Source organism: Populus alba, chromosome 4 (assembly GCF_005239225.2).
Source record: "Populus alba chromosome 4, ASM523922v2, whole genome shotgun sequence".
NCBI lineage: Eukaryota > Viridiplantae > Streptophyta > Magnoliopsida > Malpighiales > Salicaceae > Populus > Populus alba.
In genome coordinates this window covers 4,893,044-4,955,253 of record NC_133287.1, presented here as the reverse complement: position 1 = coordinate 4,955,253, position 62,210 = coordinate 4,893,044, and the positions used below count along the sequence as shown (strand labels likewise).

Sequence of the window (62,210 nt, the reverse complement as noted above, 5' to 3'; positions counted from 1 at the left end):
ATGTAACTATTCGGCCCAACCTGTCATATATTATTTGTTTTGAGCCTTGCTACTTTTCTGGTTTTGTTCATAATAATACAAGTCCATTTATAAGCATGACGTTCTAAAACACATTTTACAAGTTAGCAACCATTATTTTTAATAAGACTAGCTACAACTTCCTCACCTCACCGGTGTATATGAAATATTACAATTTCACTGTTGGCCCCCGGCTAACAAGGTGAGTGGTGCCTGAGACGTGTGGGTGCGTAGCAGTTCTGCTGAGTGCGAAACCAACCTGTTTTTTTTTTAGTAGATAAGGTTTTGAAAATGTTGCGAAAGTGGGCTTTTGAACTATCTATAAGATCCAGCTGAGATGCTAGTTTTTTTTTAAGTATACTTTGTTTATTGGGCATAGTCTTTGTTAAGTGATTCACAGGGAGTGAAGTTGTTCATAACACTGGCTTATCCATCTAAAGCATTAAGTATTACAATTTTTCTTGTGATATAAGCAAAATCGACTTCGCATTATAGTACTGTTACATTATTACCATAATGTTAATGTCTAAAGAAAGTTAAAATCATACTTAAATATATCATTTAAGAGAAACGTCTTCAAAAATCTCAACTGAGTCGACTAATATTAAGAATTAATTCATTATTTGTCATTGTGTATGGAAGTGTGGTTGCAGTTGTTTTTCAAAATGCTTTTTACTCGGAAATATATCAAAATAATATATATATATATATATATTTAAATATTTTTTGACATCAACATATTTAAAATGATCTAAAAACACCAAAAAAATATTAATTTAAAGTAAATAAAAAATAAAAAAAATTTAAATATTTTAAAAGCGCTTTTGAAATGTAAAAAACAAATTTTTGATGGGCATTGACATCTAGAAGTAAATATATTTTGTGTCTGTTTAGTTTTGTAATAACAGTTGATTTTTAAAATGTTTTTTATTTGAAATATATTAAAACAATATTTTTTTTGTTTTTTTAAATTTATTTTTAAAATTAATTAGTACATCAAAATAATTTAAAAAAATTTAAATAAAAAATTTTTAGTTTTTTATTAAATTTTATTTAGATCACATTCTAAAACGCTACCTTTATCGGTTGTGATTGTTGATAACATTTTTTTCCTATTTAAATAAAATATTTGCAAGTGGACCTTTATTGAGGTATGTATGCTGTTTAATTATTTATAATATTGTTTCATGATCAGTTAATGTTGCATGTGCACGTTACATCTAAGAGAGCCTTCTTAACACCCTCTTTGGATTATTGGATAGGAAATGTATTAATCATAACAATTAAAGTACCATACAATATGCAAACTGCTTTATCGAAGATGGATAACATTAAAATCTCTGAAAACAATAGTTATTCTCAGTCAGTTTTAAGAAATCATCAAGTATTTCGTTAATAATAATTTATTATTATTTATTTATTTGATGATAAAAGATATTTTGAAGTGATCTATACGTCAATCAATAAAGATTAAATTATATTTATAAATGATCTTCGACGCACCCGGCCTCTAACATTAGTCTAATTAATGTATTTTCTTAAAAATAAATTATATAATTATATTGATTAATCTACAATCAATATTCAAAAACCCAAATTAAAAAATGTACTTTCTTGAACCTGTAATATTAGTTCATTAATGGAGTAACAAAGAAAATCATTTTCCTTTAATTATTTAATGACTTGAAGGGGGCAAAGACTACTAACTCAATCCAATTTAAATTTTAAACATAAGCAAAAAAATAAAATAAAAAGAGTTGAACTGATAGGTAAATATATTATTTGACTATAAAAATTAAAACAATATTAAAAAAAATAATATTAAGATGACAATATATTTGATTTGTCCATCTTAAATATTGTTAGACTTTTTAAATTTATGATTCAGGTTATAAGATCATGATATTCTCAAATAAAATATATCAAAATAAATTATGAAGCTCAATTATTAATAAATCAATTATTGAATGATAAAATTAAAAAAAAATCAATATAAAAAAAAAACATAATAAAATGACCTTTCTAAGCAAAAATATAAATTTTTTAAAAAATTATAAAAATATCATTGGCATTCTCATAAAACTTTTCAAAACTTGCTCTAAGAATTTAACTTGAGATATAATAATATTTAAAAAATTTCTAAGTTCTAACAGCAGAATTAAAAAATATAATTGATATCATAAAATTAAACAATATTAAAAAAGAAAAAAAACACTATTTAACTTGAACATAATAACTGAAACGTTCTTGTCATAATTTGGACAGAATTTATAGAACGAAATAAGATTTTAAGCGAGATGAATTTTAGCATGTCCATCATTACACAGAGAATGGAATGGAATTCACATCCTTGGTTTTGAGTTATTTAAGCTGGTGGTATTGAATTTAGAATAGAAAAGCAAATTTTGCTTGGAAGATGCTATCATTACTTGTGGCCGCCATAAGAGACCATTCCGACAATAAAATACTGTTTTGTGGTTTATTAACGAAGCAACGTGGAGACATTGGAGAGTAGAAAACTGCTGTTCCTTGTGTCATTTTGAATTATTCTTTTGGAGAAACCCACTTTGCCTCTTCCAATGGTTGGTTCTCAGAACTTAACTTTTAACGCAGTAGTGGAAGTCTCTGTTTCCCATTTAAAATTTAGGAAGATGAGGCTTAAAATGCATGTTGTTTTTTACTTTTTAGCAAGTTGATGTTGCATCAAGGTGCCATGTCAATGATTGTTACTTTTGACTCGTGATGTAAACAACTAGAATTCCAAAAAAAAGAAAAAGAAAAAAAACATAAATAGTTAAAATTATACTTTTCTGAGAGAGTAAATTGACAAATTCTCATATTATTATTAGTATTCAGAGTTTATATTTTATAATTAAATTATGATGCAAAATCTTAAAATTTGATTGGGTTAAATTAAGAGAATGTTTGTGAATTTGATTGAAGTTGTTTTTTAAAATATTTTTATTTGAAAATACATTAACATAATTTTTTTTTATTTTTGATATCAACACATCAAAAAAATATAAAAACACCTAAAAAATTAATTTAAAACAAAAAAATTAAAAAAAAATTTAGAAGCATAATTCGACTGTACTTTCAAACATACCCTAAATTTTATTGTTTCAAAATCTTAGAGATGGCGGTCTAGTATAAATTTGAAAGTATTTTTTGGATTTGATTGTAAAGTTATATATATTTTATTAAATTTATATATTAATCTAAACTAAATCGCTTCTTAAACCATTTAAGAATACATCTTCTTGTCTGTTTTCAAGAATTCTTTCTGTTATCATAACAAATTAATAGTACAAGGGTTCCGGTAAAAAAAAAAAAAATCAATTTGTTAATTACTATAGAGACTTCAATATCTTGTGTGGAAAAGACGAGGATTTTTCTAGTATTCTATCAAATGAGAGATATGAGGTCCTTTGATGTAAGAAGATTCCATGGATATTGAAGGATTGAAAATTAAAAAAGCATGATTGTTACTAGCAAGAAAAGAGAAACAAATCATTATCTATGGAACAAGCTATAGACGGCACGGCACACAAGGACCAGACAATGGCCCTAGTAGACGGTTCACCAACTTCATGGATGGGTCCCATGTTGATGGACCCATTGGGTCCTGCTGCTCCTATAGGCACTGTAGTTAGGCCCACTTTCAGAACTCAACCACATAGGTGCGCTCATAGTGGACCTGGTGGACTTTCCTCATATTTTTGTAAGCTTTAGGCAGAAAAAGTTGATAGCGTTGTGTGTGTCCCTGTATAATTCCTCCCATCATGGGATATTTACGAGGTTATTATTATTTTTTAAAATATTTTTTATTTTAAAAAATATTATTTTGATATTATTACATTTGAAAACATATAAATAAAATTAATTTAAATTAAAAAAAATTAAAAAAATCAATTTTTTAAAAAACACAAAACATGTCGGAATCCTTTATCTGCTATTGCGTTTTTAATTACTCTACTAGTTTAATATTGCATGAAAAGCTTTGGTTGTTATGAAGTCACCTAATGCGGCATGATAGGTATTTGATTAGTTAAGAGATCGATTGGAATGATGATCTATGCATGATGGTGGGATTTGATAGATCACCATATATAGCTTCTTCTTGATCGACTGGAAGTGAGGAATTGTAAGAACAAAGGGATAGTTGGTGTTCAATTATAGAAAACTTTTTACTCACGCTTAACCCTTGTCCCTCCCTCCCTAGCTCTATAATGACCTTTCAACTATACTTTAATTTTGTGCTAAGCTACACTTGAGCCAGAAAAAAACATGGACATTATCACTCGTCAATTTCATGTTAAATACCCTAATTTTCATTTTATTTATATGTTTCCTCTTCTTTTTTTGTCATGATCTCATGTTGCTATCTCATTGATGGCAGTTTATGCGGTTGTTATGTTTATTTACTTTTAAATCCCTATCCTTTGTTACTAATTATGTACCGTGGATCATCGATTTGACTGACCAGAAATCTTTTAAATTAACGGACAATAGACTTAAATTGCAAATTAAAGTAAAAGCACGTTTGTCTTACTGATGTGGTTCTGTTGATCTGTTTTATCTATTTTTCTTTTAAAAATTCTCAACGTAAATTGTCTTTTTTTTTTTTTATGGCTATTGCCCAAGTAGTTATATTTTTAATAAAATTGATGATTATATGTGTGTGTGTATAAAAGATTACGTTTGTCTTTACTGTGTGACTATGCTTTTTTTTTAGAAATAATTTTTTAAGTTTAAATTAATATTTTTAATATTTTTGAATTATATTAATGTTAAAAATATTGTTTTTTTTTTTAAATATTATTTTCAGCGGAGATGAACGGATGTTGAAATTGTCAACACCGATATTTGAAATTTAGCTGTTTAATCACCAATAATTTAACGTGCATGTGCAAATTCAAGTCACTACATGATTAATATGCCCGTGACATGCAAGGCCAATAGAATGTTAAGAGAACCTTTCAAGAAATAAGAATTAAAACCCCATTACTTACCCCATTGCGCTAGCTATACGCTATGTATAAATGTATCCTTCCAAGATTTCCCAACACATGTCCTATATATAAAGAAAGTCAGTGCCAGCCTCCTTCACTTAGCATGTGAACCTACCCTAGCTAGCGCCCCACTCCCTCGCTATCTCCCTCCCTCAGGGACTCGCTTCTCGCTTGTATATAAGCTCAATTCACAAGCAAACTGGTATATCCTGAAACATTTGCCAGGAACTCAAAATCCAAGATGGGTTTTAAGTGCCGAGTTTTGTTTTCCATTTTCTGTCAATGTATGCTTTTGCTTTTGCAAGAAGCCATAGCTGGACAGCACGACTACAATGCTAGCAGGTTGAAGGGGAGAAAGCAAGTGAGTGGTTGTGATTTGTTTCAAGGGAGATGGGTGGTTGACACTTCTTATCCTCTCTATGATTCCTCTGGCTGTCCATTCATTGATGCTGAGTTTGATTGCCAAGGGTATGGAAGACCTGATACTCAGTATCTCAAATACTCCTGGCAACCCGATTCTTGCAATATACCAAGGTACTTACTTACTAGCTAGAATTACTCACTTCAATTCATTCCTTTCCTTGAACGGAAGAACAAAAACACACACAAGCACTGTGCTTATGCTTGTTTTTTATTATTATTGTTTCTTGTGTAGGTTTAGCGGTGCAGATTTTTTGGCAAGGTGGAGAGGGAAGAAGATAATGTTCGTGGGGGACTCGCTGAGTCTGAACATGTGGGAATCATTAGCATGTATGATTCATGCTGCCGTGCCCACTGCCAAGACAACTTTTTCAAAGCGGAACTCCGTGACCTTCGTTGTGAGTTTACTTTCCTACTTTTCCAGTTCTTCCCCTTTCCATTTCAAAAATCAAAATCAACCTCAACCGATTTTGTCTGCACATCTCCTTATCACTATTGCATGTTTGTCATTTTCCATCTTATTTTTATATGTTATTGATTATTCCATTGTTCTGCTTTTGAGAAAAGGTCTGCTTCCAAACTGTAGTTTGGCCTTTTTCCTTGAACTATAGATATACAGTATTAACTATAATGAGTACTGAGCTTCTTTTTATGTGTGGCTGTTGTTTATGCTGCCCAGATAAAACTACAGATTTTGTTTAGTTTAATTAAGGCAAATTAGACTTCGTTACTCCACCATTCAAACTGGGGTCTCGTGTTGCCAATTAGTAAATGAGCATGAAAGGCACATAGATTGTTTGTATCTGCTGCATGGAGACATCGAGGCACGAACTACTCAAATATGCCCATAATTCTCTCTGGTAATTAAACGTAGAGGGTCACAGAAATTTCCTCTTTTCTAGTCTTCTGTGGTAGCATATCTTAAAATATAGTAAAGGATCTCCATTCTCAGATAGTGTTTCGTTAAACAGTGAGTGAGGGTCCCAAGAATGATCACAAGGATTTCCCTTTTAGCCCTTAAAAATAAAAAATAAAAAATAAAAAACCCCTTTCCTCTGATACAAATTTCTGAGAGCTACATTTTCATAACCGGTTATTCTGCTTGACCATCAGAAGAGACAATACAGACACGTCTGTAGCTTTCTAAATTCCGTGACTCTTTATTCATTGAGAGAGAGAGGGAGAGAGAGTCCATGGCCCATAGAAAAATATAAAATATGATAAAGAAATTAATTAGGACATCATTAGTTGCCATCTTGGACCAAATTAGAAGAAATTGAGTGGCCCCATCACTTTCCCTTGACAGCTGTTTTGAAAAAGCTGCCAACCTGTGGTTGCCGTGAATAATTATTTTACTTATTTCATAATGTTTATGTATATTATTATTTAATCACATTATTATTGGATATAGCTATCAGCGTACACAAATTTAGTAGCCATCCCAATCATAATTGATAAGCTCTCCTTCAGAGTTTAACTCGGTTAAGGACCGGGTCTGTGGATTGCTAGGCAACTCATAGATTATGGAACTAACCCGGGTTAGTTCTAAAACTTCTTCATTTCAGTGATTTAAAAACAAAAACTAAAATGATATATTTTAAATAAAAATTTAAAAAATAAAAGAGTTCATTTAAAATAATTTTTAAAATCATTGGAATTAGCTCGTGATGTTAATTGAATTGTAAATTAATTTTTTTAAATCACAAAAAAACTTAATCTGATCAATATTTAAATTAAATTTTTTAAAAAAGTTAAAACGGCTGAGTTAACCTTTCAAGTCACTGATTGAATAAGATGGGCAGCTCTATAACAGTAGTGTAGTGTTTCCGTGAGTTCAATTACCACCAATTAGCGCTAAGTAACTGCTAATCTAATATTTTTGAAAACTAGATTTTGTAAGACCTTTAAAGCTTCACGTGAATGCTTGTCTAGCGGCCAGTTCTTCATCAGAAGAACCATGGATGGCTACTGTGACGCTTGTGAGTGACTGACTGACTGCCCAGGCAGATACATATTATATGTTCTTGAGAATAAGAATCTTGCATTTATTATTCTGCTTTATTGTTACATTTATTATTCTGTCTCCTCAAAATGAGTGGGTACGAGAATTTGAGGAGATTCTATCTTACGCTACTGAAAAGCATCACTGGAACCATTTTTTTCTTCTTTTTTGTGCTAATTGATATGTTAAAGGTTTTTAAAATCATAGCGATCTGGATCATAGCATTTTATGACCATTGTTGAGTTACATATATAGATCATCACATCAATTATGAAGAAGCAGAAAGGGGTTAGTTTCTCTGAAATTGATTTGAAGGAAGAGGGCATCTCCTGTAGTATAATCCAACAACAAAATAAAAATAAGAAAAAAAGTTGTGCAATATTATCTTGACTCTTCGTCATATACTCCATCTCTAAAGTGCCAGTAACAAGAACCATGGATTCAAGAAAGTTGTTTGCCTACATCCATAGATGAAAAGACATTTAAACACAAAGTATTTACAGTATCTATTTCAAGTGGCTAAAAAAATAGTGTTGCAGGACTACGGTTTAACGTTGTACATGTATCGAACACCATACTTGGTAGATATTGTTCGAGAAAATGTTGGCGATGTGTTAAACCTAAACTCCATAGAGGCTGGCAATGCATGGAAAGGGATGGACATGCTCGTCTTCAATTCCTGGCACTGGTGGCTTCACACTGGAAAGTCCCAAGGGTATTTTCCTCCCTCCATTCTCGCGCCCTTGCCAGCGCTATGTCGTGTAGTAATTTCTTGTTTTTATATGCATGTACATGGCTGTCTCCACTTTTATATGGAACTCTAGTTTAATATATAGCTGCCATTATTGGCTGTGCAAATGCAGATGGGACTACATCCGGGATGGACCAGCATTGTACAAAAACATGGACCGCATAGAAGCGTTCAATAAAGGATTAACCACATGGGGCAGATGGGTTGACCAAAATGTTGATCCTTCTAAAACTAAAGTCTTCTTTCAGGGGATTTCACCCACACATTATCAGTAAGTGGGGGAGAAAACATGCATTAAATTAATGATATATATAGTTGTTTGAGCATCGAATGCTATGCAGCATGCACTACAAGAAACACAACTCATTTTATTCCGACTATTTTTATAAAACTAGGGGCAAGGACTGGAATCAGCCACAAAAGAGTTGTTCTGGAGAAGCAGTGCCCCTATCAGGGTCTACATATCCGGCAGGTGCACCTCCGGCGGTTGGTGTTGTAAGCAAAGTGTTGAGCTCAATTACGAAACCAGTTTATCTACTTGACATAACAACACTATCACAATTAAGAAAAGATGCTCATCCCTCAACTTATAGTGATGGGTCTGGCACAGATTGCAGTCATTGGTGCCTGCCTGGATTGCCTGATACTTGGAACCAACTCTTGTATGCGGCCCTCATCATGTGAAGGTCAACATCAAAATCTCACTTTAGTTTTCTCCTTTTCTTTCCTTTTGTATAGAATTGAAAATTTATGGGGGGGGGGGGCAAAAAATTCTCATTTACTCCCGAGGAGGCAAAAATCAAATGTAAAGTGATTGATTTTCTTAATCACAATAATTACCCTAAGATGATACAAAGATAGGTGACAGATGCAAATGGCATCTGATGATTGTGTGAAGGAAGTAGAAATCCATTGGGAATTAAGCTTAAGTTTGTCCATGTATTGTCAGATTTGTTTGCTGTTGTTTAATTAGACTTTACAGATTGTGATTTTATGAGTAGCCCATATTGAATGATGCAACGCTTTCACATTCTTCTTTCATTTGCAAATTGCAACGACTAATGAAGTAAGATGTTCCTAACCTAAAAAGTACGAGCTCTATGGCCCTGAGAAATGATCTAAATAACACGAGGTTAAGGGAAGTAGAGGCAAAAGAAATCTGCCAAAAGCATTACACGGCTGTTTGCCACAGAAATGTGGAGAAGCATCCCTCTCAAGGGTCCTGCATCATTTACAGCATTGACCTGAGGAGAGCAAGATTGATTTTCAGACACGTACAGTGTAAACTCTATTTCCATGCCATCGCACATGCAGGACACATCATATTCATGGAACAGACTTGCCCATACGTACAGTGTTTAGACAGTAACATAAATGGCATATAGAACAACTTTACATAAAAAAACGAGGCACACCCAATTAAACGCCGTCCCTAGCACTTCGTAAAAATAGCCACTGAGCTAAAAGACTCTTGGTGAGTATTTTTTCACAGATATTGACCAAGCCCATTAATACTCAAGATGTACTAAATCAAATCAAGAACAGCGAAACAAAATTTACAGTATTCTATCCATAATTCAGTCGGTATATACTAATAAAATAATATGGTCGGTATATACCGATGAAATTACAAATAGAATATTCAGAACTTGAAAAAAAAGGCGGTTCACTAGCATGAAACTTTTTACGGGCAATTTTACTGAAGGAATCACCAAGAGATTCAAACCGGGATTTTCGTGTAGTGACATGACCAATTCACCATCAAAATAGCCGATGGAATCACTGACGGAAGGATTTCATAAGTAATTCCATCAGCAAAAGTGAATATATCATCACTCTGCTGACCCTCTCCTTTTCTATTTCTACTTATTCTTTCCCATCCCAACTCTCCCCTCCCAAACTATAAACAACCAGCCCCTAAAAAAAAATCCCTCTCTTCTCAACACAAGTCATATTTCTTTAAGTTTTGTGGTCACAACATCCGTGTTCTGATTTATTGTGGATTTTATCATTTTTTATAAGTAAATATATATCTTTTAATTTTAACATTTAAATGTTAATTTTTTATTTTTTTTTTAGTATATGAATATTGTTAGTGTATGTATATGTTTTATTGTTATTTATCAAACAAACTTGTAGTATATGAATGTATAATTTTGTACTTGTTATGGTTTGTTTTAGATTTTGTAAAATTGTATTTGTTTGTAAATTGTTGAAACTTTGTTGAATTACTGAATTACATGTGTTGTGGTGAAATAATTAATAGCTTGTTTAACGAGTCCATTTTAATTTTTATCAATGCTATTGCAAAGTTGTAATTTCCATAAATTTATATATATAAATTTGTATGGATGTTGATAATTGATAATGAATATTTATGAGAAGTTGTAATTAGCTTGTTGGATAATCTCGAGGTAAACCAATATTTTTGCAAATTTATTTACCTGACTAGTTAATTAATACGTATATGTTGTCATCATAATTTTATAGATATTCGATAGAAGTCATGGACGATCGTTCATGGATGTATCGAGATTCATCCCAAGGATTGCGAATGATGGATTATTGTAATGGGGTTCAGGGTTTTATTAATTTCGCAACATTTATTCCAAGAAATTTTACTGGAGACGGTATTGGGTGTCCATGCAGGAATAGTAAAAATAAAAAGTATTTGCATACAGATGTCGTAATGATGCATCTTTTACGCAAAGGGTTTATGAAGAATTACATGTGTTGGTATGCACATGGAGAAGTATTTATTCATAATAAGAGCATGGGAGAAAGGGTGGTGGGGTCAAATTCTAGTGCTCGCAACGTGCATGGAGTTGCAAATAACAATAGTAATCCTTACAGGAATATGGTTATGGATGCAATGAGAATGAATCAAGGTAATGTCAATCAATGTTCAATCCTAGAAAAAGAACATAATGCAGATGCAACTAGGTTTTGTTATCTGTTGAAAGATTCTGACGAACCATTATGGGATGGCTACACGAACTACAGTAAATTATCAGTCATAGCACAGGTCTTCACCATTAAGTCAGATCATAGGTTGAGTGAGGCTAGTTATAATAAAATTATCGAATGGGCGATAAGCATTTTACTTGAAGGGAACAGGCTAAAAGAGAACTTAAATGCTGTGAAGTCTATGATTGAAACCCCTCAATTTAGGATACCAAAAAATTGACATGTGCCCTAACTTCTGCATGTTATACTATCTTGAAAATACTGAGCTAACTGAGTGCATGACATGTAGGCATTCCCATTACAAACCCAGAACTGACAGGGGAAAAACTCTTATGGTATATAAAAAACTTAGATACTTCCCAATCACTACCTAGACTGTAGAGGTTATTCATATCACCAAGGACTTCTGAGCACGTGACATGGCACCGATCACATGATGCAGTTGATAGAGTAATGATGCATCTTTCTGACGGTGAATCATGGAAACACTTTAACAGTGTACATCCTCACTTTTCAGCTAAATCAAGAAACATGCATCTTGAGTTGTGAACAAACAGATTTAAGCCATTTGGGTCATTTGCTGCTCCTTATTCTTGTTAGCCGATCATACTCATGGTTTATAACTTGCCACTAGGGATGTGTATGAGGCCGAAGTTCATGTTTTTATCTACTGTCATACCCGGTCCGAGCAGCTCGGGCTGGAATATAGATGTTTGTCTTCGACCATTGATTGATGAGTTGACGCAATTGTGCTCCTTTAGAACTTTAACTTATGATATATCGAGAAAACATAAGTTTGTTATGAGGGAAGCTTGCTTTGATATGGACTATTAGTGATTTCTTAGCTTATTGAATGGTTTCTAATTAGAGCACGCAAGGAAAACTAGCATGTTCATACTACATGGAAAACAACAAGGCATTCACGCTAACAAATAGAGATAAAGCTTCTTTTTTATACTGTAACCGTCGTTTCTTACCACCAAATCACAAGTATAGAAAGAACAAAAAAGATTTCTTTGATGGCAGAATTGAAAGGGATGTTGCACCCTTGCATCTTTCTAGTGAAAAATTGCATGATGTTGTATCATAGTATGGTGACATTGTGTTTGACCTTCAATCAAATAAGCAGAAGTTTCCTCTGCCATAACCTTGACGTCATGCACATTGAAAAGAACATGTTTGAGAACATTTTCAACACCGTCATGGATGTGAAGGGGAAGACAAAACACAACATCAAGGCTAGATTGGATATAGTTTTGTTATATAACCATACAAATATGAAGTTCGTTTGTGATGGGTCACAGGTTGTAAAACCAAGAGCAAGCTTCATGTTAGAGAAAAATGCACAACTATTAGTCTGCAAATGGCTTAAGAGTTCGCACTTTTCCGATAGACATGCCTCAAACATACCAAGGTTGGTTAATACGGAGGAATGCAGATTGTATGGAATGAAGAGTTATGACTGCCACGTGTTTAAACAAACATTCATTCCATTAGCTTATTGTGATTTGTTGCCAAAAGGGATATGGGATACACTCACGGAGATTAGTCATTTTTTTAAAGATATATGCTCCAGCAAGTTAAATGTTGATCACATTAAGAGGCTTGAAACAAATATCGTCGAGACACTATGCAAACTTGAGATGATATTCCCTCAATTATTTTTTGACTCAATGGAGCATCTCCTTATACATTTATCGTTCGAGGCAAAAGTTGAAGGATCGGTCCAGTATAGATGGATGTACCTATTCGAACGGTTAGATATCATAGTTGCAATGCAATTCATATATAAAAGTATTTTCTTTATTTTTTTTTAATTGAAAATTTTTGATTAATTTAATGTAGGTGCTTGTTCAATATCAAGAAAAATGTTAAGAACAAGGCACATGTTGAAACTTCAATATATTTATATTGTTGGGCAGATTTCAACATTTATCTTGTACTATTCCGAACCTCATTTGAAAATGAGAATCAATCATGTTTCACAGCATGATGATGGCAGTAAAATGCCTTTTAGTGGGAACTTGTTAATATTCTCTAATCCTGGACGACCTACACCTAAAAAATACTATAAGGGGAGGATATTTGTTGGAAATAGAGTTCAGAAAAACATACAATTATGTTCTATTTAATTGTGATAAGTTGAGACATTTTATTCAGTAAGTATATGTACTACTAATTAAACTTTGTTAAAAATGTACTATTTATATATTGTAATATCATATACTCATATAATTTGGAACAACCTTGCAAGCAACAACATCGATAATATTTATTGTCTAATAACTCATAGTTAATCGAATCTCAAATCTTTCAATTACAAGATAAACAATTTGCCACATGGTTTATAACCAAGTACTATCACAAACTCATTATCTCTTGTAAAGTTACTATATGTCATTACAAAATTCTTGTTTAGTGTTTATTGATGTACATTACATACAAGGTTTATCAAATTGAAAGGAGTGTTGTTAAGTCATTGTCTTCACTAAGCCTAGGCCCTAAAAGAAAAGTTAAGTGCTACAATGAGTATTTTGTCAATGGATATGTGTTCCATACTAAAGAATACGAGCAATATACTTTCAAAAGAACATCTCAAGATTTCAAAGCAACAACAAGACAAAAGATACTTTATTAAAAGTACAATGAAGTTCTCAAAACAAGAAAAACAAAATGTAGAAAACAAGGTCTCAAAGACCTTATTCATAAAATTCAAAATGCAAAGTAATGTTGCAGTATCTATCTCAACTTAATATAGGGTTTCCCATCAACATTCATGTCTAGTCAGTATTTACCGACCACTCATTATACTGCAAATGGTCTGGTGATAATGTGGCAGGTATCATTATCCTTCAGAAATTTAACCTGTCTCTTGCTCACCAGCTCCTGAACTTGATACTTAAAATTTTTGCAATTTTCAACAGAGTGACCTGAGATCCCTTCATGATATTCACATTTCTCATTTGAATTATACCACTTAGAAAATAGTGGTTGTACGGGATTTGATGGAGTTAGAGCATTATATCTTGTGTTTAGAAGGTACTGGTAAACATCTTTGAGTGGTTGAGGTGTGTCAATCTTTGATAATGACACTAGGGTAGCTAGTGATGCAATGAAATCTGATTGGGCATGATTAAGATTTATAATTTGAAAGCCACTTTCCACTTCATCTTTTTTCATGACTTTAAAGCTCATAGTTGAACCTTTGATTTTTCCTACTTTAATGTCATGTCAATACTCTCAACTACAATCACAATATCAAGAAAGTGTTGGGTCATGGTTCCCGTAAGGTGCTTGAAATAAAAAGTTTTAAAGGTATTAGAGAATATATTAATCATTTATTTTTCTAACAATCATGGGCTTACTTGTGTGGTCTTCTCACTCCATCTTTGAGCATATTCACGAACAGATTTATTGCCTTCCTTCTCCATGACCAACAAATTAGATATATCTAGGGTGATGTCCATATTAAACTTGTATAATTTCATAAAAGCATGTGTTAACTCTTTCCACCTTTTAATATTGGTATTATCTATCCTCATATACCAGGCTAGGCAGCGTCGCTTAAACTATCTTGAAAGAAATGGATCAACAACTTTTCATCTCTTACTACTTCTGTCATTTTATTACAATATACCTTTAGGTGAGTTCTTCGGCATTAACTACCGATGTATTTTATGAATTTCGGCACTCTAAATTCTTTTGGCACCTTCGCATTAGAAAACAAACAGATCTCAACAATTCTTATAGGGTTGTACAACTCAACTCCTTCAATTGCTCTCATCCTTTCCTCTAAAGCAGCAAGCTTATCATAATTATCCTTCTTCACTACCTTTTCTGTATAGGCTTCCTCAACAGTTAGATCACCATGGGTGGCACCCTCATAGGAGATACTAGAAAATGAGTGGCAAATTGAGGTTTTGGTGTACCTATATTTTGATAAGCTGCGAACTGTGCAGCAATTATGGATAGAGCTAAGTGTCCCTCTTGTGACCTGAACCTTAGAGCTTACTCAAGTAGGCTAGTGAGTCTAGTAATGTTGCTTTTCATGCTTTCTATCTCCCTTTAATCTTCGAACCAGACCCTTTCCTTGTTTTCCATCATTCTCTTCTGAAGGTGAGTATTGTAGGTTTGATGTTACGATGAACCTATATTTCAACTAGATGCCTTTTGTTTTATTATCACTGTCATAACCCAATTTTTGAGAACACAAATTCACCAAAAAAAAAGAGAAAAATGAAAATGAATGAAGAATAATTTGAAGTTTGGGTCAAGATAACACAAACTAGAAGTTTTGAGGGTTAATTAGGGTGGATTTATAATTTAAGTATTCAATTTTGGTATAAATTAAAAGAATTAATAAGTTTGGGGACTTAATTAAACTTTGAATTAATTTAATAAATAAAATCAGAGGCTAAAATTGAAGAAATATTAAAATTTAGGGTTGATTTGGGTTCAAATTGCAAGAAATCAAAGTCCGGGGACCAAAGTGAAAAGGCAGGGGGTACTATAGGGAGGTTAATTGATTTTTCTAGGGGTAATTTTGAAAAAATTAAAAGTTGAAGATCCAATTAAGAACTGAATTGATTAAATTAAAAACCAATGACTATTTTGTAAAGGGTGCTGAAATATAGGGGTCTAATTACAATTTACACAGGGGTCTTGATTAAAAAATGTCGAAACCTCAATGACCAAATTGAAAATGGCCGCCTCAGCTCAAGACGGCACTGTTTAGCGTTCCCTGTTTCTTCATCTTCTTCCTCTGGAAACAGGGGAAACCACCTGCAAAAAAAAGAAATGATGACGGTATCAGCTCAACCCAGGCAAACGATAGACCGTTTAGTCTACCACCAATCCAATCTTCAGTCCAATCTCCCTCACGCCCCGACGTGCCTTTAAACGCCGAGGAAACCCACCACCGACAGTCCAACAATAGCAGGACTGTCGGTGTTTTTGTCCAACCAAAACACCAAGTCCCCAAGATAAGGAAGGACTTCTGGGAATAAGTAGGAGTCCACTTCCTATAAAAGGAGAGCCGAAGAGCAACACAGGGGACGGGAAAAAAATAGGGAGGGAGAACACAGAGCAGAGGAGAGAACAAGAGAGAGAACCAAAAAAACCTAAGAGACGAAGAGAGAAATAACGGGTGAAACAGAGACAGAGAGAACGAAAGGAAAGAAAGAAGAAAGGAAGCATCTCCCAGCAACAAGCACCGGTGGATTCTCGTCCAAAACGTCTGCAAACGAGGTAAGTCTTCGTTCCCTCCTTTCCTGCAATTTAATTACCTATGTACTGTAGCAGGCGTGCGTGAACTGCTCACGCACACCTGCAGAAAAAACAAAAAAAACAAAGGGGCGGATTATCTGCACGGCCCAATAACTGGTTTAGGCTGCTAAGTCCAGCCTAGCCCGTTTGAGATTATAAACTTATTTGTAAATATATATTTTGTATCTTTTAGCATACGGAATTATAAATTTATATTAAAGATGTATTATAAATATTGAATAAAACGAAACTCTATTTTATTTTCATGTGTTTAATTTTAGAATGGTTAAGTTTTAACGTGATAAAATAAATATTTCCTTATCAATAATAACTTTTCTTAAATCTTAAACAGATTAACAATTATAAAACATAAAAATACCTAAATTTATATTAGACAAAAATTTTTTTATCTAAATTTTAAGATCAGTTAGGATTTTTAATGACTAAAATACTATGATAAATAATATTTTATTTGTGTGGAAGGGTTTAAACAATACTATGTTTTCTTTGTCCTTGCATTATTGATTTAAAAAAGAATCCATGTATACAAGTGCTTATGAGACTCATGTGTTAGTGAGTAAACACAAATATATGCAATGAGAAAAATAAGAATTGAAAATCTAAAATTATTGTAAAATCATAATATCAATAATAAAAATCATGATTTTACTTGATTTTGAACGATTTTAATATGATTTTATCATTTTTTTTATTTTTACATGATTTTGCATAATAAATATATATATTGACTCCTATGATTTTTATTATTATAAAATTATATAATTTTAGGAATAACTCGCAATTTTAACAATCAAGTCAACATTGGTAAGGGTGGCATTTGAGATTTTCTTCATATTTATACCATGTCAAGTTTAAGTACACTACTTAAGGACACTGATAAAATAAAAGAATGAACCAAGGAATATTGATTCCAAGATCGCCACGGTCATAGTATAGATGACAAACATGGTGCTTTATCTTTACAACAAAAGACAGCAATTCTGAAGCTGAGTTTGCTACAGATTAGCAAGCTGTAGACACGCATACAAGTTTCTGTTGCTGCTGGTTTTGACATTGTACATGACATGATCTTGCTTTATCTCTCAATTCTCGGAATGCCCTCATTGTTTCCACATCGAAACCTCCAGCAAACTGCCACAAAAAATGAAAGCATTAGAGCCTCACTGCAAAAAGTATAATTATTCTAATCGTTAAAGGCAAACGCAAGCGTATGGATCTTCACCTGATGTACCCGGAATGCATATCGAACGCCTTGGACTATCAGCTCCTCTTCTTCGGCCACCCCGCCAGCAGTCTCAAGTTCTGCAGATACTCTCTTCAAGAACTTCATCGCTAATTTCACAGATGCCAACTGAATCTGCAACAATGTGTGAGGAGACTGATTAGCTACATAACAAAATAAGTTCAGAACTATTAATGAAGCTTCAAAGCAAAAACCCAAAAGAAATTAGCGAAGAGTAAGTACAGGATCTATGAAGTAAATATTATGCTAGCTTCATCATATAATTTGAATAATTTTAGAAGTTTAGTCCTGTCAAAAAGGGACAAAACAAATTCTTTGAAGTTCTGTTGGGTTCTTACAACTTTAAAATCCTTCAAGCTATATTACAAAAAAGAAAAAAATGTGCTAGTTTTTATGGGGCAACTTAGAGATTCTATATCAATGAATCCAAATTCTAAAGCAAACGAGAAAATAAATTTTAGAAATCTGGAAATTCACATGCACGCTAGCAGGCAGCAGGCGTGGGCAGAGAAAATAAGGCAAAAAATCTAAACTTTTCTTTTGTCATCTTGTTACCCCTGGTAATTTTATAATAATGCCTAGTAAAATAGGAGTATTTATTTGGATTATAGCATGGTAAAAAATAATAATAAAATAATAGTGAAGAATACTTTAAAAAATAGCACAGTTTAAAGATAACAATATTTACCTGTGACACTCTTAAATTGTAAAATTATTGGACACAAAAAAAAAAAGAATAAATAAAAGAAAAAGATCTCAAAGACATATTGAAACTTTATGATAATACAACTGAGATCATTGAAAAGATCTCAATAAAATAAATCCAACAATACTAAGAAAAGTCACAAGTAATGATTAGAGTGGATCACACAAGGGGCCCGAAGACAAGTCAGTCCCGATATCTTTGGACACCTCGTGTTGCCCACTCCGTTCATGTTTGTGATATTTTTTTGGTATCGTTGAATTTGTTTTGTTAAGATTTTTTCAACAGTACCAATATTGTTGTCTTTAGAGTTTCGATATGTCTCCATGACATTTTTTTATTTATTTTCACTCTCCTCCTTGTCATATGTGAAGAGATAGAAAAGATAAAAAAAAAAAAAAAAAAGAAGATATCAGAAGCACAATCTTGACAAGACAATTCAAACAATACAAAAAAAATCATAAATGATAAATGGAGTGAGTCACACGGGCCGTTTAAAGGTGTTATAACTCACTTTCCTTCGGGCTGTACTTATGGGGCCTATTCCAATCACCATTGATGACTTTTCTTGATATCATTGAATTCAACTTGTCAAGATCTTTACAATAATATCGGTGGTGTTATCATCGAAATTATAATATGTATCTATAATCTTGTTTTTTCTCTCTCTCTCCTCTTCTTCCTTTTTATTGAATCTTATGTTCAATTTTTTTTGATCTAAGGAGTCGATACTTGAATGGCAAATATCATCTATGTTTTAAATATTTTTTACATTGTTATTTTATTAATATTTTTTTACTAATAATCCTGAGAAATAAAGAAGCTCCCCAAGATAGTTAACAATAAAGTTATGTTCTCTCTCCGTGACTAATTAAATATATAGAACTATGTGAAATCCATAAAAAAAAAGGGATTTGTGGGGTCTGCGTGTTACTGTTATTTTTCCATTAAAAACCAATTATTGTCCAAATTAAGCCGTAAGAGAAAAGGTTAAATTACCTTACTAACTATTCCTGTTTCAAGCATCCAATCCGTTGGAATTTGAAATCCTTTGTATCTCATGGTTGCTGATTCTCTCATTCTTGATAGATTGTAAACACCATGCTCCAATCTGGACCGATAACACAACTTATGGAATTCGATAAGAAAACTCCATTCTTTGCAATATCAAAAACAAATAAATGCAGACTCAGATGGGTGAAAAAGAGATAAATATTAAGGACGTACTTTTCAAGCAACGCCTGCATTTTCTTGAGAGCAGGACCGCATGGCTGCCGGGGATTGTCTCGAAACAACGAGGCTTCCGCTTCCAGCTTCTTGAGATCACAGTAGCCAAAGGCAGCCTCGCGTAATGCATCTGCCTTCTGCTCCGGCCAATCAAAGTGTTTGAGCACCGCTATTTCATCAACCTAAATAATCCAAGCAAGGAAACAAATTCTTTATGATCTCTCCCAGGTCTTTAAATTAATCTGAACAAAATCAAAAGGGTTTCTTGGAAAATTAAAAATTTACCAGATAAGATAGCTCATCGTCGAGCCATTTAACAAAAGGGACCACGTCTTCGATGTCTGTAAATGCAGCAATCTCAACTTCTTTTATCAGGAACTTGATAAAATCTCCTTGTATTTCCACATCTGTTTTTATCTGTCAAACCATACACAGAGAGGCCTTATATTTATTTAGGTAATTAATAAATCCTTCTAATCGCAGGAACAAGGAAAAACATAACCCATAATCATGTGCCCAAACAACACACAAACATTAATCACGTCAATTTCTTACATTAGCAAAGACATGACCATGTTCCTTTGTGGTCTAGTTATTCTTTTAAATTTATAGTTATTTTAGTTTTAGATTAAATTTTTTTATAGGTTGATGATAAAAATAAAATTTTAAAAATAAAAAATATTATTTTAATATAATTAAAAAAAAAAACACCTTAAATCACACTGCAAACAGCAAACAGCAAACAGAGTTCATGTCTACACTTTCTAGATCAGATTTAAATTGCCCAATTTGCCATCAAGTTCATAAAAAAATTACTACTGATTTTTCCTTTACAAAAGATTCAGACAGTCAACCTTAGATAAAAACATAAAGACACCAAATCCCAGTGGCAAATATCGTAAATATCTCAAAAGATTAAAAATAGGGAGAAACCGGTACTTACCGCCAACAAATGAGTCGACCTATTCTCTATCTCCCCAATCATATCACGGGCATTGGCCGTTACCGGTAAGGCCTCCGCTACTCCACCGCCGGAATCCCGCCGCGAGTCCCTCCGCATTAACGAGTGATAAAACTCAGCCACCTCCGGAACTCTCCTCACTTTCTCCGTCCCTGCTCTCTTCCCCTTTGGAGGCGGTGGCGGCGGAGGTGGAACAATCTTCTTAGCCACCGGAAGTGGAGGAGGTGGTGGCGGAGGAGGAGCAGGTGGACATGAAACTGAGTGATCAGAACCGCTGGATGAAACTGACGATGATGATGTCGCAAGCGATGACAATGATCGTTTTGGTGGTGGTTTAGGGACCCTACGAACTCGAGATGTCAGAGTTGACTCAGTGAGTTCCTCCGAGTTACACCTCGAATGCCTCGGCTTCTCGGTTTTGACATTCTCTTCCAATCTCTTAGAATGATGATCTACATTTTGATTCTGGCTCGATGATCTCATAATGTCGGTACATTTGACTCCTTTCTTCAAGCTTCTAATCAAAGTAGACTTGGTTGTGGCCTCCATTAACCCTTGAAACCTCTGTGAAGAAGAGAGCTCTATTTCATTCTCACGATCTGACACCGCTTTCTTCAGCTCTACAACTTCCGCTTCTAATTCCTTAACTTTCTTTGCACCCTCTTTTCTCTCCTCTCCGAATCTCAATCTCACTTCACTCAATTCGGCTTTTAAGCTCTCGTTTTCACGCTCTAGTGATTCTACCTTCTTCACTGCCTTCTCAATCTCCGTATTTTTATTAGAAATCACAGTTTCCAAAACTGGAACAATAGCCACACTCTCTTTTAACAGTTTAAACTCAAGAAGTTCAGTCTTTAAGAGAGACTCACGTTCACGAAGCTCTTCAACGAGTTTTAAAAGCTCGGTTACGTCAGGCGGACGAGGTTGGACTTGAGCGGAGGAGCGAGGGAAATAAACACCGAAAGAGCGTGAAAAAACCGCCTTTTGAGAGGATACTTTTCCGGAGCTAGGAGAAGGAATCGGTGGTTTTGGTGGTGGTGTATTATTACGAGTTTCAGTTTTGTTTGCTGGTGATTTTTGCAAACCCATTGCCTGCCTTACCTTACCAGCTACCATAATTCCAAACTTTTAAGAGAGATATCAATGTTATCTCTCCAATGTCTCTATCGATCTGTGGGGTTAGATTTAGGGTTAGTTTTCTTGTTCTTCTCTTTATGCTTCCTTTTTATTTAGTTTCGATTTTACGGTCCACTGGTTTTTATGATGTGGGTAGAAACGAAGACGTCGTTGTCTCTCTGTGGTGTCTGAAATATGAGAGAGAGAGAGAGAGAGAGAGAGAGTCTTGGAGTTTGTGTGAGAGAGAGAGATCTTGGCGAGGTTCGTTTAAGATTGGGAGGGAAGTGAGTTAAAAGAGACAGAGAGAAAGCTAGGGCACAAGTGTCGAGGAACGGTCTTCTCTTCTCGGATCCATGTTTTGAAATATAAGACAAATTGGACAATTAACAAACAAAATTAAAAAGAAAAAATGAATCAATATAGTAGTAAAATGTGTTCGTGAAATAATATATGTTAAGAAGTCAAGATTATGAAATGTTATATTTAATTAAATATTATGTTTTTGAATCTTCATATCAATTAAACTGTAGGTAGGAACTATAATATAATTTTAATTAATGTCATGATTTACAATCGTGATATCGATTAAATTCAAGATTACTTAACCACTAATTTATAATGATCAATTAAATTGATTGACCGGTCAATAAAAAAAACCATAAAATTGTTAAAATTGAGGCTGTAAGGTGTGAGACTTTTGAAATCTAAAAATTAGATGGTCGAAGTAGTGATTTTATTGCTTATCTTAGAAAAACAATATCTGAAAACTCCTATAAAAATTTAAACATAGTTCATAGTCGATTAGCGATTTCATTGCTCATCTAAAAAAACAACTTTTGAAAACTCATAAAAATTTAAGCACAATTCATGGTTGGATTAGAAGTTATGATCTTTTTAGCCATTATTTTGATATGATATGACTAAATATTTTCTTAAGCCTAAGCTTGTCACATTAATTCATAAATATATTTATTAGGTCATCCTCATCTAGTTATGGCAGAACTACACTTCACTGCTTAGATAATCAGTAGTGACATGTTTAAATATTATTATTTTAAAGCGTGAAAATTATCTTATTGCATTTAGAAATATAATATTTATTTCAGAAACATAAAGTTAAAATGTGCTATTTCATAAAAAAAAAAAATTGTGTTTTTAACTTGTAATTTATTGTGTTTATTTTTTATAAAAAAAAAATCATGAATTATTTTGCATGTAGTTACGGGCTTTTATAAAAAAAATTATATTCATGGGTCTACTTTCTGCATTGAAGAAAACATATTTCTTAATCCCAATTTTAAAAACAATTTTTTTTCATTAAAAGTCTAGGTCACTTTTTTTTCGTTTTTTTTAATGTTTTCTATATTAATTTGGTTGAGTTTTAGATTAATTTTTACTGAATTAATTGAATTATTAAAAACTCAATTAAGTTAGACATGTTTTATCAAGTAAATATCTTTTCAATTTAATTTAAAATATAACATGAATGAAGTATTAAATCATGAGTTTTCTGAATCATGTCATAAGATTAATAATTATTGGAGGAAGGTAGTTCATAACTCTTTACTTTGAGTATGAGACCAAATTTAGAAAACCAAACCTGCAAAATTATCTGAACAATTAAACTATTTGTCTTTTATATTGAAAACTTATCTGGATTTTTAATATATACCACATACAAATTAAAAAAATTATTGTTTACCCTATATTAAGTATTGTATCACTTAATAAAATTTTTACTCTTTATTTTACATTTATAAATAATATATATCATCACAAGCCATATCGCACGTGTGCGGCGGCGCGACGATCGTCCACCCGCAAGGAAAACAAAAATGGAATATGGATTTATTCCTGGCAAAACATGTAGACACAAGGAATTCTTATCTCCTATCAGTGGAAAATTTGAATGGGAGTCGCCACCCAGTATTCTGGTTACTAGGAACCTTAATTAGTCTTTAGAGATCGGGTACGGAGACTGGTTGCGTAAAGGGAAGGTATTAGCACCCCAACTACGCCCTACCTAAGGTAGGCTGCATTGTTTTAATGTCTGATAAAATCTAAGGTCGTGTTGTGGTTTTTTAAAGTCCTCCTCTGTAAGAAGATCCTTATCTTATCAGGTAAAAACCTAACTATTCGAAGTCGTCAAAAGAAAATATCTTTTTAATATCAAGAATACGTTTTACGTATAAATTCATAATCCCTAATACTAAAATCAAACAAAATAAAATTTTTGTTGTTTTTGAGATTTTGGCCAATGTTCTCTTGACTTTAATAAACTGGTTATTAAAGCCAAAATGCATGCTAAACTATTGTTTTTTGACATATGAAAAATACAATATGATTTTTTAGATTTGAGACACTTGGTCGTATGCACAAAAACATTTTTTTCTCTTTTTTCAATTTTTTTTGTACTTTTGGAAGTTTTTGACGAAAATCGGGTATTTTCATATCAAATTTTGTATTTTTAACAACATAAAAAATATTGTTTGATATTAATCAAAATGACATAAAAACTAAGCGGAAAAATTATAAAATGTTGAAATAAATATTTTTTTATATTTTTTTTAAATGGGCCAGGTTAGGCCCAAATACATGGGTTGGGCTGACCCAGGCCCAAATGCATGGGCTGGGCTCAACCCAGCCCACGTTTAGCTGGTTACTGTGCATGACGTGCACAATAACCAGCTTCTCCCTGCCTGCAGACGTGCACTGTGCATGACGTGCACAATAACCAGCTTCTCCCTGCCTGCAGACGTGCACTGTGCACGTTTGGCATGGCGAGGGAAGAAACGAAGGCAAGATAAAGGGGCAGAGGGTTTACCTGGAGATGCCTCAGTCGTCCAGCGGTGGTTCCAGTGGCGATCCTCTTTCTTCCTTTCTCTCACTGTTTTTTGTTCTCTTCTCTGCCGCTTCTTCTTCTTCTTCTTCTTTTTCTGTTCTTTCCCTACTTTTTTTTTTTCTGTCTTTCTCGCCTCTCTACTCTCTTGTCTCTTTTTCTGTCACTCGGTCTCCTTCTCTCTCTCGGTCTTCTCTTCTGTTTTACTCTCTTGTCTGCTTCTTCTTTTTCTTTTATTTTTTTTTGTATTTATTATGTTTTGTGTGGGGACCCAAAAATGGGTTACAATAGTTGCCCCCTCTTTATAATGCTTACGGAGCAAAGATTTTGCGTAGTAAGTGTTGTAAAGATAAACAAAATTAGTCTTCCAAAAGTAGTCTTCTCAAAATTTGGTTGACCTAAAACTTAAACCGGACCCAAAGTCTTGTGTGTAGTTGGGTTAAACTGAGATTCCTTTCGTCAATCCCTTCTAACCAAAACCTAAAATATTATGTGTGTGCGGTTAGGATAGATTAGATTCCTTTCACCAATCCCCTTTAACCAGAACCAAAATCCTGTGTGCGCGGTTAGGATAGACTGAGATTCCTTTCTCCAATCTCCTCTAACCAGAACCAAAATCCTCTGTGTGGTTAGGATAGACTGAGATTCCTTTTGCCAATCCCCTCTAACCAGAACCAAAATTCTCTGTGTGTGGTTAGGATATACTAAGATTCCTTTCGCCAATCCCCTCTAACTAGAACCGAAATCCTATGTGTGGTTAAGATAGACTGAGATTCCTTTCGTCAATCCCTTCTAACCAGAACCAAAATCCTACGTGGTTATGATAGACTGAGATTCCTTTCGCCAATCCCCTCTAACCAGAACCGAAATCCTACGTGTTCAAACCCTTTGTTTTTTTTGAAGAAAGATGGTCTATTTTCACGGGCGACCTGCCCACGCACTCACACTTACCTTGGTCTATTTTCATGAGCGACCTGCCCACACATACGTAAAGTAAAGAGTAGTCTCATTGTAAAGGGTGACCTACCCAAATGGAGGAATGATCTCATTGTAATGGGTGACCTACCCAAATAAAAAAATAGAGAATTGGATGGCGAGGGCTTAAAGGAAAACTTGAAAAGAGGTAGGGTTAGAAAAACGCACTACCCAAGAGGTGAGGGCTCAAAGGCACACTCGAAAAGAGGTAGGGTTAGAAAAGCGCACTACCCAAGAGGTGAGGGCTCAAACGTGCACTCAAAAGGAGGTAGGGTTAGAAAACGCACTACCAAAGGAGTTGAGGGCTCAAAGGTGCACTCAAAAGGAGGTAGGGTTAAAAAACGCACTACCAAAGGGATGAGGGCTCAAAGGCGCACTCAAAAGGAGGTAGGGTTAGAAAAAGCACTACCTAAGGGATGGGGGCTCAAAGGCGCACTCAAAAGGAGGTAGGGTTAGAAAACGCACTACCTAAAAGTTGATGTTGAAACACTGATATGTCAATGTTGAAAGAAAATGCATTGTGATTGATATGCATGTATACTTACCTGAGAAATATAAGCCCCCATTTCTTCATGGTGTCTTTCTTTTCTCTCAAAAGTTGTAGTGTTGGTAGTAAACTTTGATGGCTTTTCCACTTTTGCTTACTCGGGTTACATATTGTGATCTTGACCTCTGGGAAGGGTTTAATGTCATCACACATCTTTGTCTTTCACCTTTTATCTCAAGAGTTGTCAATTTTGCCCGACATTTTCTTTAGAAAAGGAATCATGGAGCTAGCCCTACCATGTGTGTTTGATTGCCCCTCAGCTTGATCATGCCCCCCCAAGTGTTCAACTTGGGTTTAGTTTGGGGTGAGGATATGTGAAAGTGAGTTTGGGTTTTTTGTACAATGAAATGTTTTCATGCAAAAATTTTTGGAACTTCCAAGTTATTCCAATCACAAAAATTATTTTGACATTGGTTCAAAATAAACTTGTTCTAAAAAATTCAAGCGATTCCTATGGACAGGTTTTCTTGAAATGATGAAAACTTATTTTTCGCTTTTGGTTTAAAGATAAAAATGACATCTGGTTGGTCACAAAAGGTTTAAATTTCAATTTGAGGGTTATTGAGAACCGAATTGAGTCAAATCATTTATTTTATTTGCATGAATAATGATTTGACTCACACAAGAGAGCACTACCTACCTATCCAGATTGCTTGCCTTTGATCAGAAAGGGCTTTATCAGGTACGTAATGTAGGCTTTGGCTATTGGTTACGAAGAAAATGGATACATCGCAGGCTCAAAAAGTGTTTAAGGGATTTCAAGACTAGGGATCACTTGTGCTTGTTTCCTGACCTTTTGTCTTTTGGATTTGTTTTTTTTCTTAAATAGTCTTCATGCCCCCCAATGTCGGGTTTAGGCTTTTCTCTTTGTTTTCTTCGTTTTTGTTTGGTTGAGCACAATCATATCAGTTGTTTGTATGAGAAGCTCAAATCTTTTAGATCCTTTGGATGTTCTTCTTTTCTTTTCTTAACCAATCACTGCTTTATTTAGATGATAATGAAAGATTAAAAATTACATGATCAATTCCAGCACCCATCTTCATTGCTTTGTCTGGATGGTAAAAACAAAAAAAAACTCTCTTATTTTGCCCCCCAATGTAGGGTGTGATCCTAGTCAAGGTTATTTCAAACAAACATTACTAGGCTCAAAATGGGACTGCAAAGGACATATTTCAGACTTGTGAAAGGATTATCAAAGATGGTCTTTCCTCATCTCAACTCATGCATTGAGGATCGATAGGTCTTGCTTTCATGTGCGTATGCAAAGTGATTTATTCAGTCAAATAAAACTCAGCTTTTGAGTCACCTCATAGTGTTGTTTGTCTTTGTTGTCTTTTTTCTTTCAAGTTTTTTAGGTATATGTGTACCTACCTAAGGAAGCACTTGAATTTCCAGAATGCATTTGTTTTGGAAAAATAGCAACGCGATTTTTGCTTTTGTACTCACTTTGGAGGTCCCAAAAAATATCCTTGAAAACATATGAGATTATGTATGGTTTTGGAAGAAAGGAACACCGAAGGATTCTTTATGTTGTAGTTTTGTGAGCAAAAGTTGTACTCAAAATGTGATTTACATGTAATAACAACAAAAGAGTGTGATATGAACACAAGAAAACACATGATCTTATTTAATAAGAAAAGCTCATTAAGAGAGAAAGTCTTGTTCAAAAGCATTAACAAAAGGCAATAACAAGGCAGGTTTCATTCCTCTATTTTGGCGAATCTGTTCATAGGCTAGCCTCCTTTCAAAAGTTCTGTGTAGAGGACTCAAAGACAATGTGGAACAACACCACAGTCAAAATTTGAGTTCTACAAAATTCATGCTATCATGCAAGACCATTGATGCTTTCTAATTCCCCAAACATTCCATCCTAATATGCTTCAAACATGATTAGGCAGTGGGTTTGTATTCACATTGGGGGCGTCTTCCAATTCTATTCACCTAGCCTTGATTAATTGCAGAAGCTTTCTCTTGAAGGCGTTGCAGGTATGGATGCTATGCCCAGCAATACCAGCATGGTATTCATAATTGAGTTCTGGCTTGTACCAATTAGGATAAGGTGGCTGCAAAGGTGTCAAAGGTTCTGGAGCTATCTGCCCGATGCTCAATAGCTTTTGATACATCTCATTCAGGGGTAACGGTAGTGGAGGTAGTTGTTCTTGAACCCTTTGGGAATTTCCGATTTGGCTTTTGGCTTGAAAGTTTTGGGGTTCATGTTTTTCGATGTTGGCAATTTGAGATGGAGTATGGTAATTTTGGGATGCATTTTTCCTACTCCTGTAGTCATCTTCTACATGGTGGACCTCTTTTCTTTCAAAGCCTCTTTTCTCGGTGGGTGCATAAATTCTACCACTATTGACACCTTATTTTATGCGTTCACACACTACCACAAAATCAGTGAATTGCTGGGCTGAGCTACCCATCACATGTTCATAATAGGGTGCCTTGAGTGTGTTAGCAAATAAAGAGACCATCTCTTTGTCCAGAAGTGGGGAATGTACTTAAGCAGCTGATTCCCGTCATCTTTGAGCATATTCCCTTACGCTTTCTTTGTCCTTTTTCTTTATATTGGACAAGCTGGTTCTATCAGGAGCGATGTTCATGTTGTACTTGTATTGCTTGACAAAAGCATCCACCAGATCTTTCCAGCTTCAGATTTTTGTGTTGTCCAATCTCATATACCAACTTAAAGTTGCCCCACTTACGCTGTCTTGGAAAAAATGCATTAGTAGTTTTTCATCATGTACTACCTCTGCCATTTTATTGCAGTAAGACCTAAGATGAGTCATGTGGCATTGTGTTCCACTGTATTTGATGAATTCAGGAACACGAAATTTCTTTGGGACAACCACGTTTGGGACCAAACACATCTTTACTGCCCGTACCGGGTCATATAAGTCTACCCCTTCAATGGCTTTGAGTCTGGCTTCCAACGCCTCTATCTTAGCTTGATCAATGCTATTAGATGACTTAGCCTTGTGGGACTCATTAGCAGATGCCTTCACGACTGTTAGGGATGGTGCAGGTGTCGTTGACTGCACAAATGTTGGATTTTGCTGAGGCTCTTGACCATGTTTGCTCATTCTTTCCTCAGGCTGAACTGCAGTAGGAGCCGAATCAAAGGTGATCAGTCGATTAGAAGGACCTTCACCAGAGGTATTTCTTAGTGTTTGCTCGAGTAAGCTAGTGAGGTGAGCCACACTTGTTTTCAGAGACTCCAACTCTTCTTGAAAAGAGGCATCACGTTGAGCACGCTCTTCATCTTCCATGTTTTTTGCTCGAAGTCGGGTGTTGTAGACTTTTTGGGGACCTATATTTCAATCTGACATGTATGCATGTTAAATGTATGAACATGTAATTTATATGATGAACTTGCCCTTGGAAGGGTGACATATGATTATAACTCTTGCATGATGAAAACAAAAATCTTGATTCTGCGTGATAGTCTTGAGTTCAAGATGCTTCAAGAAGGGTTTGCCTTGATGTAAATAAAGATAACACATACAACCTAAGGACAGGTTCTATTCATTATATGAATATGAATAGGTTTTCTACCTGGTCTCAAAAGGGTCTCATATCTGTCCAGTGACGATCTTCGTAAAGACAGTATAGGGGCGTTGCAAGAAATGGTTAAGGCACGTATACCCACCACCATTATCAAGCAGACACTCAGATATGAGTTGGGTGTTTCACGCATCTGAACCCTGACCAATGGTCATAAGGTAGATCGCTAATTCCCCACTTAACTTAGAAGCTTGTGTGTGCTTAAAAAAATGTAAAGCATGTGATGCATGAGGCATTTCTATACAATGTATGAACAATTATATACATAAATTAAAGCACGTAAGAAACAAATAAAGGAAATGCATATTTAAAAATAAACACGCAAACCACAACAATAAAACACAATAATCAGACAAAAACAAAGCTTAGTCCACAAAGTCCCCAGTGGAGTCGCCATTCTGTCGCACGTGTGCGGCGGAATGACGATCATCCACCCGCAAGGAAAACAAAAATGGAATATGGATTTATTCCTGGCAAAACATGTAGAGACAAGGAATTCTTGTCTCCTATCAGTGGAAAATTTGAATGGGAGTCGCCACCTAGTATTCTGGTTACTAGGAATCCTAACTGGTCTTTAGAGACATGGTATGGAGACTGGTTGCGTAAAGGGAAGGTATTATCACCCTAACTATGCCCTACCTAAGGTAGGCTACATTGTTTTAATGTCTGATAAAATCTAAGGTCGTGTTGTGGTTTTTTAAAGTCCTCCTCTATAAAGAGATCCTTATCTTATCAGGTAAAAACCTAACTATTCGAAGTCATCAAAAGAAAATATCTTTTTAATATCAGGAATACGTTTTACATATAAATTCATAATCCCTGATACTAAAATCAAACAAAATAAAATTTTTATTGTTTTTGAGATTTTGGTCAATGTTCTCTTGACTTTAATAAACTGGTTATTAAAGCCAAAATGCATGCTAAAATATTATTTTTTGACATATGAAAAATACGATATGATTTTTTAGATTTGAGACACTTGACCGTATGCACAAAAACATTTTTTTTTCTCTTTTTTCAATTTTTTTTGTATTTGTGGAAGTTTTTGACGAAAACCAGGTATTTTCATATCAGATTTTGTATTTTTAACAACATAAAAAATATTGTTTGATATTAATCAAAACGACATAAAAACTAAGCGGAAAAATTATAAAATGTTGAAACAAATATTTTTTTAAATGGGCTAGGTCAGGCCCAAATACATGGGCTGGGCCAACCCAGGCCTAAATGAGCCCAGCCCACGTTTAGTTGGTTACTGTGCATGACGTGCACAGTAACCAGCTTCTCCCTGCCTGTAGACGTGCACTGTGCATGTCTGGCATGGCGAGGGAAGAAACGAAGGCAAGATAAAGGGGGAGAGGGTTTACCTGGAGGCGCCTCAGTCGTCCAGCGGTGGCCAGCGGTGGTGCGGTGGTTCCAGTGGCGGTCCTCCTTCTTCCTTTCTCTCTCTGTTTTTCATTCTCTTCTCTGCCGCTTCTTCTTCTTCTTTTTCTGTTCTTTCCCTACTTTTTTTTTCTATCTTTCTCGCCTCTCTACTCTCTTGTCTCTCTTTCTGTCGCTCGGTCTCCTTCTCTCTCTCTCGATCTTCTCTTCTGTTTTACTCTCTTGTCTGCTTCTTCTTCTTCTTTTTTGTATTTATTATGTTTTGTGTGGGGACCCAAAAATGGGTTACAACAAGCCATTTTACTTATTTTTAATAAAACAATATATGTTTTTATCAATAGAAAAAGTTCAACAACTCATTTAGTCAAACACTTGTCTAACCTAATATTTTTTTTTTCGTATGCTTTTCTTTAATCCTTTTTTTTTTTCACAACACACTATAAAATCCAATAACAAAGTCAAATAAACAATGAATTTATTTGTAAGTGTAGTTGTGACTGCTTTTCAAAATATTTTTCATGTTGAATGCATCAAAGTAAATTTTTTTTATTTTTTAAAAATTATTTTTAAGATTAGTGTATTAAAATATCAAAAATAAAAAAAAATTAGCCAAAAAAATTAATTTTTTTGAAAACACGAGTTGCCTCACATTTCCTCTAAGTCAAAATTATCATAATTAGTTTTTTGGTTTTTTTTTTTAACGAAAGGGGGCTAGCCCAAAGATTAACATGATTAGTTAGAAATAAAGTATAACACATATTTTATTTTCAAAATCTAATGCTGATTTTCCAAATTATAAGACCTAATTGTTCGTGTACCATGATTGTAAGAATAGTTGTTTTATTGATTAATATCAAGGAATGTTTGAATGATTGTAGCATTAGTCTAGATAGTATTACTATTAAAAAAACCTGTTTGGTGCCGTAATTATTATTATTTTTTAAATTATTTTTTATTTTAAAATATATTAAAATGATTTTTTTATTTTTAAAACATTTTTCCACCGCAAAAGTGAACGTGGGTTTTGTATGTTGAACTAAATTTGGGCGATTGTTACGGGCGATCATTTGAGTGCAATGGAATGGAACTGGAAATAGAGGGAAATTGAGAAACTAGATAGTGACGTTCAACGGTCTGATGGAGTAAACTTTTTTTTTTTTTTTTTTTTTTTTTTTTTTGATAACGTGGGTGTCCGGGCCAGCTTACGCGCACCACGACTAATCCCACGACCCACTGAACATCCTGCAAGCCCTAGTGAGCAGGTAAGGCACCGCGGAGGTGACAGGGATACCGCACAGAAAGGACCCAAGAGAAATAGAAAGAGAGCAAACTCTCCAGCTCCACTCCCACTGGGATTCGAACCTGGGTTCAAAAGAAGGAGAGCTGCCCCCTTCACCACTTGAGCCACGGCCCTGTTGGTTCTGATGGAGTAAACTTGTTTTCTTCTTATCTATCCGTTTTCTCGCGAAATAATTTGATAAGGGCAGTTGGTTTTGGTTTTCGTCAACACAAGTCAAACAACTGCTACGACTTCTTCTTTTTCTTTTTTCTTTTTTTCCCCTATTGTTCTCTTCTCAATTTTCATTAATCAAAGGCGTCAATTCCAAAGCAAGCGGGAACAATAATGTCAAGAAGATTCACGCACATTAAAAACAAATCGTCACCAAATTTTACTATGCATGCATATAATATACAATCTTTCACAAAACATTATCAAGTGATATATTATTTAATTTATTTTAGTGATAACACTTTATTTTCTCTTCTATCATCTCTTTTTGTGGTTAAATTTATTCTCATTTGCTTTCAAATTATTAATAAAGAGAAGGATTAAAAGTAAAGGCACAAAAGTGAAAAAGACAAAGAAACTAGTTGGCTTCTTTTAAAAATTAGCGTGAAAAGTTAACTTCATCCTCTTTGTTTCTAATTGATATATTTTTAGTCCTTATAGTTTTTTAAAATAAAATTTTAGTCCAACACTTTATTTTTTTTTTATATTTTGAGTCCCTGATTTTAGAGGAGAGAGGGTTGTTAGATTTCAATAGTGTCACACCTGGACATCGCGGCGACTAATTAAAAAATCACTCGATTGGAAAAGAAACAAATATTTGGCATCTTATTCTTTTAGGAGAAAATGTATTATTCAAGGAGTCGCCATCTAGTATTATGATCACTAGAAACCTTAACTGGTCAATAGAGATTCTATGGTACGGGACTGGTTATGTAAAAGAAAGATGCTATCACCCCTTAAGCGTCCTACCTAAAACAGATTACATTGCTGGTTTTGTCTAAAATTGCTAAGCATTTGTTCTTCTTTTTCCTTTTTTTATTCTTCTTTTTATGTTCCTAACTCTGGCGTTAGTGAACAATTCCTACGAATATTTCCAACTCTGGCTTGGTAAATATTGCACAAATCCAAAAAATACGATACTCCTGACTCTGGCATCAGTAAATATTTTTGCAAAAAATGAATTTGAAGAAGAAATTTTCTATGTCATTTTTTGTTTGTTTATCCTTTATTATTATTTGCCCTTTTTAGATGGAAGTAAAAAAAAACATTGCATGAAATATTTGCATTTAACAGTAATAGTCCATAGATTGAGCACATCTACAAAAAATACAAACAAAAAGAGAAAAAAATAAAACAAAGTGTAAGGGGCTCACAAATAAATCAATGAAGGCCCCATATATTTTTGGAATTTTCTGTTATCGAAAAGGGGTGCGTTTGGATCTAGCCCAGCCATACATGAAAGGTTCACACATGCATGCAACAGTAACTAGTTAATTATTTTAGCAAGCAAGGAAGGAAACTTAACTAGGCGTGCGGCTGCTGGAGGCGAAATCGAGTGAGACTGGGCTAAAAAAAAAGGTTGAGGGGGGCAGTGGCTAGTATAGGGTTTGCCGCCCTCTTCTTTTTTATGTTTCTCTCTTTTAGGGTTTCTAGTAATTGCCTCCTCTGGGGTCTATTCTTTTAGGGTTTTTCCTCCTCCTTGTTTCATACCCTGAGATCTGTATTTATAGTGCTAGAGTCCTTTCGCGTGTGAGAAACTAAGTTTCAATCAAACTCATTCTCTTTTTTGAAGTTTGAATTTGATTAAGAATTAAATTTGAAAACGGATAACTATCATTATCTTGAAGATAGGGATTATCTTGAAGATAAAGATAAAATAACAAAAGCACATTGTTGTCTTTAATTTTCACGTAAGTTCACAAATCACACTTTTCATTGAAATAAATCTCTGATCTTTAATTTTACATTTTAAACCCTGTAAAAATTAAATTAAAAGCCAATGGATCAAAATTAGGTTACAACAAATGGTAAAGAGATAATCTAAATTAACATTGATTCCAACCATCAAATTTATCGATTTTTGTGTCAATAGGTTCCATTCGATGAGATGAGTTTAACTGGAATATTTTTTCACCTTAAAATTGCATGAGAGAGTAGATTTGACTTTGGGAAGTGATGCAATCCACTAAATATCATGTTAATTGTCGCACATTTTATATGTTTTTGAAAAGTTTCTCAAATTTTGATTCCTTATGGAACTACCCTAATGAGAGAGTATATTTGACTTTGGGAAGTGATACAATTCTCCATATATCAAGTTAATTGTCACACATTTTATGTGTTTTTGAAAGGTTCCTCGAACTTTGATTCCTCATGTTACTATTCTAACTCATCAAAAAATTAACCAGGTTCATGGTGTCTTCCTTATTCTTCTCATCCACGTCTCAATTATAAGCATTTAGTAATGGTTGGTCGCTTATAGTCTTGGTATTTTAGTACATGTCATTATTATGTTAAGCTCAATCACAAGCCTAAATTTAATTTTTTTAAAAAAGGTTAATGTGGTTGTGAGTTTTTAGACCTTTATATTTGTGAAATTCACATTAATTAATATTAGAGATATACTTTAAAATAAGGTTATATTATTTTATTTTTTGTGTTATTTCATCGTCTTGGTTATCTAAACCTAGTTGCAGTAAAAGTTAAGAAAAAAAGAGGGTATAAAAAAAAAAAGTGTCATTGATTTGAGTTATTATCAAAAGTTAGTAGGAAAACAAAAGAACAAGAAATCACAAGTTACAAAGTTGAAAAAAGAATATGTCGGAAATTGATTCAACAAAAGGTTTTGATACCGGGACTTAAGGAAATATTAATTGTTTTTTTTGGTAATCTAATACTCAATGGTATATTCATTGTTTTTTTTTTTTCTTCTGGTATATTAGTTTGTAATATTAATTTTGAGGTTATTTGGACACACTTAGCATTTAACAATGTAACCCTTATCGACCATCAAACTTTCAATTTCTTTTAATTGACCCTAGACTTGATCAATCTTACTCCCTACATTCACATGTTTTTTTTAGTTTGACTTTTAATTTTGAATTTTTTTAATCAAGTTCCTAATTTCCAATCAAATTAGATTTTTAAAATTGCAATTTAACCCCCAAACTTTAATTTCATCCGATTAAAGCCAAAATTGAACTTAAAAACATTTGTTTTCTTGCCATTAAGCCCTCAATAAATTCAATTAAACTCCAATTGTATTATTAAACTTTAATTGTATTATTAAACATTCAATTTTGAATTTTTCTTTTCAAATTGAATTTTTTTAGTCAATAGGGCCTTCATCAATTAAAATTGAACTGTTAATTTTTTCTAATTTTGAATATCTTGATACTTTTCAATTAGTCTTTGGTAATTTTATAGGTTCTTTCACGTTCTCTCTCTCTCTCACTCTCTCTCTCTCTCTCTCTCTCTATATATATATATATATATTCAACTTTTTTAATTTTTTATATTTCCTTTTTCTAATTTATTTTTATTCATATGGAGTCCTAAAATGGTTAACAACAGCTACTACCTTTGTTTTGGGCTCAGTTTTGAGCCCAAGGTTTTCCTCATCAATTTTGGCAACCTTTTTCTTTATTGTTGGGCTCAATTTTTAGCCCAAGTCTCCTCACTAAGATGCTTAGTTTTGGCACAACCTTATTCCTTATTATTGGGCTTGGTCTTAAGCCTAAGATTTTCCTCTTCTAGATGCTTGTTTTTTTTTTTTTTGTTATGTTTGGTTTTGAGCCCAATGTTTTCCTTTTTGTTTTGCTCGGTTTTGATAGAACCTTTATTCTCTATTTCTGAACTCAATTTTGAGCCCAAATTCCCTTATTTGAGTTTGGTTTTGAGCTCAAGTTTTTCTTTCTCAAGGTTCGGTTTTGGTAACGTTGTTAATAGCAATGCACTCCAAGAGTGGAAAATAAATCATGATATGCCAATCAATATGTATGATAATAACATAAATCATATCTTTAGGCCTCTCCTAACAATTTAAGAGGTGAGACCCCAAGATATGATTTATAGTATTCTTTTACATATCTTCTCAATTGAAAGCTCTTTGAGCTAAAAACATGTATAAGCTCACATTACTTTTGTGCTTGATTTTTATCAAATAGAATAAAGATGGTGAGATTCGAACTCATGACCATTTAGTCAACAAGGCTTTGATACCATGTTAAAAAACTATCTTAACCCAATAGCTTAAGCTGTTAGGTGAGGTCCCAAGAATAGTTTTATATTATTCTCTAACACATTTCTTCAAGTGAAAGCCCTTTGGACTTGAGACTTGCACATACCCATATTACCTTGTGTTTAAGCTTTTGGGTGAAATGGTTTTTTGATATGGTATGAAAGGTTTAATGACCGAATAATCACGAGTTCAAACCTTATCACTCTCATTTTTTCTTCTAATTAAAATCTAATTTACAACACATGAATATAGCATGAGGCCTCACCTAATAGCTTAAGCAAAATAAATTCAGTAACAATGAGCATAATCATACACGAGGCTATAACCAAAGCACTTATAAAAGCTTTAACAACAAAGATAGAGCATCATAGTGCCAAAAGGAACCCAAATCACAAGTGTAAAAGATGAAACACTTTGATAGTCAACAAGCCAAAATAAATTAGAAAAAGAGAGAGTAAAAACCAACATCAAGGCAATATGAACAAAATATCTTTTGCAAACAAAATAATGAAGAAAACCATCACAATAAAACATTATGACCTCAAGGCTTTGTTCAGCAACCCATAAAAATTAATCAAGAAAGTGGTTGAATGCAAATCCGAGAAGCGATTTGTTGAAGGCCAAAGCAAAGCAACCAACAATAACCTGAAAGTAGAAATCATAAATAAAATAAGCTATTTTAGAATACATTATAAGGTTAAAATAAAGTAGTAATCATAAATAAAAGAAACATTATTTGTTGAATGCTAAAGCAAAGCAACCGAAAATAACCTGAAAGTGGTAATCATAAATAAAATAAGCTAGAGTGATTGAATCAAAACCACTCTAAAAAGCTATTTTAGAATACATTATAAGGTTAAACTGTTCTAGAAAAGAAGCTGAAATTTCAAATTTAGCAATGCAATTAGCTAAGGTTAACAACACATGTATAAGTGCAATATTCAAAACGTTATATACAAATTAAAAAAATCATTGATTTCAAACCACCTAAAAGAGCAATTTTTCTGTACAATAATGCTCATTAATAGGTATAATAAAATTGCAGTTGAATTCTTACAAAGAGCGATGCAGTTATATGAGGTTTAGAAAATATAATTTGTCCACCACCACTATATGAGCATATGAAAAGGGAAAAAAGAGAAGCTTAGTCTAATATTCTTTGTATTTTGGCTAAGGCTCCGTTTGTTTGCAGGAAAGTGGTTTCCTTTTGGAAAGTGAATTCCGGGGAAAATGAATTCCTGGAAAGTGAATTCCGGGAAAGTATTTTCCGATGTTTGGTAGTGTTATGGAAAATAAACTGGAAAACACTTTCCAGTGTTTGGTTGTGTTATGGAAAATGAACTGGAAAATAATTTATTAATGAATTAATTTTTTTTCCAACTTTATCTAATATATATAAAATATTTAATATAAAATATTTAATCACTTACAATTTTCATAACCCAATTTTGATCTTTTTATTTTTATTATTTAAAAAAAAAGATGATGAAAAATAAAAATAAAATAAATGAAGGATGAATTAAAATTTGGGTTAAGGGCAACATGATTGGAAGTTTAAAAATTTAATTAAACTCTTGACTAGTTTAATTAATTAAATCAAGGGTTTAATTGGAGAATTGATTTAATTAAATTTTAGATTATTTTAATTAATAAAATCAAGAGTTTAATTGAAGAGTTAATTAAACTTTGATTTAATAAAAAAACTCATTACTTAAATAAAATAAACCAACTCTTTGCATTTTAATTCACTGCTACAGTAGCAGCGAATTATAATTCAATGCTACAGTAGCATTGAATTATAATTCGCTGCTGCAGTAGCATTGAATTATAATTCGCTTATACTGTAGCAGTGAATTATAATTCGTTGTACTGTAGCAGTGAATTAAAATGCGATGATACTGTAGTTGTGAATTAAAATTCACTGGCAGGCGTGCGGAAAGTGTTTTCCTTTCTTTATCCGAAGGAAAACACTTTCCTTTCTCAAGTAACGATTTTACGTTGACTGGAATTAAGTTTCCGTTGACTTACTGTTTAACATTTGTTCCCAAACATAGGAAAGTCAGGAAAACGAATTCCAGGAATTCGTTTTCCTTGAAACAAACAGAGCATAAATTTAAAGACTTTTCACGTGAAATGGAAAATAAAGACCTCCCATGTCAAAAATTCCTGTAGCAAAGAAAACCTAGTTACCTTAGGATATATAGAAATGACAAACTATTTTTTGGTGACAGATTTTGACCTTTCAAATACCAATAATTTTTAAAAAAGAGGTACAAACAACTAAGCACAAGCATATTAAACAAAAGATTTGGATATACAAATTAACTCATATAGTATCAAGCAATAACTAAAATGGCTAGATATTACTACATGTAGCAAGCCAAAAGTGCCAGCTATATGATGCTATGAGAACAGATCATTTATGCAAAAATAGAGCACCCCCTCCATTTATCGTAGAAATATAATAGAAAAGCTAGTGTTTGGGCCCCGTCCAATTCCTCCTCTAATGACTTAACAAAACAAAATGAAATATGTATGATAGATGTTAAAAACAACGCAACATGCTAGTTATTGAGTAGCAACAAAGAGTTCAATGCATTTAACGTAATGATGCAATTAACATATAACATATATATATATATATATATATATATATATGATGGGACAAAGATTAGTTTTAAGCAACATTAAAATATTTTATCAGGATTGGTGTTATAACAGGATCAACACAATATCCAAGCAAAGCAAACCGTGCCAATCAATGAAAAACATAGCATTTAAAGCCTAAGTGGAGGAAGAAAATGGACATACTAGGAAGCAGCAAGAAGACTCATAATCAGCGAAACAATACAAACCCAACACAGCGACCTTGAAAACTTCAATTGTTAAATATCAGAGGAGAACTCTCACAACACGTGCATGACTCCTAATATCACAACCTTATCAAACACATTCACGAAACACAATAATCAAGGAAAGAAATGGTGCTCCAGAAAACAAACACTGAGACCAATACGCTACCACATCACAATTGATCATCAGCCGGTTCCCTAGTATGTATAGCATGCTCTTCTAATCAATTTTACATAATTAACAGCATGAATCTTAGAAACACGATAAGATATTTTATATATAACTTCTAGAGATTTTAACCTATAATCTGCTTCATTAATTAATGTTTTGGAACCACCACCTTGATTCTTCAGGTATCAACATCTTCTTCATGATCCACCAACTTCCAAGAACCATCTGCTTGCTGCACCATACCCTTGTTTTCTTGAATCCGCCATGATGCTGGTACAAGATACTCATCCTTTAAACCATCAATAGTTTTGTTAATAAGAGCAATATCGCGATTGACCACTAATTCAAACCCTCCTTTGGACCCTTGTGTTCCAGCCACTCCATGCAGGTAAGCCTCCAAGTTATGCCAACTTGATACATTTCCAGGGCTCTTCAGGTACTTAGATTTGGTGGTGTCAATTATCAATTCTTCTCCCACATCCGCATAGCCTATAAATGGATACTTAGGAACAACATCTAGAACGTTATGGATGCGTAATGCTTTAAGATCCATGTATCTGGAGAAAACCTTCTTAAAGTTTGAGTCCCCAACACGAGGACTGGCAAAGAGCATGGCTGTAACAGGACAACCTTTGTTTTCATGGGACTTGTTAAACCCATTAGCAACTATATCCACTGCATTCAATGTTGCAAGTGCAGCTCCTAAGCTGTGGCCGGTTATGGTTATGCTGATTTCTTCATTTTTGAACTGATCCACAAGTCTCCCTACCTCATTAAGAACCTAACAAATAAAAACAATCAGAATTACCAAACATTAATAATATTGCTATATAGAATTTGTTCAACACATATTCATATGAAGAGTTTATATATATATATTACCAGTAAATAATCAAAATCTTTTCTTTGCAGAAATTTATTTCATAAATACATAAAACTAGAATGTTCTTTACCTGGGAGTTACATAAATAAAATCTCTGGTAAAGAGAAGCACTGTAAAATAGGCACATGACCATAATTTCCGACCAATAAAAATTAGATTACATGAATTTTCTTTACTTACGGGTACGCGCATTAAATTTCTTGTTAGAGAATTACTGTATTTTATTAATAAATTCAGGACATTGTCAAAAGATTTTTTTGAGATCATCAATTTCCTTCATGCACACCTTACTACAGAAAATTCTTAGATTGAGAGCACAAAATACTTTGAATACTACATTACCTGGTCTCTAGCACTATTCTTGTTGTATGGTGAACGCGAATCATCGGAAGTGTAGATTGAGTACCAACCCTGGTGCACCTTAGGGTTACCGGACTCGCCAAGTATTTTAGAAGCTGAGACTAAATTAAATTCAAAATCGTTAACCCACTCTAAGATCTGTATCGTTCCTCTCCAAGCAATGACAATATCTCTCCGCCCTAACGCGGCCTTCCCTTCATCGGTAGACACCGCAACGAATCCCATCCAGTTGGATTCTTTGCTCCATGCTTCCCTGGATAATGACTTTATGATGAATGCTTCAGAGATATGCACCTGTGAGGTTGCATACAAAAATTTGGTCACACGGTACTTGAATGGATTGCCTTTCTGTAAATGAACCCCGTTAAGAAATTCATCCTTCGCATACAGGCTGCATCCTGCATACTTAGATACCTTCTGTGTGTTGAAACTGTCATATGTAGCCTGAGCCATTTCCCCGTAATGAATGATGTAGTGCCGGAGATCGATATCAAGAGGGTCCAGGAGGTCCTTCCAATTATTTTCTCCACTTAAATGTTTCCATGTTTTTGCTATGCTACCCACCATTTTCTTCTTGCAAAACAACCTTCAAAGGATAGGTAGTTTCTGCATTCCTTAATTAAGTACAGATGTGAAAACCTTAACTCCTTCTAGTATATAAATAATATCAACTTCTGCCTCGTGTCCTTCATCATGAACCTTATTCTCTCGATTAATTAATTTAAATGGATCATAAACTAATACTCCAAGACTTTGATCGACCAAGAGAAGAATCGTGAATTTCAGAAAATCTTACCACAAGAATTATTGCCTTGACCTGAGTACTGCACTACTTTGAAAACATTAATATATGGAAAAATATTGTTTGATCTATTCCAATCAAAGAGTTTTCAGGTTTGCTGAATTGTCCAAACGAATTGGTAAAATTGTTCCAACCATTTGAAATATGGAGTGTGACAGAAGAAAAACATTTAAAGGGGTAACCCAAAATTAAGTTCGGGGATGAGCCTTGCATTTTGACATTAATTTACTAATATATAATCAGGGCACATTATTTTTTTTGGTGGATGGACTTAATCTAATAGATGATTACTCCTTCATCTTAGTGATCAGGCACTAACTCTAACGGGTGGCTTGTCAACATCCACAATCTCATTTTTAGCCAATAGAACATGTTAAATTCTCAAAATGATCATTTTTACTATTTCTCGAGTCTTTACTAATATTTTTTTAAGTATTCATTTTAATTTTAATTTTGACGATTGTTGTTATTTTAACTTTTTAATATAAAATGACTATTACATTCACTAATATATATTATTAGAATCTTGAGCTCTTGTCCAAAACATCCCAGCTTCGAATGACATATATTGAAAGCAAAATGTATGGCATTTGAAGTCGATGATTATTATATTCTCTATTATTTCTTGACTTGGAAAGTTATTGCTCCTTCTGGAACAAGTAATGTTGGAGAATCAAAGAGTGAGCACATACTTCAATTAGAACAAGTAATCACATTAATGGTTAGAATTCTACATTGCCTAAACATAGCAATACCAAGCTACTCATAAATCCTGGAGAATTCTCATCTCTTAAGATGAATTTTGAGATGAGTTAGATCTTCTAAGTTTGACTATTTACCTCATCTTCTCCCTGGGCTCTTGTTTCTAATCATTCCACGCTACTCTTTGGGCTTCTCAACATAGCAGAAACAAGTGGAAGCAAGGAAGAAAACAGACAGCTATTGTTGCTACAGTACTGTTGTAAAAAAAAATTGAATAATTATAGTATTGTTGTATGTCCTCATTTGTTTTTTAATAAATCCCAATTGGATAAGAGAAAAGAGTTTTAATATGACAGTGATTTGAGACTGAATTTCAAATTTCAAATCCCAAATTCTTCTTACGAGATAAGAAGTAAAAAAAATATGAATAAATATTAAAATACATATCAACTATCCAAATATCAGTTTTACAAGTTTTCCAAATGTCAACTGCATAGAATGATATTTACTATTATATTGCTATTAGATTAGTCTAAAGTCTATCGTGTTGTGCTGGTATTTGGATGTTATAAAAAATAAAATAAAATTATAAAATGAAGGCATAATATTTAATTGGATTTTATCATTTCAACACAATTCTTGTAGTATCAAAATATCTTTTTTACAAGTTTTCCAAATTTCAACTGCATAGAATTATATTTACTATTATATTGCTATTAGATTAGTCAAAAGTCTATCGTGTTGTGCTGGTATTTGGATGTTATAAAAAATAAAATAAAATTATAAAATGAATGCATAATATTTAATTGGATTATGTCATTTCAACACAATTCTTGTATTATCCAACTATCAGTTTTACAAGTTTTCCAAATTTCAACTGCATAGAATTATATTTACTATTATATTGCTATTAGATTAGTCAAAAGTCTATCGTGTTGTGCTGGTATTTGGATGTTATAAGAATAAAATAAAATTATAAAATGAAGGCATAATATTTAATTAGATTATATCATTTCAACACAAATCTTGTATTATATTTGAAAAGAATGTTTTATTAATGTGTTTTTAATGTGATATTTGTGATGAAGCTATAAAACATTGATATTACAGGTTATACTACTCTCCGTAATGCACAAAATTAGATGTCAACCTATTAAATTCAAAAATTAGATCGTGAGATCAAGATAACTCTATAAAAAAAATCACGAAACGACACCGTTTTGGGCTCTTATGTTTTTTTCTTTATAAACAGTGCATGAAACGGCGCCACTTTGGTCAAAATGCATCGTCTCATTTAAAAGGAAAAAGGCAGCAAAATGTGTTAAATTTCACAGTGACCCTCAATTTGTGATTTATTCAATCAAGTCCTTAATTGTAATTTTGATTTAAAAAAACAATGCAATTGCATCCCTACTGAAAATCAAATAGCAGCCCTGAAGTTGGCCGTCTTTTTCACTTTGGTTTTTGGTCTCGAATTATTGCAATTTGACCCTCAATTGAGCAATAAACTTACAATTTTTTCAATTGAGCCCCTGGTTCGGTTTCAATTCCAGCCCCTCTATTTACGTGCCTTTTCTATTTTTGTTCTTGGTTTCGGATTTATTCAATTAAGTCCCTAATTGGTCATCAAACTTCAATATTTATGCAATTAAGCCCCTGATTTGACCAAATTAACTCTAAAAAATTATAATTTGACCCCAGAACTTTAATTTCTTCCAATTAAAGCCCAAATTAACTCCAAAATCAATCTTTCTTGCAATTAACACCTCTATAAATTCAATTAAACCTCCAATAAAATGTAATTGAGTCCATAAACTTTTGATTTTGGACTTTTCTTCCTTATATTGAATTTTCTTTGTCAAAAGAGCTCTCATTAGTCAATGATATACCGTCAAATTTTAATCTTTATATTTTTAAATCTCCTCAACAAATTTTTGATCATTTTTTGAGTGTTCTAGCATTTGTTTTTCGCTGTTATATTTTTTTATAATATTTTTATTTTATTTTATTTTATTTTATTATTTTTTGTGTGGGGGCCCAAAAATAGGTTACAACAACAGGCACCACCACAAGCCACCATCAGCCCAGTAACCACGGTCCCTCATTCCAGGTAATCTTCTCCCCTTCTCTGTCCCCTCTTCTCTATTCTCCTCATTTACATGCAGAATGTGAGCAATTCATGTTCTGCAGCAAATGAAAATGACTAGCTTCTTATTATGTTGCACACAGTAACCAGCTACTTATAATTAACTGGTTATTATGTTGAGCATAGTAACCAACCATTTATTCCCATGGACTGGACAATTCAGCCCACATGGCTTGGCTGAGTCCAGCCTTGTAGAAAGTAAGTTTTTTTTCTAGGCTGGTCCTGGCCCAATTTCATTTTGGGTTGATCTCGTCCTAATTTCTTTTTGGGCTGGTCCTGGCCCAATTTCATTTTAGGTTGATCTCGTCCTAATTTTTTTTTGGGCTGGGTCTAGCCCATTCAAAAAAATAAAACTCAACAATATTTGTGATTTTCTCACGTAGTTTTCTATCCATTTTGATTAATATAAGTTTTTATTTTTATATTGTAAAGATACAGATCTGGTATTAAAATACTTTATTTTCATCAAAAAAATTTGTTTCATTCATACAACCAAGTCTCAAACAAAGAAAACTTTAAAAAATATGTCTTAGCATGCATTTTGATTTTAATAACTAGTTTATTAAAGTCACGAGAACTTGGTTAATATTTTAAAAAATTCAAAAAAAATATTTTGTTTTGTTTTAGTATCAAGGATTACAAATTTATACATAAAATGTATCAAGGGTTAATCTAATATATTTACATCTCAATATGTTTTTTTTTTTTAAGATATAAATCTACACATGAATTGATTTATTTTTTTCCTACAGAAAACATTAACACTATATATATTAAAAAAAAATGATTTAATCATGCGTGCTTTTATTGCCATGGAATAATAGGACCACGGAAACTATTCCAATTTTGGTACCACTAGGACCGCATTGAAAGACAAGAGCTTTCGCTGTCTTTTAAATTTCACGTGTATCATGCCTGCTTGTATTACCATGGAATGATAGGACACGAGTCGGAATATTAATTTCACAGTTCCATATTATATTTTAAATGTTTAAATAAGAAGTCATCTTCAGCTTTCAAGAGAATTTAAGAACTCAAAAGTTGGAGGATTCAGATATATAAACCATCACACTCTTTATATTTATCAATGACATTTTTTGTTGGTATTTATAATATCATTTCATTACTAATAAAAAAAATATTATTATCAATGAATTTACTGATATAAAAAGCATGCAAAAAAAATTAAAATTATCCGCTTCATTCCGTCGTTATTTCTCTCAAAAAAATATCATATGTAATTTCATCGGTACGTAATGATTTAAAAATATATTTTACAAAACTATAAAATAATTAAATTAATATAAATCAACACTCAATAATACTCAAAATACTTGGCAAAACGAAGAAGAAAATCAACTCAAACAAATTTGCAACAAATAAATAACAAGAAAAAATATATTCAACTAAAAAAGTTCATATGAAAAAAATGATTGCAATTGCTAAATTTTTTAAAATTCTATAAATAAATCAACTAAAAATTGATCTCATATGAAAAAGAAAATCCTACAACAACATTCATACAATTATTAAAACAAAAAAAATTAAAAATAAAATAAAATAAACAAATATAGTGAAAAAAAAACATAAAAAAGGAAGAAAAAAAATTCTTACCTTAATGTAGTTGCAAATGAAGCTAAGAAGAGAGAAAAAAAAATCAAATTTATAAAGTATATTAATTAAAAAAATTGATGTTTTTTACATACGGGGAAGAAGAAGAAGAAAAAAGCCTTGTTTGTTGTGAAATTAAGGATTCCAGACTTTTTATTCGGTTGTTTTACTTATGGATAATTAAATATTAATATTTTTAATCATTCCGTAGGTGATTCTGTCTGTAATATTTAATTTAATAAAAAAATTTCAGAAACCACCAAATAACAACTTTTCAATCCATTGATGATTTTGTCTGTAATATTTAATTTAATCAATATTTTTTAGAAACCCGTCAAATAACAATAATAACTTTTTAATCCGTCAATGATTTTATCTGTAAAGAATAATAATTAATTTTACAATTGAAAAGTGAACCGTTTCAAAGTTCTTTTGAAAATACCAACATAAATTTTCCATTAGTGATTCCCTTTGTAATTAACATGATGAACAATGTTAATAGTTTACCGATGATTTCATCGACAAAATTTATTCTGTCAGTAATTCCATTAATATAAATTGACGTGTTTTTTTTTTGCTTTATTTTAATTATTTTTTCCACTATAATTATTTTGGTACATGCCGAGATTATTTTTATCAATATTTTTGTTGGTATTTATCAATTTTTTTATAGTGAAATTTTTTTGAAAATCCACTCAGGAAAGCAAAATAAAAAGGATCAATGCCAATGTGTTGCACGTGGTATTATAATTAGATTCAATATTGAGTTCTATATAAACTACAAAGCATAGGAAGTTTTGAGACCATATATCCCTAAACCACTTCAGTATTTGATCAAGAAAAAGTTATGAGTAGCATAGGGCTACAAGTGACGGCTAGCATTGCTGATAGATGGAGAGAACTGAGTGGTGAGAAGAGCTGGAATGGCTTGTTGAATCCTCTAGACATTGATCTCCGCCGCTCTATTATTAACTATGGCGATAGGGCAACAGCTATTGGGAATGCCTTTAACAAAACGAGTCTAAGATCAACAAACTGTTGTGGATTTAGCCGCTATGCACCAAGAGATTTCTTCTCCAAAACGGGCATACAAACAACCAATCCATACAAGTATCAAGTGACAGACTTCATTTATGGAGAAGTGGAAGCCAAAATACTAGCTTTGGATGACAGCGAATCCACCTGGAGTGCCTATGTAGCTGTGACAACAAATGAAGGAAAGGCTCTTTTGGGAAGGAGAGATATCGTGGTTTCTTGGAGAGGAACTTTGTTGTCGGTTGAATGGTTGAAAGACTTTGAGCCTGAGCTAATATCTGTGCCAGAGATATTCGGAAACGATGTAGCTAAGATGCACAAGGGCTTTCACTCCCTCTACACGGCCAAAGATGACAAGTCTACTTACAGCAAGACAAGTGCTAGAGACCAGGTGACTCTTGATATACCTTGAAAGTAAAACTATACTATGTGAAAGCATTTGGACAAAATTAAGTATGCTCTAGGCTATACATGTTTCTTTTCTTTACACTAGAAATTAAGGCTAAAATATTTTTCCGAAGACTAGAGCTTAGGAAAAAATTCTGCAATTTTCACCAATGATCCGTAATTATCCTTGCGTTTTACTAGAATGAGAAAAAAAAACTATGCCTTTTCTTGGAAGATTTGAATCCAATATTTCCTGTGTGGAGCCTCTTGGGAAAAAATCTGGATAGCCAATGCATGATTTGGGTGTGAAGTTAGCAATTATCAATTGACAGATTCAATAATAAATAAATATGAAATTATCAAAACGATATGGATTATATATCAAGTGCTAACTAATATATTCCAGGCGCTGGCTGCTGTGAGCAAACTCGTTGACCAATACAAGGACGAAGAAATAAGCATAACAGTAACAGGCCATAGCTTGGGAGCAGCAATTGCAACGCTGAACGCATTAGACATAGTCGTTAATGGCTATAACAAGACCACAGGTGAGCAAAACAAGGCCTTTCCTGTCACGGCCATTGTATTTGCTAGCCCACGAGTTGGAGATACAAATTTCAAAACGTTATGCGAAGGACTTGAAGATCTACATGTCTTGCGGGTTACAAATGAAAAAGACATCGTTCCTAACCTTCCTCTCGACATACCACCTTTTTTCAGCTTCAAACATGTGGGAGAAGAATTGCGAATCGACACTCGAAAGTCACCGTATGTAAAGAGTATGAATGATTTGGGTGCTTTGGGTGATTTTCATAACTTGGAACTTTACATCCATGGAGTAGCAGGAACTCAAGGGAGTGAAGGGGGATTTAATTTGGAAGTTGATCGTGATATTGCCCTTGTGAATAAAGATCTGGATGGACTGAAGGATGAATACAAGATACCAGCTGGATGGTGGGGCATTGAGGACAACAAGGGCATGGTCCTCGGCGATGATGGAAGATGGACGTTACTATCTTCTGCGTGAGACACTGTCAATGCATGATAATTATGGTAAGTAAATAAATTAGTGTGATGTCGAGGCTACATCTTTTAGGTAATGCATTTTTCTAGAGCCCATCTGGTTGTGGTGTTGCTTCTGTGTATGGCCATATTGGCATCATTTATCTACTCCAATAAACCCATCAATAGTTTTGATTGCGAAACATGTACAAGGATGGGATCCGAACAAGTCTATGGCTAAAATAAACTGTTAATTTTATTGATCTTAAAAAAATTAGCGGAGTGCAGCTTCTTCTTCTTTTTTAATGATTTCTAGAATACTAGGTGTGTGGTGGACTAAAATTTAGAAAGGATTGTAATGTATATTGATTTTCATGATTTAAACAAGACAAGTCCCAAGAATAATTAATTAGTCCCTTTCGACTTCAGAAACAAATTGATTAGGCAACAAATCGCCCTCCATGGTTATGGAATTAATAAAAAAAAAAACCTTGGTGAAAAGAGTATAACGCCCCTAGATGAAATATTTAATATGCAGATTTTCCAATATTTAGTACAAAATATTATTTCTAACAAAAAATATTTAATAGGCAAGCTTTTTCGATGTGTATTTTTGCATAAAAAAATTGAAAAACTTATGCACACATCTTATTCAATAAATCAAGAATCATCTATGTAAATAAGAAAAAAAAATCATTAACAATAACTAAAAATAAAATTAGAAAAATTAATGGACATGTCCAAAACAAGATATTTAATTTTATAAAATAAGTTATTTATCTGATTATATTTAATGAATTTGTTTATTGATTTTTTTTTTTTTTTGTAAATCAAAGGCTAATAGAAACAAACACTGATTGAATAAAGAAAACAAAACTAAAAGTGGGGATAAAATAATGTTAAAAAATGAATTTTTTTAATTTTTATTTTAGAAAAAAACTATTGTTAAATGTTGAAATAAAATAAATAAATAAATAAAACCAAAAAATATGTTGATTCATTTTAACGTTTTAAATCCATGACTTGAATTATTAGATTAAAATCACCATTCGTGAAAAAATTATAAAAAACATTTTTTATCAAATCAAATACTAAATAATAAAATCAAAAAAATATTAGGAAACGCATGCGTCCTCATGTGGAAATCAGCGAAAGAAGTTAAAATCATAGTGGTCCATTGCCATTAATTCAATTGGCATATTTATAACCTTGGAATTTTCTGGTCTAACTTTTAAATCACTAGTTAGAGTATATGTAAAGATAAAACGACCATGGGTACATGGATCCAATGCCATGCAGATTTATCATTCAATGCCACCACGAAATAACGAGAGACAATAAATTAATTGCCTGGGATTGTGGTGTGGGCACCACCTCTCTCTCCTCGATCTGTAAACTTCATCTTGTTCCTCCTTTAGCAACTGACACCGGCTGTCGTTCTCTCCACCAGCCTCATGTCGACCTCCTAGCCAAGCCATCAGCTGCACCGCCCCCACGCCAGGTAATCTTCCCTTCCCTCTCTTCTCTTCATCCACCACTTGCGGTGGAGTCGCTGCATGCAAAACTATTATTTGTTCTACATGCAGCGTGGATAATAATTCATACGGTCGCTAGGCTTGGCCAACCACCACGTGATCTTCGGAATTTTTAAGAATTTTTTTTTTTTTAAAATTTTTTATCATTATAATTTTAAATACGCTTTTAAGAAGTTTGATATTACAGTAGTTGTTTTTTAATTTGTTTTTTACTTTAAAATATATTAAAATAATATTTTATTTTATTTTTTAAAATATATTTTTAATATTGATATATTAAAATAATTTAAAATTATAAAAAAAATAAAAATTCCAAATTTTTTTACAAGGTATGGACACGCCGAAAAGAGAAACGGACTTTTAGACTACAGAGAGTCTGAAACCAAGGGGATCAATGGCTCAAGTGCCGGGGGTCCATAGAGCGTTGATATTCTACGTTTTCCAGTCTATTCTCCATTATACCAAAGGGATTTGATTTCTTCATTGTGGGCCGATACAATGCCTACGTTTTGGACATATGTATTATGTGCTACTCTTCTGCCCCTATATATATATATATATATATAGATGTTATCGTTCACGGGTTCCATTTAACTGATGTGTTTTTCTAATCTTTATTTTACTTGAAAAGGTAAATTAAATTGAAAAAGAAAAAAAGTTTTCTGGTTTAATTTTTTTGGACTATGTTTAGATTAATAAATTTGTTTTTTATGTTATAATGGTGTTTATTATGTGTTTTAAAAGAAAATTAAATTTGTTGATATTTTTATTTTTAGACAAGAGAAAAAAGCCTTTCTAATTTTTCAGTCATTATAATAGTAGTCGTATATCAGGAAACTGTCTAAAAATAAATAATTGCGAGCTGATGATATGCTCATTTGCCTTAGATAAGAAAAAAACAAAGAAAAGCCCAGACACATTAGTTTTTTTTTTTTTTTTTTTTTATAATTTGGCTAGGCACTCCAAGGCATTCAGTTCAAAGTAACTGAGACCTTTTTAACTTTATTATTTTTTAAAATTTAAATTAAGATCAATTAAATAGATTAATTACACAAAGGTCTTGGATGCCCTTCTTGGAGGGTTTTGAGTTTTCATTGAAATTAAGTTAAAAAAATTATGATATTTTTTAATAGAATAATGTTTAATTTATACTTGGTTTTCTATTAAGATTACAATATTATTTTTTAATAGCAGTGTGTTATTTTAGTGCAACCCTATATAATTTTATTTTCTTTTAATTTTATTCGTTAACTTTTCTCGATATATTTATTTTTATTATCGTTTAATTAAATAAAAATTTCATTTCAAGAAACAAAGTTATTTAATCCAATTGAATCCATAACTATATCTTAATTTGTATATATTTTTAAATTTTTTAGTTTAGTTTTTAGGTAGTATTAACAACTTTTTTTTTTACACTTATTAGCACATTTAATTCTTGATTTATTTAATTAAATACATGAATAAGTTTTTCAATTCATAATAAAAATTTTTCATTAATATCACAAATGTGCTGGAAAAACTTGTATATTTATTTTTTAGTGTTAATTTTTTTTATCCTACCCACAATAAATCATGGGTTAACTAACTAGATTTTAAAATTAATTGTTAGAATTTTGTTTGAAAATAGAAAAACTATCAGTAACACATTTTTATTTATTTTTTTACGCTCAAAATGTTTTTTGTTTCAACCCGAACCAAAGCACAGCTAGTAACCTAGTATATAGTTATTGAGGGAAAGATCAAATGATTACAAAGTAGGGAATGAAAAAGGATGAAATTAAGACGAATACAAGTAATGGGACCAAACTAAGAAACATTAATACTTAAGGGTTAAGGAACCAAATACAGTGTGAAACCTTATATACAGAATCCGTTGGAAGTTTCTCAACAATTCCAAAATGAAGCCGACATTTGAGGTTTCGCATTAACATTCTGTTTTTCTCTTCTCCGTTTCTCGCTCATTCTTTAATGATGTCATGGATTAAATTACAAGTAATTATGAGCATGAAAATATTATAATCTCGATCTTTGTAAAAATTGAATAGCTCTCTAGAGCAAACACCAGTCTTGATGTGTGTGTGTGTGTGTGTGTGAGAGAGAGAGAGAGAGAGAGAGAGAGAGAGAGGGGGGGGGGCTAGAATAAGTAAACGACTAGGTGGCAAATAGATTAGATACAAAGAACTAATCAAGTACTTAAATATGCAAGTAATAAGAGGAGTGGAAGGGAGTTAATGATCGAAGTCTAGAAAGATGAAGGTTTGAGCTCATTTAATTAATAACTTAAATTATTTAATTAAAATAATTATTTAATATGATATTAGAGTTTTGATGACTAAATAATTATAGTTCAAATCTCATCACTTTCAAATTTTTTTAATTAAAAATATAATTAATAATATAAAATAATATAAGCATGTTTAAGTTTTAAGTCTAAATAATTTTTATTTAAAAGAGTGTATAAATTATATCTTTTATTGAGATGATTTTTTTTCAAACTTCATCTAATAATCTAAATTATTCCACTAGATACAAGATATAATTTAAGAAGGTTTTATATAATAAACAGTTAAAATTACACAAATGATTTATAAGATTGGTCTCTCTCAATGAAATAAGCTGGTGTTTATAATAAAAGAAGAATGGTCCTCCATTACTATTTGGTCAGATTTAAATTGAAAAATTGTGTTTTTGAACTAATTAAATTATCTCAACTCAATGATAAAGGTAAAGTATTCGTTAATCCAAACCTATCAAGTCGATCAATTTCGATTGATAAAATGACACTATTCATGTCATAAAAAAAGGGTAATTATTGGTTATTTATTAAGTTTAAGATTTAACCATTTTTAAAAAATATATATATAAATGTTCATAAAGATACAATTACTTTTAGGGTTTAAAAAACACGATTACTTGAAATTATACGGTAACAATAGCCATTTGCAATGCATGTGCTGTCCTGCATGCAAGCCGACTTCATTTTATTCTCACCATGAGCTGGCTATTACTATTATAAACCACTCATGTCCATATATCCTTGCAGTGACTATAAAATTTAAGAGGTAAGATAAATATACTTCGTTAACTGACCCATTCAGGCTGAACACATCTTAACTTAGATTTTGGATTTGCTCTCGAAAGATTATTAATTCTAATCTTATTAATTTCAGGTTACTGAAAACTTGTATGGTTATTAATTTTAGAATCCGTAAGATTAGTCAAGATACACGTAAACTAACCCGAATATCCACGTTAATAATAATAATAATAAAACAACTACATTAAAACTCCATTGATCTGGCTAACAATCTATTTGCCTTCAGCTTTTCTTGCATTTTCCATTTAGTTTCTGCACACGAAGTTCTTGGGGGTTACATAAGTTGACGCCCGGCTCACTTCCTCATAATTACAATAATGATACTTTATTGAAAACTCATTTACATGGTTACCGAGGAGGGGGGGGGGGGCGGCAGTGGCGGAGCCACATAGGAACAAAAGGGGGCAATTGCCCCCTTAAGTTCTTAACTTTTTTTTTTTTTTTTTAAATATTAATATATTAAGTTAGTGAATTCTTAGTGCACGGAAAAAGAAAAGTTGTTATTATAATATAATATATATACACACAGTCCATTCCCCAAATTTTTCTCAATTTTTTTTTTGTTTCTATATCAAATCAACAGGACCAGCTTAAAAATAGAGTCCCTTGACTAACAAAGAGTATTTCGCGTTCCTACCTTTGCTATTTTATTATTTTCATGAGCTACTGTTCCACTTTTTTTTTTTTTTTTTTTTTATACGAGTTCTTGTTTCTGCCTCTCTCGTAAATAAATTTCTTATCAAATAAGCAATTACTCTATTTTTTTCTTTATATTTTAGGTAAATTTTCTTTATTTTATTTATTTATTTCATTGTTTAATTTTAATTTTAATTTTATTCTTTTATAATTAGTTATTAAAAATATTAGGGTTTATGATAATTTAGGGGTTTTGATATGAATATGTTCAAATATATTGAAAATAAATGTTTAAATCTGCTAATTTAATCAATTAATTTTTTTTTTATTATAAATGAATAAATTAATATTTATGCAAAACCATTATTCTTGACATCTCTTGCATTGACATAATAGTTTATTGAAATTTAATATTTTTATATAATTTGTTTGTAAGCAAAATATCAAGTAGAAATCATGTTTTTCAAGAGCTGTTCCTCTTACACATACACCAGGTATTGCTCCTTAATTAAATATCTAGAAATGATTAGGTATAATTTAATCAACATATTTATTATATGCATATAGATATATATTGAAATAGGTTTTGATTTTAATGAATTGATGTGTATTTTGGTATGAATTTCATATAAAAGATTTAGAATTATTGTGTAACTCAACTTACTTTTATTTAACAGTAAATTATTGTGTAGTTGTATTAATTATTATATAGACACTAATGATGATAAAAAAAAAAATCTAGCAGGTTCATATTAAACTAACATGCCACTAAACAAGTATTTAAAGTGTAAATTCTTTGAGGATGAAGAGTCAATCAAAGCTTCAAGTCATGTAACTCCATCAAGTTCAAAGAAAAGTCATATTGAAATCAATCTCGACAATTATAATGCACGTTTTTTTAGTTTAAAAGTATTTTTAAATTAAGTTTACTTGATATTAATTAATATATATGTTTTGAATTGATTTCTAATGCATATATATATAATATAGTATTTGTTAATAATTTGCCCTCTCATTGAAAAACTCTGGCTTCGCCACTGGGTGGGGGAAGCTTCTCCTCCTCCTCGTTTTCCTTTATTTTTAGACAAATAAATAGCTTCATTTCACAGAAATTTACTTGATAGACTAGTTTACAAGCTTTACCTTAAGTTGTTGAAGCCCCATGTATAATAGTTTACTTGATATAACTGGCATGTTGGGCTGTTTGTCGAATTCCAGTTAGCTTGGCTTTTATGTAAGGAATTATCTGTAATAATTTAATAATCTCCTGGAATCTAGCCCCATTTATCTTCTCTCTAAACACTATAAATAGCCAGCTTTGCCTACTCATTTAAGACCACAACTACCCTAGCTTCTCATAATTATCTCCAGATTTCTCTGTACTTACAAATCGCTTCTTTGTTGTGACCATAAAGGTCACGGTTTCTTTTTTTTTTTTTGTCAGGAGAGATAAAGAAACATGCAATCTCCTGTGAGGTTTTCAAGCTGCCGAGGAGTATCCTTCGAAATCAAACCTCATGAAAGTCCATTTGCCATTTCTGCACCATCCAATGATGGGGCGGCCGGCAGCACACGAATTTGGCTTCCTTGGACTCTAGGAAGCTCCTCCAAGGTGTTCCGTTCTATCTACATGTCTTCAAGTAGACCCAGTAGCCATTTCTGTGATCTTGATCTTGATGGCGAGGATGATCAAGATGACATTTCTTTTGCAGTGTTAGAAGAAGGTAAGGTGGAGGAAAATGAGCAGAAACTAGCTCCGTTTCCATCTGCAACTAAGCTAGAGCAGCCACCAAAACCTGCTCGAAAGCAAAAATCAAGACTGTCGGTGATATTGCTGGACCAAGGCTTGTTCACCGTATACAAGCGACTCTTTGTCGTTTGCTTGACCCTGAACATTACTGGTTTGGTACTTGCAGCAACTGGGAAATTCCCACATGCAAGAAATAGAGCTGCCCTGTTCTCCATAGCCAACATTCTTGCTTTGACTCTCTGCAGGAGTGAGGCATTTTTGCGAGTTGTTTTCTGGATCGCAGTCAAGGTCATTGGAAGGTCTTGGATACCTCTCCCAATCAAAACCGCCACCACATCTCTACTTCAAAGTCTTGGTGGCATACACAGCAGTTGTGGAATTTCTTCAGTTGCTTGGCTCATATATGCCTTAGTCCTTACTCTCGAGTACAGAGAAAACACTTCGCCAGAGATTGTAGGAGTGGCCTCTATTATTCTTTCTCTCCTCTGTCTCTCTTGTTTGGCTGCATTCCCTCTCGTCCGCCATCTTCATCATAATGTCTTTGAAAGGTTTCACAGGTTTGCTGGATGGACAGCTCTAGCTCTCCTCTGGGCCTTCATCATTCTCACTATCTCGTATGACCCCAAAACCAAATCCTATAGCAATGAACTAGGCTCCAGGATGATCAAACAACAAGAGTTTTGGTTCACAGTAGCAATCACAGTTCTAATTATCATCCCATGGATAACAGTGAGACGAGTTCCTGTCAAAGTATCTGCTCCTTCTGGTCATGCCTCAATCATAAAATTTGAGGGAGGTGTAAAAGCTGGTTTATTGGGAAGGATTAGCCCATCCCCATTATCCGAATGGCATGCTTTCGGTATCATTTCTGATGGGAAAACAGAACATATGATGCTTGCTGGTGCTGTTGGTGACTTCACCAAGTCCTTGGTCTCAAACCCACCGAGCCATTTGTGGGTTAGGCAAGTGCACTTTGCTGGTTTGCCTTACCTGGTGAATTTGTATGACAGGGTCCTTTTAGTGGCGACAGGTTCTGGCATCTGTGTTTTCTTGTCATTCCTTTTGCAGCCATGTCGAGCCAGCGTATGTGTACTTTGGGTGGCCAAAGGGATTGAACAAAACTTTGGCAAAGAAATTCAAGAGATGATGAGCGGACATCCTAAAGACAAAGTGATTGTGCATGATACAGCTGTGCTCGGTAGGCCCAATGTGTCCCAAATGAGTGTTGATGCTGCTAAGAATTGGAGAGCAGAAGTTGTCATTGTTACTAGCAATCCAGAAGGAAGTAGAGATGTCGTTAATTCTTGCAAAGCAGCAGGGATTGCAGCCTTCGGTCCTGTTTGGGACTCTTAGTTCAATCACTATTGAACATCGTATCTCATTTCTTTTTTAGTTGTCCTAATGTGTGTATTTGGTGCCCTAATGTGTGTCTGTACTGGAATGCAATTGTTCCCCATCTTTTTCCATTTTCAAAGAACGATTCTGGATAAAATTATCGTTCCACTCACTGAACAACAGGACTGATTTCCATAAGTTATTTAATATAGGAAACTGATGATACACCTAAAAAAGACAAATTAATATTCTTAGTGCCCCATTTTAGTGCCCCACTTCGTAGAGGACTGAAGTGCGAGCAATATTGTGGAAGTGTGCTCCACTCATACGGTGGAGCACTTATACAAGACCCTTCACAAAGCCTATAAAAGGCTGTGTGCAGGGAAATTAAGAGGCTTCTTTTGGGGGGGAGAAGGGACGGAATTCTTTAACTGGAATGGGTGCAAATTGTTCACATGAGATTTTATGGGATGTGGCACACGGGAAAAATGAAAAGCTGCCCTCTCTCCCTCTCTCCTTCTCTCCTATATCTTCATACTTAGTTTACCTACAATTAATATTATTTCAGCTCATCTTCAATAAGAACATATCAAATATCCACATACAACCATATACATATTCTGCCCTATTTTTCATCTTTTACTTGTTTATAATTTTCTCCTTATTATTTCAGCTTATCTCTCGTTTCACGAGAAATTTATTTTTGCAGGGAGAGCTCAGCCATGAAAGGTCTATTTTTTCCTGTAACCTCATCAGAAAGAAAAAAGAAAACGTAATAAAAAAAAAAACTGTCAGCATGAAGCGAACAACTCGTGACCGTGAAGTTAATCCTAGTACTTGGTGACCAAAAAAGAAATGGTTAATCCCCGTTCTTGGCTAAATTTAGCTTTTATGGACCGTGTTGCATGCATCATATGAGATATTACACCTGATGTTTTTTTTTTTTGGATTCGAGGAAACCTTACCTTTGAAAAGCGCACTTTATGGGTCCAGGTGAGCGAGTAAAACACCGGCTGTTCCAGACTCTTACAAGAGGTGCACGCCCTGACTCGAACTTGAGACCTGCTGTACAGATCTCAAGCCCTTTGCCACCACGCTACATCTCTTGGAAACAATATATATTTATCAGTTGGGCTATTCCAAATTGGTTCATCTTTTACAAATTTAATGAATTGATGATGGGGAGCTGTATAAGAGACTTAAAAAAAGGGATAGGATCAGGATTGGAATTCTCCATACACATTGAAAAGTAAATAGCCATGTTGATAGATAATTAGCTAGCTTGGTGTTCATATAGAACTTTAAGTAGTTAATTTATTTATATGGAGCCTCTTGATGTTTCGTTGGAGTTTCTCTTGAAAACTTAACATTAGCAGCCTAGGGTAAAAAAAAAATTATGGTTTTCAGACAATAATAAATGATATTTTATTAATTAATGGATCTATTTTTATGAAAGAGATAAACATTTGAAATAAAAAAAAATCAAATTCATAACCTATAAAAAATAATAAGAATAATTTTACCTATACATTTTCTCTCCAAATAATAGGATATTATTAATTATTATATAAACAACATGAAATTACTTTCTTAGAATCTGAAAATAGATGCTTTTTTTTTTTACTAACAAAAAGAAAAACATGTATTTGGGGGTGGAACCAAACATGGCTAGAGGGGTCCATGACCCCTCAAAAGTTTGATTAAATTCATTTTAGCTCTAAATATTTTAAGATTTTTTTTAAAAAAAAAAACTACTTATGAATTCAAGGTTTATTCCATATAAAATTGCTTCTTTATTTTTCAGTTTTTCATATCTCGAAATATTTCATTTTCATTGAATCAAATATAAATAAAAATATCTTGTTATTTTCTAAAACTCACTCTCTATGGAAATTATAATTTAATTAGAAAACATATTAAACAAAAAAAAAGGAGTGAAATGTGATCTTTCAAGTTATTATTAGTTTTTTTTTTTTTATGTCAAATTAAACTTTCTTATCTATCCTTTTTAGGAGATTTAAAAAGTAGATTGTTGTTTCATCTCACACATAAAGAAAAGCATTAAGTCATTATCAATACATGTTATAATACATGGTTCCATTCATTAATATTAATGCCTATTTAGAAAATATACTATATAAGAAATATTATAGTCATACTCTTGTGTTGTAACCCCACAATTACTATTGTATATTGCCCTACACATATATATATAGAAAAGGTTGGCTAACCAATAGGTTAAGCCTCATAATTATTCTCTACTTGGTATCAGAGCGTTATGCCGTTAGAACTCTTTTTCTCCTTTCCCTCCTTGCAGTCAGCCTCCTCTCTCCCTCTCATAAATGGAATCTGTTGTTGCTACCACCTTCTCCCCCACCAAAATGGTGGTGCAGCCAAACTAGCCAGCCACTCAAAAGCTATTGCCACTGGTTCCTTCTCCCACCAGCAGCGGCCCCAACTTGCAGAGCAAAACCATGTCTCTTTCTTTCATGTTTTTTTCATCCCTCTTCACATCATGGGAATAACGACTCCTTCTATTATTGTGATGTCCAACACTCATCAAGTGGTCTCGTTGAAGCTTACAACCACAAACTATCTCTATTAGCGAATGCAGATGAAGCCATATCTTCTTGGTCAAGGTGCTTTTCACTTTGTCGATGACTTAGTGTCGTGTCCTCCCTTTCATGTTAATTTCTGATTGTTCTGATGGTTCTTCTTCGGAAATCAACCCTTCTTTTCTCCGTTGGAAGCAACATGATTAGTTATTTTAAGCACTTTACTCTCCTTCCTATCCATATACATCCTACACCTTGTGGTAAATTGTCAGACTTCTTCTTGTGTATGGCTCACTCTTGAGAAAACGCTCACTTCTCCATCACATTCTCGCATTATGCAACTCCACGGGTCTTTTCAAGATCTTCGATAAAGAGATGCTTCGGTTACTACATATATGTAGCAAGCCAAGTAATTATTTGATGAATTGGTTGCTGTTGGCTGACCCCTCTCTCATGAATACTTCAACTTCTATTTATTACATGGTCTTTGTGGTAAGTTTACAGACTTGGTACCAAGTGTTGTGACCAAGGCATAATCGTTGTCATACACGAACCTTCACAAATATCTTCTTATTCATGAGTTTCTACATAAGTCTTCTATTCCCTTCATGGCTGCAAATCCACCTATATTGCCTACACCATCTCTGTTGCCCTCTGCTCATCTTGCACAGCAGCAGACCAGCTCTAATTTTAACCGTAACAAAGGTCATTTCCACGGTGGCTGGTGCTTTAGCAGCAACTGGTACAATAAACATGGCAGGTCTAATTTTTATGGCTCTCATTCCTCTGCTCCCATGGACTGAAAGTAGAGTCATAGGCAGCAGTCCAAACAGCTTGCTGCTGGACAGTGGCTTCTCACCAATCTTTTGAGCAACTCATCAAGTGTCAGCTATGCTTCTCCTTTGACCATACAACCACGCAATGTGTTGAGTTTTGCATTAGTGGTCACTAGCCCTCTGCCCATCTTGCTATTGGTCTAGTTTTTACATGTACTTGGTTCCTAGACACCGGTGCGAACCAACACGTTACACATGATCTTGCGACTCTGATTGATTCTGCACCCTATCTTGGTAATAATCATTTGCATGTTGGTGACAGTAAGGGTCTATCCATATCCTATATTGGCATACAATCTTACATTCCCCTAAACACACCTTTACATTATCTAACGTTCTCCATGTTCCTCGCATTACCAAACCATTGCTATCTATTCAGAAATTTTATCATGATAATAATGTTTATTTTGAATTTCATGCCTCTGTGTTTTATGTAAAGGATCTCACCACCCTCCTTTCTAGTCAGAGTAATGATGGTCTCTATGTTCTCTCGAAGTCTTCTACCACTACCATTTCTTAAGCTTATTGGTCTCCTTGCGTCTTTACCACTATTGATCTGTGGCATCGCCGATTAGTTCATCATACTTATATTTTTTATTTGTTAGTTTTCAAAAATAAAATAATGTTTACTTCTAGATACTCACTTATTCAATGTCAAGCTTGTCCGCTTGGCAAGTCTTTGCATCTGCCATTGCGACCTAAGGGTCACAAAACTATTGCTCCACTTGATTTAATATTTAGTGATGTTTGGGCCCTGCTCTTATGTTTTCTTCTGATGGTTTTTGTTACTTTGTTATCTTTGTCGATGCGCATACCAAACATATATGGTATTATCTGCTTGTTGCCTAACCTAATGTATTTTCCACTTTTCAATGTTTCAAACACTTGTTGAATGTTAGTTTTCACATAAATTAAATATGTTCAAATTAATTGGGGCGGTGAATATCATAAGTTAAATAGTTTCTTTCAAACTATTAGTATTCATCACATATGAGTCTGTCCTCAAATGCATGAGCAAAATAGCAGTGTTGAGCGTCATCATAGTCATATTGTTGAAACTGGTCTTACACTCTTAGGTCAATGTAGTGCTCCATTATGATTTTTGAATTATATGTTTGATTCTTCATTCTATCTCATCAATCGTATGCTACTATTGTCCTCCAAAATCAATCTCCCTTTGAATGTCTGTTTAATCATATTCCTGATTATGATTTTCTATGTACTTTTGGGTGTCTTTGTTTTTCATTTCTGCATCCGTATCATGCTCATAAGTTGGATTTTCATTCCTCTCCTTATATGTTCTTAGGCTATAGTTCCTCATACCATGGTTATCGTTGTCTCGACTTCGCCTTTCAACATATATGTCTCCCATCATGTTTGTTTTTATGAAAATGTGTTTTCTTTTATAGATTTTGAACAGCTAGCACGACCCCCAGCCACTTCCTTACAGCCCACACACTTTCCCACCTTGATCACCCCCTACAATTTTCTCTCAACAGACCTACAAAATGCCTCACCCAGCAACTCTACCACACCTCCAACACCACCCAAACATCCCTACTGTTGCTACCTAATTTTTGACCCATATTTTTGATAAATTTTCAGAAAAAAATAAAAAATGGAAAAAAAACAAAGAAAACCCCAAAAAATGTATTTTTGATATATTTGCATCGTTTTTAGCATTTTTAACGTCACCTCAAAATAATTTAAATTTTTAGGGGTTTTGAACGCGTTCAACTTTTAACGCGTAAATTTTACAATCACTGATTTTTCTTGTTGAGTCGAAGTTGATATTGCCCGCTTTAAAAAATACAAAAAAATAAGAGAAAATCAAAATTAACAAAAAAGGAAAAGTTGAGGGACCATTGTGATTTTGGCCAAGTCACACCTCTCCTATAAATACGATGCTACAGTGAAAAATTGGGGGGGGGGGGAATTGATTCAGGGGGAGAAAATTCTGACACGG

At 33.2% G+C, this 62,210-nt stretch overlaps 5 protein-coding genes across 6 annotated transcripts; 3 read left to right on the top strand and 2 right to left on the bottom strand.

Moving 5' to 3' along the window:
- Positions 1 to 5,060: 5,060 nt before the first annotated feature.
- On the top strand, positions 5,061 to 9,218 carry LOC118054101 (protein trichome birefringence-like 37). 2 transcript variants are annotated; one of them, XM_035065545.2, is made up of 5 exons: positions 5,061 to 5,564; positions 5,686 to 5,848; positions 7,992 to 8,167; positions 8,316 to 8,474; positions 8,599 to 9,218. In XM_035065545.2, the coding sequence occupies exons 1-5, from the start codon at positions 5,272 to 5,274 to the stop codon at positions 8,885 to 8,887; spliced, it is 1,080 nt and encodes a 359-aa protein (XP_034921436.1). In that variant the 5' UTR covers positions 5,061 to 5,271; the 3' UTR covers positions 8,888 to 9,218. The 2 variants fall into 2 exon arrangements, with proteins under 2 accessions (XP_034921436.1, XP_073265039.1); XM_073408938.1 differs by having other exon boundaries at positions 5,067 to 5,498.
- A 7,987-nt stretch (positions 9,219 to 17,205) lies between these two features.
- Positions 17,206 to 21,923, bottom strand: LOC118054109 (protein INCREASED PETAL GROWTH ANISOTROPY 1). The gene is made up of 6 exons (XM_035065552.2): positions 20,573 to 21,923; positions 19,915 to 20,046; positions 19,630 to 19,811; positions 19,402 to 19,513; positions 17,679 to 17,813; positions 17,206 to 17,587 (listed from the first exon to the last, which is right to left on the bottom strand). Exons 1-6 carry the CDS (start codon positions 21,704 to 21,706, stop codon positions 17,459 to 17,461), a joined length of 1,824 nt encoding a protein of 607 aa, XP_034921443.1. The 5' UTR covers positions 21,707 to 21,923; the 3' UTR covers positions 17,206 to 17,458.
- A 17,430-nt stretch (positions 21,924 to 39,353) lies between these two features.
- LOC118054107 (phospholipase A1-IIgamma) lies at positions 39,354 to 41,741 on the bottom strand. Its single transcript, XM_035065550.2, has 2 exons — positions 40,795 to 41,741; positions 39,354 to 40,350 (listed from the first exon to the last, which is right to left on the bottom strand). The coding sequence occupies exons 1-2, from the start codon at positions 41,377 to 41,379 to the stop codon at positions 39,748 to 39,750; spliced, it is 1,188 nt and encodes a 395-aa protein (XP_034921441.1). The 5' UTR covers positions 41,380 to 41,741; the 3' UTR covers positions 39,354 to 39,747.
- A 5,136-nt stretch (positions 41,742 to 46,877) lies between these two features.
- Positions 46,878 to 48,795, top strand: LOC118054118 (phospholipase A1-IIgamma). The gene is made up of 2 exons (XM_035065561.2): positions 46,878 to 47,499; positions 47,902 to 48,795. The coding sequence occupies exons 1-2, from the start codon at positions 46,921 to 46,923 to the stop codon at positions 48,520 to 48,522; spliced, it is 1,200 nt and encodes a 399-aa protein (XP_034921452.1). The 5' UTR covers positions 46,878 to 46,920; the 3' UTR covers positions 48,523 to 48,795.
- A 6,109-nt stretch (positions 48,796 to 54,904) lies between these two features.
- Positions 54,905 to 57,076, top strand: LOC118054114 (adenylate-forming reductase 03009). The gene has a single exon (XM_035065557.2). It carries the CDS (start codon positions 55,228 to 55,230, stop codon positions 56,869 to 56,871), a length of 1,644 nt encoding a protein of 547 aa, XP_034921448.1. The 5' UTR covers positions 54,905 to 55,227; the 3' UTR covers positions 56,872 to 57,076.
- The last annotated feature ends 5,134 nt before the right edge of the window (positions 57,077 to 62,210 follow it).

Coding starts and splice junctions, on each gene's coding strand:
- LOC118054101 (XM_035065545.2), top strand. CDS start 5,272: ATGGGTTTTAAGTGCCGAGTTTTGTTTTCCATTTTCTGTCAATGTATG. Junction 5,565..5,685: donor GATTCTTGCAATATACCAAG/GTACTTACTTAC, acceptor TTTCTTGTGTAG/GTTTAGCGGTGCAGATTTTT. Junction 5,849..7,991: donor GGAACTCCGTGACCTTCGTT/GTGAGTTTACTT, acceptor ATAGTGTTGCAG/GACTACGGTTTAACGTTGTA.
- LOC118054118 (XM_035065561.2), top strand. CDS start 46,921: ATGAGTAGCATAGGGCTACAAGTGACGGCTAGCATTGCTGATAGATGG. Junction 47,500..47,901: donor AGACAAGTGCTAGAGACCAG/GTGACTCTTGAT, acceptor AATATATTCCAG/GCGCTGGCTGCTGTGAGCAA.
- LOC118054109 (XM_035065552.2), bottom strand. CDS start 21,706: ATGGTAGCTGGTAAGGTAAGGCAGGCAATGGGTTTGCAAAAATCACCA. Junction 19,514..19,629: donor ATGCAGGCGTTGCTTGAAAA/GTACGTCCTTAA, acceptor TTATCGGTCCAG/ATTGGAGCATGGTGTTTACA. Junction 17,814..19,401: donor AAACAGGAATAGTTAGTAAG/GTAATTTAACCT, acceptor ACATTGTTGCAG/ATTCAGTTGGCATCTGTGAA.
- LOC118054107 (XM_035065550.2), bottom strand. CDS start 41,379: ATGGTGGGTAGCATAGCAAAAACATGGAAACATTTAAGTGGAGAAAAT. Junction 40,351..40,794: donor AGAATAGTGCTAGAGACCAG/GTAATGTAGTAT, acceptor TTTATTTGTTAG/GTTCTTAATGAGGTAGGGAG.
- LOC118054114 (XM_035065557.2), top strand. CDS start 55,228: ATGCAATCTCCTGTGAGGTTTTCAAGCTGCCGAGGAGTATCCTTCGAA.